The sequence below is a fragment of the Canis lupus genome, chromosome 18 (genome assembly GCF_011100685.1).
Source record: "Canis lupus familiaris isolate Mischka breed German Shepherd chromosome 18, alternate assembly UU_Cfam_GSD_1.0, whole genome shotgun sequence".
Taxonomy (NCBI): Eukaryota; Metazoa; Chordata; class Mammalia; order Carnivora; family Canidae; genus Canis; species Canis lupus.
Window position 1 is genome coordinate 40,633,277 of NC_049239.1, and position 72,089 is coordinate 40,705,365.

The following is a 72,089-nucleotide window of genomic DNA, read 5'->3' on the forward strand; positions in this document are numbered from 1 at the left end:
AAAATTAAAAATCTAAGCATGCAGATATCTTAAAAATATTGTGGAAATTTACCAAGAAACTATTAAAATAGATGCATTCATAGACATCTGCTGTTTAAGACAATTTCAATAATAGATGAAAAGGTCTAACAAGCTTTTAGGTACACAATAAGGAAAAAGTAAATTTTTTTTTTAAAGTTAAATCAAATAGTGGCAGTTTTAGATTAAATATGAAGGCAAGACTTTTTAGGTATAAAAAAGACAAAATGCTAATTCAAGAGACCGTCAAGTAGCAATACCTGTACAACATAAAAAAGTCAAAGGCTTACTATTTAATAAAGTTTCCATAAATTAAAAGAAAAAAGGACTAACAGTACCCCTGTTCTTTGCTTTTGAATATGCTGCTTGTAATATATTTGTTTGTTTTGTTTATTATCTTTCTCTTCCTTCAGTCTCCAGCCTCATTGAAGCAGAGATGTTTTGTCCACCTAAGGCATTCTCTACACTGTATTTTATCCAACTGACTCTTTTAATTTTGATTTTTTTTTTTAAGATTTTCTTATTTATTTTGGGAGTTGGGGAGGAAGAGGAAGAGAGAGTCCCAAACAGACTCTATACTGATCAGGGAACTCTACACGGGGCTCCATCTCACAACCCTTAAACCACAACCCAAGTAGAAACTGAGAGCCTGAGGCTCAATTGATTCCAACACCCAGGTGCCCCAACTGACACTTCTTAGAGGTAGGTAGGTGAAAGTAAATATTTTTTAAATGAAAGAATTGATACCATTTTATTTATTGTAATATTTTTCTGTTTGAACATTATGCACAATGTTTCCTTATAGTCCTGTGTCCCACATCTAATAATCTCAGTGCTTTGGATACTGATGCATTAGGGAAATATAATTATGGACTTTGGCATCACTGTTAGGGAGAATATTAAGCAATGATTCATATCTTTGGCAAAAGTATACTGATGGGAAATTTTTAAACCCTCAGAGATGTTAGCTATTCTATAAATATGTTTTCTCAGAATTTGCTTTAAATACCAATTTGATATCAAAAAGCATATATATAATATATATCAAAATACATCAAAATATAGAAATATAAATATCTAAAAGTGTGTGTATTTATATATATAGATATGTATATCTATATATAGAGAGAGGCAAAGGTGAATATCAGAGAGACACATTTCTTTTTTAGAAATGGAAAAACAATATGCTAAAAATCTCAAATTTGGCTCAGTTTGCCAAATGTATCTCTATTAATGATATATTACAAGAGTTATTTCATAAGACTTTATGCAATTTGAGACATTATTGCAGAGGAATGTTAATTTTTTTTTATTTTGACTTTATCTTAGATGTGAAGCCTCAGCTTACAACACATCTTTCTGCTGAGTTAAGTAGCTGGTAAGTTAAGTCTGGTTCATAAATAGATTAGTCATTTTACTTCAAAAGAGTACTTGAGTCATTCTGATTATAATTTATATCTAATGTTTCTAATAAACTGTTAGATGGGGAAAATCCATAATCATTAAAATATGACTTTTAAAATTTGGGGAAAGCTTCTGTCTGCCTTGTCTTCTGTCTATAGCAAACCATGGTTGTAGTGGGCTTGAGATTTGTGTGTAGATGTTATCAGTGTCATTTTCTCAAGAGCCATCAAAGTATTAGTAGCTTTATTTGTTTTGTCTTGTTTAGAAATTCATAAATGTAATCATATCATGAGCCTTTGATATTCCGTGGTCAAGAACAGTTGAATATGAAGAAGGATCTACTGGCTAAGCAGGTCACTGGACTGTGTTTCCGTGAGGGGGGTCTGAATATAAAACGATTAAGCAGTAAAATACTGATATGATTCTAAGACTGTGAAGAAGCAAATTGTATGGCAAAATTTTTGATCAACCTACTAAAATTTTTAATATCTGTGTGATATGTTTATTTTTTCTAGGTTTAATATAGATAATTTTTTTTCTAGGTGAAAGGGGAATGTGAACATTCTAGTAATGTAGAGAGAGTGAATGAATTCAAAGGAAAGAAACCAAAAGCATTAAAGGACTGTCCTAAGCAAGATATTGATCTTCAGGTCTGTGGGCTGAAGATCAGCTGACAAGGAGGGAAAGATTTTGTTTAAATGAGAGAATGGGATCCCCCATGTGAGAAACCCAGCCTTCAGGTAAGAAAGAGCAGATTGTTCATGGTAGGGAATCTATGCTATGTCTTATCTACCTACCTTCATTTACCCCTGTTGAAATATTATGTGTTTTTAATAAGCTATTCAAAATTTGTAATAAAAATAATATGGGATCCCTGGGTGGCGCAGCGGTTTGGCGCCTGCCTTTGGCCCAGGGCGCGATCCTGGAGACCCGGGATCGAATCCCACGTCGGGCTCCCGGTGCATGGAGCCTGCTTCTCCCTCTGCCTGTGCCTCTGCCTCTCTCTCTCTGTGACTATCATAAATAAATAAAAAAAAAATTAAAAAAAAATAATAATATGACATCCTTAATTTATATTTATGTCCACTGGTATGGCAAAAATGTATAATATTAATGCTAAAAATATTTGAGTATCTATGTTTTTTTTTTTTTTAATTTTTTTAAATTTATTTATGATAGTCACAGAGAGAGGGAGAGAAAGAGAGACAGGCAGAGGGAGAAGCAGGCTCCATGCACCGGGAGCCTGATGTGGGATTCGATCCCGGGTCTCCAGGATCGCGCCCTGGGCCAAAGGCAGGCGCCAAACCGCTGCGCCACCCAGGGATCCCAATATTTGAGTATCTAATTTTTATATACTACGTTCTGTACTAAGCTTTTACATAAATGAGCTCATTGAATCCTTATATTAGACCTCAGAGTTATAGTATTATTCATTTTATAAATGATGAAAATGAGGTTACATATCTTTTCCCAAGATTTTTCCATGAATTTTGGAGCCAAGATCCTATATAATTTTATGTAGCTCCAGAACTTAACTTCTTAATTTCTAAGTCTCCTACCATTTTTCTATCTTGAGTACCTCCTGCATTTATAACATTATAAGAAGTTCCAATGAGGAAACAAGAGCAAGTAGTAGATTTTTGAACATTGAGCTTCATATGCATTATTTTATTTGAGTTTCACAATAATTCCGTAAGTTAGGCACTGTGATGCTCATTTTATGAAAACCAAGAAAATGTTTAAGGAAGTGGAGAATCTTGCATTTAAGTATCAGAGGTATGTTCAGAACTAGGATCGATCGCCAAAGTTTCTGTTATTTTCAATATTGTGAAGAGAGGGATAGTACAAGGTACAATTTCTCATCTGATCTACTTACAATTTCTCTAGGTCTTTGATCTTACATTTAGTAATTGTAGAAAGGGGCTAACATTTATTGAATATATAATACTTTTCAGGCACTTTTATAAGAAATTTCTCATTTATGAACTTTATTATTTCAAACACCACCCGACATGGAAGTATTATTGCTACTTCAATTTAACAGAGAAGGAAACTGAAGCACAGACATGGTAATAAACTTGTCAATACTATATTTTCTACAGTTTCAATTTAACCAATGGAGCATGGAAGACATAATGGAGGCAGACAGGTGTTTTCCCCAAACTAATGGGGAATCAAGAGTCACATAGTCAAAATCTGGGGAGAGATCTTTCCAATTCCTTTATTGTATGGATGGGAGCCCCAAATCCTAGGGAATCAGCAATTAAGATCTACTGTTATAATGCATTTACCAGACAATTACCTGGAATGCAGTATAACTGCTTCTGTTTGACAGAACACAAAGAAATTAAATTATTTTCTAGGATCATATCATTTGTACGGGCAGATTCTCGAAGAAGGTATGGGAGAAAATGATGGAGCAAAGCAAGCTCCGTTATTATATTGTATTGTGTTTGGGGGCTCTGTTTTGAAATTAGAGGAGTCCAGTTTTTTTTTTTTTAATTTTTATTTGTTTATGATAGTCACAGAGAGAGAGAGAGAGAGGCAGAGACACAGGCAGAGGGAGAAGCAGGCTCCATGCACCGGGAGCCCGATGTGGGATTCGATCCCGGGTCTCCAGGATCGCGCCCTGGGCCAAAGGCAGGCGCCAAACCGCTGTGCCACCCAGGGATCCCTGAGTCCAGTTTTTTGTATGTCCCCAACCTAGGCAACCATAATTGATCACTTGATAAAATGTCCTTCAAATAACTTTTTGGAAAAGTTACTATTTGAAAGAGTAGGTAATTAGAAAAAGTAGGGAATTATTAAAAAGAAATGTATGTTGATCTTCATATCATTTCTTCATTCCATGCTGAGTCACAGTCTTGTGACAACAAAATTCAAAGTCCTGTAATGCTTTGGGCTCTGAGTCCTTTTTTTTTTTTTTTTTTTTTTAATTCTCTGAGTCCTTATTTGTTTTGTCTGACAATGCAAGATCTTTGGTATTATTGACACAAAGAATTGAAATATTCCTTTTAATTTAGCAAACTTGAACAGAATTTGCAGGTTTATCAACCATTCAACTAAAAGAAACCTGTTGAAAATCAATGTACTTTTGTTTCTCAATAAATTCTCACTTAAGACTAAATAATTTTCAGTGTGACCTCCTGGTCTTAGTTTCCTGTAAAAATTTAAGTGGGCTTCCAGACTCTAGTGGGCATAATTCTTCAATATTTTAAACTATGAAAACCAAGAAAATAAGGAAGTAGAGAATCTTGCATTTAAGTATCAGAGCTATGTTCAGAACTAGGGTTGATCTAAAGGATAAATGAATAGTTATATTTACAAAGATACCTTCAAATTAATTTTAATCATAAGCATTACTAATGTAAAATACACTTTTATTTACAAAATATACCTTTTTCTAAAAATAAATAGTTCACGGTAAAAGTTTTGGACAATAAAAAGAGTATAAATTAGAAAATTTAAATCTTCATAATGTAATTATCATGACATAGCCATTGTTAATTTACTTAAATATTTAATTAATTTCTCTTGGATATAGCATAACTAAATATAAATTGAAGAACTTTTGCACTTTGGATATATATATCTTATAAAGAAGCAGTCTTGCACTCCTAACTAAAAATTCTAAAGTTAAGAAAAGTAAAATATGAATATATATATTTTTTCAACTACATGCATCTTAATTAACATAAGTTTAATTTTACTTGTAGTAGAATAAATCCAATTCTATATAAAAGCAGAAGACACCAATGATGTATACACGTTTTAATTCATTTAAAAATTACTGAACCAAGAATAAAATTTTATTTTATTTATTATTTAAAAAGATTTTATTTTATTTATTCATGAGAGACAGAGAGAGAGAGAGAGACAGGCAGAGGGAGAAGCGGGCTCCATGCAGGGAGCTCGATATGGGACTCGATTCCGGGTCCCCAGGATCACACCCTGGCTGAATGCGGCGCTAAACCGCTGAGCCCCCCGGGCTGCCCAAGAATAAAAATTTAAAACTAAGGTTGGTTTTCCTATAATCCCTCAATGGACAGAAATAGGAAAAGCAGAACTATAGATACATTAAGCTAGAAATAACTCTTAAGTAATATAAAAGTTTAATGGAGTAATTTCTGTAGTTATTTCTTCTTTTATTTCTTAAAGATTTTACCTATTTATTCATGATAGACACAGAAAGAGAGAGGCAGAGACATAGGCAAAGGGAGAAGCAGGCTTCCCTCAAAGAGCCCAATGTAGGACTTGATCCCAGGATCCTGGGATCACCACCTGAGCTGAAGGCAGATGCTCAACCACTGAGCCACCCAAGCATCCCAACTATTTTCTTTTTTAAATCTAAAAATGTTACAAGTCCACTTAGAAAAACAATTTCCTCTTTAGTTCTATCATGAATTACCTGATTAATGGTCAAATGGTTATTTCTAATATTGTATTATTCCCTCAAGCCTATAGCACACTGTTTGCTCTCAAGCTTTTTCTTTAGTTAATCCTTATTTAACATTGACTATATGCCAAGCACTCACATGCCCCTCCACCATTTTTGTGGTCTCATTAGAAACCATCTGTTCAGGTAAATTCTATGGTTACCTCCAGTTTACATCCTAAGATGCTACATTATGTTTCCTTAATATTAATTGAATTAATACTTAACACTATTTGCATTAATAAGCATACTTTGAACTTAGTATTTGAACAAATACTTAACACTATTTGATAGCTCTCTTTTTTTTTACTTTTTATGAGTAGAATTTACTGCTTTCTCCCAAAAGAATTTAATTTCACAAAAGCTAGGACTTTGTTTAATTCATCACTATATCCAAAGTTCCTGGAAGAATATTGGCACTAGATATTTGAAAGGATTTTATTAAATGAATGAATGATTTCAATGGATTAAAATGGCTAATGTCTTAAAACATGCATTAGGTCATTTTAATTGAATATTAGATTTCCTTTTTCTCATCAATGATTTGCTTCATTGTTTTTGTCATTTCAGATACCTTTCTGGAGCATCAGATCATGGAAAATAGGAACAATGTTACTGAATTTATTCTCTTGGGACTTTCTAAGAATAAGAAAGTCCAAATCCTCTGCTTTTTATTTTTCTTACTCTGTTATCTAGCTATCTGGTTGGGGAATTTGATTATTATGGCTTCCATCACATGCAGTCAGCTAATTAATCAGCCCATGTATTTCTTCCTTAATTACCTTGCCCTCTCAGACCTCCTCTATACCTCCACTGTGACACCCAAACTAATGACAGACTTACTGACAGAGAATAAGGTCATTTCCTATAAAAACTGCATGACACAGCTATTTACTACACATTTCTTTGGAGGGGTTGAGGTCTTCATCATCACAGGAATGGCCTATGATCGCTATGTGGCCATCTGCAAACCACTCCACTATGCCATCCTCATGAATAGGCAAAGATGTAACTCAATTCTCAGAGCATCATGTGCAGGGGGGTTTCTGCATTCCCTTGGCCTGTTTCTTCTTACAATTTTTTTACCTTTTTGTGGACCCAATGAAATAGATCACTATTTCTGTGATGTGTATCCTTTGTTGAAACTGGCATGCATTGATACACACAAAATTGGTTTCTTAGTCATTGCCAATTCTGGCCTGATGGGACTGGTGATCTTTGTGGTTTTGATGGCCTCCTACTTTATGATATTATATAATGTGAGAGCATATTCTGCAGAGAACCGCCACAAGGCGCTTTCCACTTGCAGCTCCCACATCACAGTTGTGATCCTGTTTTTTGCACCTGTCATCTTTGTTTACATTAGGCCTGCCACAACTTTACCAGAGGATAAAGTATTTACACTCTTCTACACAATTATCGTCCCCATGCTCAATCCTCTTATCTATACACTTAGAAACACAGAGATGAAAAATGCCATAAGGAAAGTTTGGTGCACTGAAAGGTTTTGGAAAGGGAAACCAATGATTTGAAGGCTATTCATCTTTGGATGTGAATGGATATCTTCTCATCACACATCCCCTTTCTTTGATTCCTTACTGATGAAAAACCAGTCAGAATATGTAAAGGCTAAACCTTAAACATCAGCTTGCCATTGGTGGGTTTCTCTTTCATATTCCTTTGCTGATATTCTTCACTTTTTTCATCCTACACTAAGTTTTAAGGTCCATGAAAGTAGTTGACCATGCTGTAGGTTTTTCACTACTAATTTCCCAGCAGCCATCAAAGGGTATAATGCATTTAGGTGCTCAATAAATATTTATTAAATGAATATATAAACATCTTGTCAAATAGTTCTGTTTTTCATCCCTCTTAGGAATCACCTTCATGGTTTAATGACCCACTTGGACATTAGACACCACCATTATGCTGATAGGTATTTCTCCACTTCCATATACTTTGGATTCATACAGCCAAGAAGAAATTCCACCCTGGATTCAATCAAACAAGACTCCAAAAAGTTTATGGGTAGCAGAGATTAGTATGGCTGAACTCATGCTATTTTAACTAGTTTGAAATTCAACATATATGATCAAGGAGTAAACCATAACTAGCAGTCCTGTGGAAAGGAAGAAAATATAAATTCTTCAAAATTAAGGATTTTTTCAAAGTAAAAAATTTTCATTTACTATCTAAATTCATAGTTTTTTTAAAGATTTTATTTATTTATTCATGAGACACAGAGAGAGAGAGATTGAGAGAGAGAGAGAGGCAGAGACACAGGCAGAGGAGAAGCAGGCTCCATGCAGGGAGCCCGACGTAGGACTCGATCCTGGGTCTCCATGATCATGCCTTGGGCCAAAGGCATGCGCTAAACCACTGACCCACCCAGGGATCCCCTAAATTCAAGTTTAAGATAACCTGAAAATGCTATGTGACATTGACTATAGAGTAGATTTAGTGATGGGGTAGATAGATGATGATGATGATGATAGATAGATGATAGATAAAGATAGATGATAGATGATAGATAGATAGATAGATAGATAGATGATAGATAGATAGATAAGAGAGTAAATGAGAGGAGGGGGGATTGAATGACACATTTAAGTCATTGTTTAATGGAATTTAATGGAAAGAAGTGCATCTTTGAGAGGTTGGATTCACTCATCCAACTATGTGAATTCGGAGGTTTTTTTTGTTTTTTTGTTTTTTTTTAAAGAAGACATTCTCTGTTGCATCTAGTTTGAAAATCTCACCTGACTCCATCTTCTACTCTTTCTTTTATACATGTTACTATCAAGAGTGAAATATTTGATCTGTATTTTATGAAGCTTTCTTTCTTGCTGACAAGCTTAAAATAAAACTTTGACACTTGCCATCAGTTTATATAAAAAATATTTTTCTTTACCAAACTACTTGTTTGATGCTTAGAAAAATGCTAAACCTCTGAATGTCAGTTTAGTCATCTAAAAATAAATCAGATAATTAGATCATTAATTCAAAGTTAGAGTTTTAGAGCTTTTAAAGAAAAAATACAATTATCTTGCATCGATTGAAATCTTGTTTATTATAATATTATTTTAACATATACAGTCATAAGCTACAAGAATCTTATGTATATCTTTATAAAATAAAAATTTCAAAGTATAAAATAAAATATTCATGTTGACAATTTTAATTTGAATGTTTCACAGAAATTAATGTACAGATATGAGGGATAATAGAAACAATAAAAAAATATGGTAAGCAGTTTCCATTCTTAGAACAAATACTCATTTCCTTTCAGTTTTACAATTACCTTTTGAGATAGTTAATAATGTCTTCCATTTTACAGAGGAAGAAAGAGAGGAGGAAAGCATAGTTGCCTTTCCAGGATCTCTCAAGTAGAAAGATATTTTTCATCTCCGTGCTTAATTATCAGCTGTTACCAACTTCAAATTTTTTATTTTGAGCATTAGGAGAAATCATTCGAATCCTAATTGTCATCTCTGTTATTAGTTTACTTTGTAATATCAGTTATATAGAATAAAAAATCATTTTATTAGACAATAAACTTAAGAGTTTAACCCAAAATCAAATGTGAAAAATAAACATTGGTTCATAATTTTCTCACTGTTTCAAGAGTTACCTTTAATGAACCAGTACAAACTGACATGTATCATGATGTAGGCTACACACTAATTTTGCTAAATATTCAGTTAGGGTATCAACTGATCTAGTAATAGTTTTTGAAATTTTAATACCTTTACAAACATACCCCTTATAATGATAATTATCCAATCATATTTTTCTATTTGAACTTCTCTAAAATTTTTCATTGCACACTGTGCTATAAACTTTCATTTGTTGCTTCACTTATATATTCAGTTACATATTTGATTTATGTTCATTTCTACCCCTAACCTGTGCTATATAATTCCGCTCTCCATTCCATCATTTTAGTTTCACGATGTCCAGTGAGTTCAATTTTACTAAATAATTAAGACAAAACTGTTATTTATGTCAATTATTTGAAAAGCTTTTTCAGTAATACAGACATCTATAGATATCCAGATGTATAGAAGTTTCATAGAAATTGGAAATTTATAGTTTTCATTTTGATGGCAAAGGAAAAAATAAATTTAAGCATATTCTAGACCAAGTGGTTTCAATACTGGCATCTATATTTGTTTTTACAATCACATTGGTTCCCAGTAATAGTGGAGATCCTACAGTCTGCCACTAATCTTTCTACTGGGGCATCCACACTTCTCAGACATTTAAAATTAGTCAAACATCCTACTCTCCTGACACAATCTAATTTTACGTCTGTTATGTCAGCACAATTATCTGTAGACCCTCTTTTTACACTCAAGGCTCAGTTTGGAGAATGAATTATATGGCTACACTATTTATCATCAATACGACTTTTTCATTACTATTTTACAGCAAATATTTCTATAATAAAATGCTGTGATTTTGAAATGATCTAAGTAAGTCATTTTAGAAAAACTTTTCCAATTTTTATAGAACCATTATTTCATACATAGTATTTTTATTGCTTAGACCCTATTTGAATAATTTTTGCTTTTTAAATTGTTGTAGTGAATATGGAAACTCATGAGCTGAGTGAAAAACAGGATTCTAAGTTTCTGATGTTCCTTTTTTATGAGAACGCAGAGATGACCCTTTATGTCTGGGATGATTAATGTAAATGCAGCTTATGTACTCATAGATTCATTCATGAATCCAAAATAAAAGGAGATTAGAAAGGACACCTCCAGTTAGCAACTTGTGGATAAAGTTCAAAGGAAAAATATTTCAAAGAACAGTGTAATAGAACTTCAACGAGAAAATGATGGCTCAGATTACTAGGGGAAATTTTAAATAAGAAACCAATAAAGAAAGAAGAAAGTACTTCAAAATAAATTATCCTATTAATGCCGTGACACCAATGTCTATGCTTATTTTTCTTACAAAAAAAGTTCATGGTTTTTCAAGTACAGTAACTATCACGTAAGTAGGTTATATAATGATTTGCTTTCCAATCAAACATGGTTTCTGGCACCACACTTTCCTCAAGGTATTTTTCATCTCCATGTTTCTTAATGTGTAAATCAGAGGGTTGAACATGGGAGCAATGATGGTGTAGAAAAGAGCAAACACTTTGTCTTCTGGAAAAGTTGTGGCTGGGCGAATGTAAATGAAGAGAACAGGCACAAAGAACAGAACCACAACTGTGATATGGGAGCTGCAGGTGGAAAGAGCTTTGGTGCGGCTCTCTGCAGGGTAAGACTTGATGGTGTATAATATCAATAAGTAGGATAGAACCAAGACTACAAAGGTCACCAAGCCCATCATGCCGGAATTGGCAACCACTAAGATCCCAACTCTGTAGGTATCTGTGCAGGCCAGTTTCAGCAAAGGATACACATCACAAAAGTAGTGATCTATCTCATTGGGGCCACAGAAAGGTAAAGTGATGGTAAGGAGACATTGGACAAAAGAATGCAGAAATGCCCCAGTACAGCTAGCAATGACTATGCCATAACATCTCTTTCTGTTCATGATGACGGTGTAGTGCAAGGGCTTGCAGATGGCCACGTAGCGGTCATAGGCCATCCCCGTGAGGATAAAGACTTCAATCCCCCCAAAGAAATGCATGACAAAAAGCTGTGCCATACAGTTAGTATAAGAAATCATGTTACTTTCTACCAGCAAGTCAGTGACTAGCTTGGGTGTCACTGTTGAGGTATAACACAGATCTGAGAGGGCAAGATTATTAAGGAAGAAATACATGGGTTGGTCAATTAGCTGACTGCATGTGATAGAAATCATTATGAGCAAGTTTCCCATCCAAATAGCTATGTAACAAAATAAGAATAATAGAAAGCATAAGTTTTTAACTTTCTTATTCTGGGAAAGTCCCAACAGAACAAATTCAGTGACATTATTAATATTTTCCATGGCTTAATGCAGTTAAGTCTCAAAGGTTTGCCTGAAGAAAAAAAAAAAAGATAAGTCAGCATAAGAAATATTGAACTAAACATGGTATGAATTAGAGGAAGTGTTGTAAAAATAAATTTGTTTAATCAGTTTCCTACAGCACATTTTCAAGTAATTATAAGCTCTGTATAAATAGGCTTACCATATAATATAATAGATTAGGGTTTTTTTTGTAGAGTGAAAAGAAATATTACTAATAGTCACACTTGTTCAAGTCATAAACAAAGATGTGCAATCATCTTATGTAGGGGTTGCAAAAGTAGGCTTAGGGAGGGAGCATTTATTTTCCTGGACTAGCTCACCTGCTTGATAGGTTGAAATAGCCAGACTTATATCCAAGTAAGTGAGATGAATTGTGCAATTACAAAGTACAATCCTGTCTTTATTTAAAATTCCATTTTTCTGTTGAATCACTAAATTCTCCACATAAGCCTAATAATACACTGAATATTAACTAACTGATATTAAAAAAAACTTAGAAAAATAAATAAAATTCCATTATTATGATGGAATTTGCAATTTAAATTTTAAATATTGCATAAAAATCTTATTATTTTCATTATTGAGTTGTTTGCTCATGAGGTAACTCACTTGCCTCACCCTAATCCTGACCTAGTTGAAATCTCTTAATATTTACCAACATTATAGAAAGCAATAATGAAAATATAATACCAGCTGAAGTCTAAGAGGCTGTGATATTTCTTTTGACCTAAAATAGATGTATGAAACAATAATAATAATTAGATACTTAATATTGAGAGAGAAAGATTTTCTACAAAACTAAACTAGAACAATGCATAGACATGAGTGGCACTCACCTGACATACATTGGACTTCAATTATTGTTTTTTCTAATAAAGGATTACATTAAGAAATTATAATTTCACCATTTTCTCTCTCTTTTTTAAAGATTTTATTTATTAATGATAGAGAGAGAGAGAGAGAGGCAGAGACATAGGCAGAGGGGGAAGCAGGCTCCCCAAAAGGAGCCCAATGTGGGACTCGATCTCTGACCCTGGGATTACGCCCTGAGCAGAAGGCAGATGCTCAAATGCTGAGCCACCCAGGCATCCCTCCTTTGTTATTTTTTAAGGGTGACTGAATTATTTCCTGTAGAAATAATGACAATTTCAAAAAAATCCCAAGGACTATTTTTCAAGCTATCACAATATTCTCAGTATTTCTATAATCAGAAAAAATATACAGTTCTTTTTCAAAAAGAGCTTTACTTTAAACTGTATGTTCATTTTCAATTAATGTGCCAATATGTTTCTATAGGAATAGCATATCTTTAATCTTTTCCAAGAACCTAAGCTAATTTGTAATACTTTTTTCATATAGCTCTTAAAGAAAAAATGATTCTCACAGTAAAAAAAAAATACAAGTAGAAACATTTCATTAATTAATGAACAGGATAGCTTGAAACTCCTTCTGTCTCTATTGCTCCTTCTGTCTTAACTAGATCTCACACTGGAATGATGGGCAAATAATCTGGTGACTTCCCAGTTCCCTTGTTTCCCTCAGTTGAATGTTTCTTCTGACAATTCTCCAAAGTGTCATCAGATACCCAAAGAATTCATAATCATGCTATTTATTAGAACTTACATTTCTAACATCGTCATACTATTTACAATGTCTTCTTTGTTAATATTAAAGTTACTGAATTTTATTTCATTTTATTTTTTTAAGATTTTATTTATTCATTCATGAGAGAGAGAGAGAGGCAGAGACACAGGCAAAGGGAGAAGCAGGTTTCTCCCAGGACTCCAACCCCAGACTCGGGATCATACCCTGAGCCAAAGGCAGACAGAGGCTCAACCACTGAGCCACCCAGGCATCCCAAAGTCCCTGAATTTTAGATTTACAAGATCCTATTTCATGTTTATGCGATTTAAAGAGACAGCTTGGTATCAGAAGCTACAAGGACTAATTCTGGCACAAAGGCAAATTCATGAGCTATATAACCATAGTCAGTTTTCTTTCTCTCGGGCCTTCCTTTCTCTAATCTGTGAACTAAAATAATGCTTTCCTTCTCTACACTTCGTGGAGCTTTTCAAAATTTCAAATCAATTGCATGAAATAAGGCTTTAAAGATTTTGAGGGCAGAAAGAGAAATGAATAATTTATTTCTTTATTTAACAAACATTTTTTGAGTTCCTACCATGTAACATGCACCATTCCAGGTAGTGTAACGGACTCTCTAAAACTAGATACAGGGACGCCTGGGTGGCTCAGTGGTTGAGCATCTGCCTATGGCTCAGGGATTGATCCTGGAGTCCCGGGATCAAGTCCCACATCAGGCTCCCTGTATGGAGCCTGTTTCTCCCTCTGACTATGTCTCTGCCTCTCTGTGTGTCTCTCACGAATGAATAAATAAAATCTTAAGAAAAAAGTTAAAAATAAATAAAACTAAATATGGAAGGCACTGACCCCCTTGGTGATGACATGAGAAAAGCAAAATAAATTTCAGAAACAAAATGGAATCCTGTTATCTAAATATAGTTTTAAATATGGAAGTATTCTATAAATGCTCTCTATTTTTACAAATACCCACACAATAAATATATGAAATACAAATAGAAAAATCAAAACTGGCACTTCCTAATTTATTCAGTTAATTTTTGCAACAAAGTCTATCAAAATTCTAGCAAGTACAGCCCATATGCTTTTGTAGGAAGCATTAACTGTAATAGGCTTTCTTAAATAGGAGCAATGATAATTTTTTTAAGATTTATTTATTTATTTATTTATTTATTTATTTATTTATTTGAAAGACAGAGAGAGGAAACAAGAGCGAGCATAGGCGAAGCACAATGGGAGAGGAATAATCTCTAGCAGACTCACCAGTGAGCAAGGAGCTCAATGCGGAGTTCAAGCCCACAGCCCTGAGATCATGACGTGAGTGAAACCAAGGGTTGGACACTTAACCAGTTGAGCCACCCAGGTGCCCCTGGAGCAGTGATATTTCAATCGCAATTTTATATATAGTCAAAGAGCTAGTTTAGGGGCTAAGCTTTTTTATTATTATCATTATTTTTAATTTGAATTTACTTTACTATCTTAATTCATATACCATGGGATCCAGCCCTTGCCTGGACTCTTTACCTTTCCTTTTCTTTAGAATGTGAGAACTTAACCAATTTTTTAAAAGAACTTGAAGTTCTTATACTAATTGATTCTTTGATTTTGAAAAAAAGAAAAAAAAGAATGTATCAGGCAGCCCAGGTGGCTCAGCGGTAGCACCACCTTCAGCCCAGGACATGATCCTGGAGACCCGGGATTGAGTCCCGTGTCAGGCTCCCTGCATGGAGCCTGCTTCTCCCTCTCCCTGTGTCTCTGCGTCTCTCTCTCTCTCTGTGCATCTCTCATAAATAATAAATAAATAAATAAATAAATAAATAAATAAATAAATAAATAAAATCTTAAAAAAAAAAAAGAGTGTATCCCTTTTTTGAAGGATAATAGGATAATAGACTCTTATCCCCATCCTTATTTGCAACTAATAGATACTTCAAGGCACTGTTGGAGTTAAATTTCAGGCTCCTTCCTGCTCTGAGTCCTCTCTACTTTCCGTTTGAAAAGGGGCATACAACAGCACCCAGGCTTCCCTTGTGTTGGACAGCGATATTCCACCTCTGTTTTAGTAACTCTTGTCTTTTTGTAGTTCATGCAATATACTATGCTAAATTAACCTCTAAAATTTTGGTTTCCTATGTCACCCCATGCTTAAAAGCTACTCTTTTGCAAATATCTGCACCCCTATGTTTATTGACCCATTATTCTCAATAACCAAGATACATAAGAGACTCAATCAATAGATGAATGGATAAAGAAGATGTGTATATATACATACAAACATACATACATGTATACACAATGGAATAGTCTTAGACATAAAAGAGAATAATCTTGCTATTTACAACACCATGGAAGGACCTAGAGGGTATAATGTTAAGTGAAATAAGTCACTTAGAGAAAGGCAAATACTATATGATATTACTCCTATATGGAATTTAAGAAACCATACAAACAAAGAAAGGATAAAGAACTAACAAACAAAAGCAGACTTGAATACAGTGAACAAAGGAGTATTGCCAGAGGGGTAGTGAGTTGGGGGATGAGTGATATAGGGGAAGGGGATTAGAGCGTACACTTATCTTGATGAGCACTGAAAAATGTATACCATTATTGTATCATTATATTGTACACCAGAAACTAATAAAACATTGTAGATTAACTTTACTTCAATAAAAAATTTAAAAAGCCACTCCTTCTTGTCTACCTTTTAGCTCTTCCAATCTATGGAAATCTTTATCTCGTTAACCCTCCCTGAAATATTCTATGTATCTCATTACTACAATTAAATTTGAACATCCGGGTAATTAATTTTCATTTAATTGGTTCAAGGTAACTCATCAGGCAGTGGCTGTGCCTTGTATTCTGCATGCTGTTGATGCTTTGATATTATGGTCAGTGGATTAACTTTGGATTCATACATAAGACCAGGATAGTGATCTGGCCATATGGTCTGGAGTAAGGTAATTAACTTGTCTGATAATTTTTCTCCCTTTTCAACATGGGCAGTTCTAATATCAATATTCCATAGTTGTGCAGTTTGAATAATCAGATACAAAGTATGCAATAGGCACTAATTATTTTCTCTTTCACACTGCTTTTCCTCATATCATTATGTATTAGCTACCCCATATAGAAATAATAACACTGAAATGTTAATGAATAAAAATGCAGGCTATTACAATTTATATCAAATAGATTGCTATTATCAGCAGTCATGCACAGACACAAGAGAAATAATGATAATATTTAATATTATTTAGTGCTTTACCATACTCTACAGGCGGTTCTAAACCTTCTACATGTATTCAGCTGTGAATCCTAAAGGTCCTAATGATTCTTCTATTATTTCTATTTTGCAAAAAAGAAACCAAGTCTCTTTACAATTTGGAAAAAATACTGATAGGTTCTAAAGACTAATTTTAGGCATATTTTAATTCTTTTTTATTATCTGCCTACTGAAAAATTTGGTTGTCAAGTTCAAATTATTCTTAGAATTATTCCAGGGGCATATTACCATTTTTGTTATTTCTTTCTGTACCCAAGTTGTCTCACCCAAAATAGTCAAGGTTGAGCTACATTTTTGCCAACAGCTTCAAAGTTTTCTCGTAGTGCCAAGTACCCCCAGTCTTGACTGAACTAATTCTATTTCCTTTCTGTCTTATTGTTTACTCTTTTCCAATTCCTTCTCATTAGATTTGCTCCACATTGATGTGTAGGATCTTCTGATATTTAGGTTTTCCAAATCACAACAAATCATACTTTTAATCACTCACTGTACATACAGAGTAGCAAAGGGCATGGAATAGTAACATATTTCCACTCTAGTGTATTCCTTTTGTTATATTTAAGTTGTACCTCTTTTCTCTTTACTTTTTTTCCTTCTGCTTAAAATTCAAGTTGCTCTCTTGATTTATCTACCAATTCTTTTTCAGATATATCCTACAGACAACATGAATGCTATTATTATTTCCTTCATGAATTTCCCAAAATCATTCCAAAAAAAAAAAAAAGGTCTGTTTCAGGGATCTCTGGGTGGCTCAGGGGTTTGGCGCCTGCCTTTAGCCCAGGGCCCGATCCTAGAGTCCCGGGATCAAGTCCCACGTCGGGCTCCCGGCATGGAGCCTGCTTCTCCCTCCGCCTGTGTCTCTGCCTCTCTCTCTCTATGTCTATCACAAATAAATAAATAAATGAATCTTAAAAAAAAAAAAAACAAAAACAAAAAACAAAAAAAAGGTCTGCTTTATTTTGACATCTGCTGAGGGACATAAGATCAATCATTCATTGAATTGTACTAATGTAATGGAAAGTTATGTTATAAAATATTTGCAAAACTTGAAGAGGGAAATAAGTATATTTATAGATAAAAAATAAATTTATTATATATATGTTTTAATAATTTGAAAGTCATGTTTATTTACTATAGTTTGGTTGGATGTTTACTTACCAGGTGATTATCTCATTAGATAAACTTCATTATCTCTGAGTAAAAGGTGGTGTTTGGTGTTTTCAATACAGTCAAAATAAATGCTTAATTTTGCTGTTGAAGATAATGAATTTCACCACACCAAGCAGCCCATGTTAGTGAGTCTTGATTCTAAGACTTTCCTATTTCCCTCATAAGCAAAGCATTCTCTCATGATCTTTGAAACTAAAAGGAAATAAAATCATCATTGGCATTTATGTTGAAAAATGCTTTTGTTTCTTTTCTACCCAAAGTTGTAAATTCATTGGTTTCAGCATTGGAAATGTGTGTGTGTGTATATATATATATATATATATTTTTTTTTTTCTGTTTAATTTCCAAGTGTCATTTAAAGTAGATTACCTGGGAGATTATAACCCCAAACCCTCCCTCACTTTGTCTATGGGATGAGATATTTCCCAAAAGAAAAGTTGGCCAATATCAGCTGAAAATGGCTTAGTTCCTTTCTAATCCTTAAAAATAAAGTTATGCCGTGGTTCATAACTTTTTATACTCTGAGGAGTTTGAGCACAAACCAAGAGTTCACTTCTATTCAGTATTGAGAGGCCATAAATCATGTGCTTTTTATTTTGAAACAAATTCTGAGGAACAGCAGGAAATAATGTCTAAACAGAGGTTAAACTTGAAAATTTCATTGAAGCCTACTGTCAGGTTTAAAGTCTGCTTTAGTGCAGAATAAATTAGTTGAACAGTGGGTGGCAAACTTCTTCTGTGCCACTTTACATCCAATGGCCCTACTTCCTCCTCTGGCCCCCGCTTGGCAAACAGTTTCCATAGACTTAACTCTGGGAGTAGGTGTAAGTTTATAACACTTCCTCTCACAAATACTGCAATGAGATTTGTGTTAAATAAAACTTTGAAAATAAGAAATAAAGTTATTTCTTATTTTTTATTATTTTAAGAAATAATTTTATTTTCATATATCATCTAAATATCTAAAATAAATAAGATGTTTTTGCAACCCACACAATCAAGTACAAAGAGATATACAAAGGAAAACATGGTTAAAATAGATACAAAGGGATGCATAATGAGTGAAGCTTGAGTTGCACATAATAGCACCATTGACCCTAGAAGAATATGAGCTTGAACCGTGTGAGTTAATTTATATGTAGAGTTTTTTCAATAAATATAGTACAATATTATAAAGGTATTTTCTCTTCCTTATGATTTTCCAAACAACTAGCATATTTTATTGTAAGAATATAGCATCTGATACATAAAACATGTATAACATGCAAAATATGTGTTAATCGACTGTTAATGTTATTGGTAAGGCTTTTGGTCAATAATAGGCTATTAATAGTTAAGTTTGGACAGGGAGGTAGAGGTCAAAAGCTATATGTGCCTCTGATCCCCACATTGTTCAAGGGTGAACTGTAGATTATGAAAAGTATAACTGAAGGACTTCCTGGTCTGGATGAATTATTTGAGCAAAGACTTGAGGCAAACTCTGAAATGCATGTCTGAAAATGATGCATAGGTTATGATGAGGATGCTGACCCACTTAGGAGAGAAGTGAGGAATTTGGTTGTATCAGGGCAATCATAGTCTAAACATTGAAAACCATAGAACTGGTTATTCTTTCCTGTAGAAAAAAAATATTATTTGTAAGTGGAAGAATATGTAAGTTAGTAATTTGAGAGAAAACTCTTACAATGCTTTTATGATAGCAAATTTGACCTTTTGTTGGAAAGAAATTTTTCTTATTTTCTACACACACAAAAAAAAGGTACTGATTTTCCACAAACAACATTGATGTGTTGGGATTTACAACGATTGTGGAGCTTGAATGGTGTGCAGGCAATACAAAATTACAAGGATTATGAAGTGGTCTGCCTTCTGTTGGTGGCATCAGAAGCCTAATATAAACTATAGGGTAGTTATCACTTGATCTACACAATTTAAGGTACACCATCAGGATGAGAGGTCTTCTCTTGCAGCTCATTCTCCAGAAGCCAAAACACAGATTCTGATGAAATTGAAGCCATGGGATTGAACATAGATATGGCAAGGCTATAAAGGTAACAGAAAGCACAGCCCCTGTGGTCTCTTATGTCAAACAACAGAAACCTAAAAAGAAAAACGAAACTGAAATCTAAGATAGTGGTGTTTGGGGTTGAATCAGAATTTTGAGCACCCAAATGCCCTGAAACCTCTGCACAGACAGAATTAACTTCCTTCACCTTTCTAGAAAGGAACAGATTTTCATAGCCTGGAGATGAATTAATAACTTCACCTGAGTTGTTTCCTTGCAAAATGATGCTTATTTTCTTAAGGTCTGATAGGCTCAAGAAATTTTGATAAAATTTCATCTCCTTTCTCTTAGTCAATAACCGTAGCTTTATGGGGAGTTGGCCAAAGCAGAAATACATGATTGTATCTGTTTATATTTAGTTCCTTTTGGCACTAACTGAAATGGAATATTGTGGCATTAAAGCCCCAAATACAAAAGTCTCAAAAAAAGATAGGGATTAAGGAAAATCTTCTCAGCAAATCTTCAACCAATGGATTTGGCTGTCTACTTTGTACATACCAAGAGATAACTAGAGGCATAGATCTATTCCAATTCATGGCAGTTGCTAATTGTTTCACTTGTGTTTAGGAATTTCGAATGTATGGGTACTAGGTGTGAATATATGAACAAACCTCACGGACAAAATATATGGATAGACCTCATGGAATTATACAAATGCTCACTACATGGTGTATACTGCTGAGGAAATTCTCAATGGTGGTAAACAAGATTATATGTTTCATGGATATCAGCCATCCTCCTTTCCCAGCTACCCAAGGTCTAACTTTGGTCAAGGTCTAAAGCAGCCATAGTGTGGGGCACCTGGGTGGCTCAGTCAGTTAAGCATCTGACTCTTGGTTTTAGCTCAGGTTGTATGATCTCAGAGTCATGAGATCAACCCTAACATGGGGCTCCACTCTCAGCATGGAGTCTGCTTGAAACTCTCTCTCTGTCTCTCTCTGCCCCTCCCCCACTCTCCCTTTCTAAAATAAATAAATAAATAAATAATCTTTTTAAAAAATCTTAAAAATCAAGTAGTCAAGATGGCTTAGGAAGCACCCTATGAAGGCTGTTATTAGGGGTGGACAATGTGAAATTTACCTCATGAAGGTTCATTTGGCTTCTGTTAACACTGAGTACCAAATGTTTGTAGTTATTATGACCAAATTTAGTGTGTAAAACAACTAATTTAACATGTATTTGGGTTCTATGGATCAGAAATTTAGACATAGGATGGCTGGTCTATGTTCCATGATGTCTGGAGTCTCCTAGAAAATTCAAAGGCTGGGAGTGTTCACTAGCTAGCAGCTGAAATTATCTGGGACTATCTTGACTTATAACTCTGGCAGTTGATATTGGCTGTGGACCCAGACATCAGATGAGCTGTTGGCCATAAATTCTACATCTAGTCTCTATATATGGTCTCTCCATATGGACTAGTTAGGAAATATTTCTGTGACCATCTTTGGAGGCTACTGTCTCTTACACCAACATTGAGTGCCCAATATGTACATTCTTCAGGGAGATACAGTACTCAGTCCTGTGGTGGCAAGTTGATTATAGTGAAAACCTTCCATCATGGAGAAAACAGAATTTTTCTTCACAGAAATAGACACTTATTCCAGATATGGATTTGTCTTTCCTGCTTATAATATTTGTATGAGCAGCACAATGCATAGACTTATGGAACGTCTTATTAACTATCATGACATTTCACTTAGGACTGATTCTGATCAAGTAATCAGAGTAAAAGAAGCATGGTAGTGGACATACACACAGGAATTCATTGATCCTACCATATACTCTGCTATAGACTAAATGGAGTTCCTGAAAATTCATATATTGAATACCTAAATCCAAGAAAGTCAGCAGGTGAATATTTAGAGATAGGGCCTTTAAAGAGGCAATTAAGTTAAAATAAGGCCTTTAGGGTGGGCCCTAATCCAGTGTGACAGGTATCTTCAAAAGAAAAATTCTGGACATACAGAGTAAGTACCAAGAATCTGTGTGTACAGAAAGAAGGCCATGTGAGGACACATGGACAAGGCAGCCATCTATTAAGCCAAGGAGACAGATCTTTGGGGAAACTAAACCCACCAGTACTTTGACCTTGGACTTCTAGACTCCAGAACTGACAGAAAATATATTTCTGGTGTTTAAGCCACCCTGTCCATGATATTTTGTCATGGTAGCCCTAGCAAACTCTTCCATACACCATTTCTCTACAGTAACTGATTAGATACAATGAAGAAAGGCTTACTGAACAGAGTTGCCAACTGAGAAATAGCACCTTGAAAAACTGGAGTTTTAACTTCAAAGATGGTTGAGCAAGATTTTATTCCTCCCATAGCCATGATAAACAGTTATATAATCCTATGGAATAGAAAGATGTATATGCAAATACCTCTTTTATTATTATACTAAAGTCCTTTATAGAATTTTTCTTCCTGTGCCAGCATTTTTCAGCTCAGCTGGCATCTAGGTTTCAGTTATAGAGGTTCTGCTTTCATTAAGGGGCACAAAAATTGTTTTGTTGAACTGGAAATTGAAGTTATCACCTGGATACAGAGGGCTCATCATGCCTCTACTAAACCAAAAGACAAAAGAGGGCTAGATCAATTGGTATTGATAATATCAGATCTATTTGTCTGACACAGTAGAGCATGAATGATCAATATCTGGAATGCAGAACATCTCTTAAAATTTCCATAACATAGCAAAAGTTAATTTAAAAAAATGGCAGGACCATTAAAGATTCAGGATTTCAGGAATGAAGATTTGGTTCGCATGAGTAGATAGTGAACCCCAATAATAAAGGTCAGCCCGAAATGAAAGGCAAGAATGATGAGGCAGTGGAAGAAATAAAGGTATAAATATTAACTAATTCTCAATATCAATTACAGAAAAAAGGACACTTGTAGCAATGTATTGAGTAATTTTACACCCTGTTCTTAGGGTTACAGATTTTTGGGGAAGGATTATACTTGAACTAGAAGAGAAACTAACATTGAAATTAACTTTGTCTAGAATGTTGAGGATGATACTTTTCCTTCTGGAAGGAAGAGAATGAGACCACGTTAGTAGAAGCATCTTGTTCAGTGAAAGGATGAAGATAATCTTCTTTCTTAATCAGGTTTAAATATCATACAGAAAAGTGTTTATGAGTGCCAAATACTCATGTAACTGGTACCCTCAGCTCAAAAACCTACCTTCATATGCTCTGCCTTGAGATGCTGGGAGTAAAATCTACCCATATTTCTTGTCTACCAATTGGTTTCCTATTAGTTTCTGTCAATAGGAGCATACTCTTGTGATAATGGAAGTCAAGAGGAGGTGGGAAAAGACTTCATTACATGTTCAAAATAAACTATCAATTTAAGGAGAACTTGGGACAGGTATGTGAGGAGAATAGAGTAACAATGACACGAAAAAAATAAAAATTGTCCAATTATCAATAATAATGTAACAACTTTGTATAGTAGCAGATGATAATTAGACTTATTGTGGGGATCATTTCAAAATGTATAAAAATATTGAATTGGGATGCCTGGATTGCCCAGCGGTTGAGTGTCTGCCTTTGGCTCAGGGCATGATCCCAGATTGCCTGGATTGAGTCCCACATGGGAGTCCCACATGCATGGAGTCTGCATTTCCCTCTGCCTCTTTCTCTGCCTCTCTCTCTCTGCCTCTCTCATGGATAAATAAATAAAATCTTAAAAATAAATAAATAAATAAATAAATAAATAAATAAATAAATTGAATCACTGTATGTACACCTGAAATGAATAGGACATTGTATGTCAATAATATTTCAATTAAAAATGAAATAAAAACATTTTTTTAAAATAATACAATTGTCCAATCCGAAGGGAGTCTAAGAAAATGCTAAAGATTCTGAGCTCCGATCTGGGGCTAGCTAGCTTTTTGCAATCACTGTACATTCCTTGTATATATCATTTCTTTTTAACTTAGGGCTCAGGGTGGAATCCTAAAGTGAAATTCTGGAATGCTTTTAATATGAGTTCCCTCCCTTCCAAAAATAAACGATGACACCACACTTTCCTCAAGGCATTCTTCATCTCCATGTTTCTCAGGGTGTAGATCAGAGGATTGAACATAGGAGCAATGATGGTGTAGAAAAGAGCAAACACTTTGTCTTCTGGAAAAGTTGTTGCTGGGCGAATGTAAATGAAGAGAACTGGCACAAAGAACAGAACCACAACTGTGATATGGGAACTGCAAGTGGAAAGAGCTTTGGTGCGGCTCTCTGCAGGGTAGGCCATGATGGTGTATAATATCAGAAAATAGGACACCATCAAAATCACAAAAGTCAGCAGAGCGATCAGACCTGAATTAACAATTACCAAGAGACCAATTCTACGTGTGTCAGTGCAGGCCAGCTTCAGTAAAGGATACACATCACAGAAGTAGTGATCTAGCTCATTGGGGCCACAGAACGGGAGGAAGATGGTGAGAAGGAACTGACTGGCGGAGTGTATAAACGCCCCCGTACAACAGGCTGTGATGATTGCATTGCATCTCTGTCTGCTCATGATGATGGTGTAGTGTAGGGGCTTGCAGATGGCCACGTAGCGGTCATAGGCCATCCCTGTGAGGACGAAGATCTCAACACCTCCAAGAAAGTGCAGAATAAAAAGCTGTGTCATGCAGTTACTGTAGGAAATGATCTTCCTTTCTGCCAGTAAATCAGTTAGTAGTTTAGGTGTCACTGTTGATGTGTAGCAAAGGTCAGAGAGTGAGAGGTAATTAAGGAAGAAATACATGGGTTGCTCAATTAGCTGACTGCACATGATAGAAATCATTATGAGCAAATTTCCCACCCAAATAGCAAGGTAGCAAAATAAAAATAATACAAAGCAGAAGATTTCAATGTTCTTGTTTTGAGACAGTCCCAAGAGAATAAACACAGTGACGTTATTCCTGTTTTCCATGATCCACTGCAATAAAAATGCATAACAGTCCCCTGAAAAGACATAATCTACAAGTCAATATCAGACATGCACATGGAGAATATGGATGATGAAGCTGGTATCGTGAAGCCAAATTTAATGGATATGATCACAGCATTTAAGAAAATAAAATCTGATATTTAATGATTTTTGTTCTGATTAGTCTCATGAAAAGTTCTATAAGTCAGTCTTTCAGGACATTTTGTTTGATTTTAACATTAATAAAAATGAGTGAATTCAATCAGTAAATTTTTTAAAAGTCTAAAAATTACTATTCACTGCCAAACGTTTTCTAATTCTAAAGGAATATATAACAAAGTCCTTGAAAAGGACATTTCTCTGGGTTTTACAAACTCAAATTTGTTAAAGATGCAAGTCTAAGTTATTAAAGTTGTTAAATGATATAGAAGCAAATGGAAAGCTTGACAGTGCTCACTAGTGGAATCTATTCTTCTCCAAAATAGTTACATACTGAGATAGAAAATAAAACTAAAGATTTATATGAAACATATATATTTACAAAGTAGAAGATAAAAAAAAATCTCTATAGGAAGCCCCAGAGTTAGTTTGAATAATTTTTCGATTGCTTGTTTATCTTTTTCTTAGTGATTTGTGACAGTAAAATGATGATGTTTTATATGAAAAGTTTATTTTTATAGGCACATCAATACAAATCATATATTTAAACAAACCACAGAATAAAGCAATAGTTATATCTAAAAGGAAGAAGAGCAGAAGGCAATTTTACCTTTGTGGTTTTGCTCTTAACTCAGTGTATAATAATTTGTAAGTCAATTTCTTCACAGTGCTTTGAATAATAGTATGGCTTTCTTTTCAGTATTTGTTCAATGCATGCCTTTTGCCAAACTCTTAAAGACTCTTGAACGCTGCATAATTCAAAGAAAAAAACATATGGGAAAAGGTTTATATGAAGACAAACAGTTGGGACCCAGGTTCCAATACTAATTATACCAGTGTGTGAACTTGGATACAAATCAACTTTTAAAAATGTAAATTAGCTCATTTGTAAAATAAGAAAATCTGACGGAACTTTGCCACAGAGTGGTTGAGAAACTCAAGCAAATCAAGAAATGACCCTTGCTTTATTAACATTGGCGTATTAATTGCTGATTTTTAATCTTAGTGCTAGTGTTACCAAATCAGTAAAGTTGCCAATATTGAAGCCCAGTAAGAATGACTCCCATGTAGAAAATTAAATTTTAATATCATAAAATTATTTTGAGCAGGAAGGTAACTTTGAGATCTGCACTAACCAAATATCCTAGTTCCAAATAGAAGGGATTTTAATTAAATGTATACAGATAATCCAGGGGCACCTGGATGCCTTAGTTAGTGCATGTAAATCTTGGTTTGGGGATTGTGAATTTGAGCCTCATGTTGGGCATACAGGCTACTGAAAAAAATGTAAAATTGTTTAAAAAGCTAAAAAAAGTATATAGAAGATAGAATGAATAAGGATAATTTCAATCTCTTCATCATTTAGCAATTATATTAAATCTACAGGATTTGATATGTGATAGGACAGGTAGTTTAGTTGTGGTTGACCTATAGCTTCTGTTAACTTAGTTTGAGCCTCAGGGCTAATGAAAAAAATAATGGAACTGATAACCACATGACCAAATTATTTTTTCTATAAATTTTGACCTCAAAATGCATCACTAATACTTACCATCTTTCTTTAAAATTTGTGATATGTAGGAAATATCAGAAAGGGAGAAAAAACATGAAGACTCCTAACTCTGGGAAACGAACTAGGGGTGGTGGAAGGGGAGGACGATGGGTGTGGGGGTGACTGGGTGGCGGGCACTGAGGGGGGCACTTGAGGGGATGAGCACTGGGTGTTATTCTGTATGTTGGCAAATTGAACACCAATAAAAAATAAATTTATTATTAAAAAATTTATGATATGTCTTTTGACTTAATCTTGTAGTTACAATTTCTCATCAATTAATTATTAAATCCTCCCCTCATCACTCTCTTCTAGGGATCAAATTAGTCATCACCCACCAAATATAAAATTCCTTTGCAATGGGGCCTTAAAACAAATGAATGTATTTCTTCGATACAATTTTAAGATTTAGAAATCTTAGAAAGGATGATTAAAAAGTTAGGTTTCATGCTTCCAATGATGCTATGTAAATTTCTTCTTACCTATAAGTAAATACACACTCTTTTAGAAATAATACTTAAAATACTGGTTTGGTCAATTCTTAAAGTAATTGTTCATTTGGATGGACATAAATGAAACCATTTCTAATCATGTGCATAGAAATAAACAACCACCTGAATTGTTTTTCTTCTTTCTCTCCCCCAAAATTAAACAGGAAAATTTTGCTTCATACATGAAATTAATCCTCTCTAGAAACTAGTTTGTTAGAGTATGCAGTTAGAGCCAGTCATTCTGTCTTCGTTTGATACCAAATTAATTTTCCAACTAAATAAATGTATGGTCTAACCTCCTAACAAAACAATACTGCTAAATATGGGGGTTAATTTCTAATTTTCTCCATTCTGAAGTCCACAGATATGTTTCATTTCCCTATTTTTTTTTTCATTTCAGTGTCTCCAAACTTGTGTGGTTCACCACGTATAGACTACTGTCTATATTTCTAGCTTCTAAACTTCACCTTGTTTTATTTTTAAAAGATTTATTTACTTATTTTAGAGAGAGAGAGAGAGCACAATAAGGTGGAGGGGCAAAGAGAGAAGGAGAGAATCCTCAAGTGGGCTCCTGGGTCTCAATCCCAGGACCCTGAGATCATGATCTGAGTCAAAATCAAGAGTTGGATGCTTACCTACTGAGCCACCAGGCACTCCTCTAGCTTCACAATTTCAGAGTGCAAGAGGATTTCTAATTTCTACCTTTGACTCAGTCATCAATTTTAAGTGTGAACTCTGAACTTCATTTCCCTCAACACTTTTGTCTAAAATATAGACAAGTTATTTGTTGCCTAAATAAATCAGAGTTATGAGTTTCAAATTTAAAAATAGTTGTGAGAACTTCTGAAAAAATACTCTCTAAATTAATATGGTATTAAGCCCAGTTTGATGCACATGCAAGAGTAATAATACCTTATGGAAATGAAAATTAGTTGAAGCTTTCCTGATAAAATATACATAGAATACCTAACTAGTATTTAGCAAAATATAATTTGAAACCAGAGTTTTCTGAATCTAGAGCCTGAGTTCGTACATAAAAGACGTGGTATCAAAGTGACAAAATAAATTTAATGTTAAAAACTCCTTTTCTCTCATTACCTAATTATTTCATGCAAAACCAGATAACCTCCAAAATCATGGTCCTTAAACCATTTCAGCAGTTCTAATTTTGATATGCAGATGACAAAATGAGATAACGAATTAAGCCAAACTCTCTTAGTCTAAAAAATACAAAAATACTCAAACAAAACTACAAACTCAATCGGTTCCTCTTTCCTGCATATGTAGCACACTTATAAAGAGTGAGAAAGTTATGCTCACATAAATGAATAAAAAGCACTGAAGCTTGTCATGTTCTCAGACATGAACAGTGCTATTACAGCCGCAAATTGTCCCTTTGTAAGAACAGTGGTTAGAAAAAAGAGATTATAATTTCTTCTCTGCTATAGCTCTTCATTCAGCTTAGGAACTTGCATTCACTTGTTCTAGGGTCCCTATATTAAAAAAAAAAAAAAGGATAAATCTAGTCTTGATAATTTATATGTTTCAGTTAAGATCTTTTTTTTTTTTTTTTTTTTTTTTGTTTCAGTTAAGATCTTGCACAACCTTTGGGCTCTCTGCTATTGTTAAAGTTCTGAAAAACCTTGAACATAATGGGGTGAACCTGGTTGGGTTTATATTATGGCTTTGCTGTAAGTGAATATATGGCCTCATTCCATTACTTTACTACACTATTAGTAGGTCTAATAATTTTTATGTTAGCTTACAATTTGAATGTTCCCACATGCCTAGCAAAAACTTAAATCTTCACAATAATTCTAAGAAGTAAATATTACTAATAAGCTCATTTTATAAAAAAGGAAACCAAGCCATGGAGAAATTAAGTAATTAGTTCAAGACCATTGACCTAATTAGTAGAGTCAAGATCTGAAACAACATGTCTCACTTAGCAACACACTTAGCAAAATTTATGTACTGACCATAGTTACTGACACTTAGTGTGTACTCAATAGATATTTGATACTATCATTACTTAAGAGTGCCCAACTGACCATTTTTAATTTATGCCAAAATAAACCCTATACATTCTTAATTTTTGTGATCCTAAATTCCTGAAGGACAGAGAGACTGTCTTATGTTCTGCCTTGAAATACTAAGAAATGGTTGCACAAATTTAAATTCTAGCCATGTCTCTCTGATCTGTATGATCTTTGGCATGTACTGTTTTTTTCTCAGATCACCATATTGGCAGTGGATAAATATATCGCTGGTGAGTACATCTACCTGCTGACAATGCTGTGAGAATTAATTGGATAAAATGTGTAAATCACCCAGTACATGGTAAGGACTTGATAACTATTTCTAATTACTTTATCTTTGTTCTATCTCTTGTTAAATATAGGCCACCGTTTATTTAACTAATAGTAAATGTAAATGATTAAAAAAAATAACTTCAATGATTTCAAATGGTCTATAAATAAAATACTCCATAATGGAAATTATTGTCTTGAAATTGATTCCCAGAAACCAGGGAAGGCAACAAAATAAACAGAGATAAGGTAAACAGAGATTCAAGTTTTGAGATACTTTCATTTGAATTTTTTGGTAATGTGAGTAGGGTATTCAGTTAAATTAATTCTTGGGGCATTTTTTTCTTTTTTTCTGAAGGAGGAGGGAGGGATCAGTAATCATGATAGTGGTTACTGCAGGGAGTTTATTTGTCCTTTGAATTTTGGCTTTATCATTTTCTTGGTAACCTGAATCACTTTTTGCTTAATCAATACTTTGTTACCTTTACCCCAAAAGTCCTAAAAGTGTTTTTTTTGTTTGTTTGTTTGTTTGTTTGTTTGTTTGAGATTTGCTATCCACCTAAGCATCATTTCCTGTTGACTGTGTGCCCATCTCTTTAGAATGTCATATGACACTCTCAATGGGCATCTGCTTTGTTTTATTTTTAAGATTTATTAATTTATTTGATAGAGTACACAAGCAAGGAGAGTGGCAGGCAGAGGGAGAGGGAGAAGCTGAGCAGGGAGCCAGACATAGGATTCAATCCCAGGACCCTGGGATCATGACCCGAGTCAAAGGGAGATGCTTAACCAACTGAGCCACCAGGCAAATGGTCAGCTCTCTGAATTTATCACTGCCCCGACCTCAAAACAAACTAATCTATAAAAATCAGAGAAGATGCCTGTATGTAACTTGAACTGGAGTCAGTCTGTTAGCTATACAATGGAGGCAAAAATACATTTAGTGGATATCACAGAGTCAAGCAGGATAATGGGAAGGGAGGAGAAATAATTTACCATATATTATTCTTCTACTTCGTTGTGGATTCATTCCTACTTCTTCCTTCCAGTGTCCTCTCTCTTCACTGAAATTCTGGTCACTCACCTACTGTTCAGAGCATTTCATTTCAGCTTCTTGAATTCACATTTCACTGAGCATAACTCGTTAGCCAATCACAGAAAGAAAGCTTGTATTTTTTAGAGACAACTAACTCCACTTAACCAATGTTCGCACAAACAATGAGAAGCCATACCTTTAGGGTGACAGCAGTGGAATAATTTTATATCCAAAGAGATCAAATCACAATCTGTATTTTTATCATTAAAATTATTTCTAGAGATGTCCAAGCTCATGGGGTTAATTAATACTTAATAGAGAATACATTCTAAAACTACATTTCTTTTATTCTACAGCATGGACTGTTCTTTCCAAGTAGTTTGGATTTACCTTTCCAAATATAAGTTCACCAGGCAGATTTCCTTTAGATCTAAGTTATCAGACCAAATGCCCCTAAAATAGGATCTGGATTATAAACAGTGTGCAAGCCACAATTAACATTGCATGTGATTTAGGAATTTGTCATTAGAAATTCCTTCTGGGCCCCAATGACTGAATTCCCCTGCACTTAAGGAATCTTGTAGTGAAAACAAATTTGAGGAACTTTTTTCTTTAAGGGCCTTGTCCTTTCTGTAATCTCTATAAACTGACAGGAGTGTAGGACAACCGTGGCCCTCTTGGTGGCCAAAGGTCTTCATCTCTCCTCAGAAAGTGTCTTTATTGTATTTTCTAAGAGAATTATTTTCTCTTTTTTTAATTTTCCAGTTATAATTTCTAGAAAAATTATAAATGAATAAAGCTTAGTATTATTTCATATTACTTTTAGTTTAGAAAAAAAATTAATTTATTTATTTTTAGAGAGAGAAGAGAGAGCATGAGCAGGAGGAAGAGCAGAGGGAGAAGGAGAGAATCCTCAAGCAGACTCCCCACTGAGTGTAGAGCCTGATGAAGGGTTCCATCCCATGAACCTGAGATCATGAGCTGTTTGAAATCTAGAGTTGGATGGTTAGCTGGCTAGACCACCCAGGCATCCCTGGTTTAGAAGATTTTTAAAAAGTAATTTAAAAAAGAAAACTTGTGTTTGAACAAAATTTGCATTTGAAAAATTTTAATTTTTCCCAAAATTTTTATACCTGCATGTAAAGTTTGAGCTGACTTCCAATGTGCTTGTTGTGTGAGCAGAATAAATCATGCAAATGGATACTGAGAGTTTGTTGTGTGTCATACACTAAGTACTCCGGCTTAATCTCCACAAGAACCCATTGAGTTCTTATTTTACTTAGGAGAAAACTCTGTAACAGCTAAGATAAATGCTTGGTCTAAGATCACTAGGCAAGGAGGAGATTCCAGATAAATTTTAAAAGAATAGCTAGTTCTGGGGAAGGGGAGGAGTGAGGACAGGGTGGTTGACTCAAGATGATAGCAGTATTCTAATTTTTTATTCATATGGAGATTACAGTGATATTTCCTTCTCAGTTCACTCCCCCACCCTAGCCCCCATCTCTCTCTCTCTTTCTCTCTCTCTCTCTCTCTGTCTCACACACACACACACAAGTTTCTTTGTGTGTTCTTTTTTTTCTTAGATTTTATTTATTTATTCATAGAGGCGCGTGCGCGCAAGAGAGAGAGAGAGAGAGAGAGAGAGGCAGAGACACAGGCAGAGGGAGAAGCAGGCTCCACACAGGGAGCCTAAAGTGGGACTCGATCCCGGGTCTCCAGCATCTTGCCCTGGACTGAAATTGACGCTAAACCACTGAGCCACCCAGGCTGCCCTCCTTTGTGTGTTCTATTTCATTAATTAAATATGAGGAAAATACATGGCAAGACATATCCAAGGCACTGTAGCTGCCCAGGGTAGAATGTGATATTGGATTTGCCTTCAAAGAATTAACTTGGAAGCAAGTCTAGGTATTGAATTTGGTTTGGTCTTTTCCCCACCCTCCTAAGAAAATCTGTTGTTTTTTTTTTTTTTAACTTTATTGAGGAATCATTCACAAATATATCATATATATTTAAAGTGTACAATGTGATGATTTTATGTACATATACATTGTGGAATTATTAATAATACATTATTACCATCACTTCACATAATTAACCACTATTTGTGTGTGGGGTGAGAAGGCTTATGATCTACCCTCAGCAGCTTTGAAGGATACAAAATCGTATTATTAGCTGTAGTCTCCATATTGTGTTTGCATCCTCAGAACAGAATTCTTTTCATATCTGAAAGTTTCTACCCTTTGACCTAGGTCACCCCACTAAAACCCTATTCAAGACATTCTGACATTTTGCTTAAAGATGCCTTCTCTAGTCTAGGTCCTGTTTTCACAGTTATTCCTATTTTCAGCTCAGGACATCCATGGGATCCCCTCTGAGCTTCTGATTTCCCAAACATGTGGTCATCTCCAGGCTCTGCTCTACAGCCCCTACCTTTGAATCTTTCTAGTAAAGTTCCTCACCACTGAAGATCATTTGCTCCTAAGAACTCATCACCCTCCAAAGTGCAAACATCCAAATTCATCTTCCTTTACTGGCTTTTTAGAAAATGTCAATTTTAAAAAGTTTATCAAACATAGTATCCCTGTAGCTAGATAGTATATATATATTAGTATATATCATGTATATATACATATACATTCTTTCAAACCACTTTTTCAGTCATCATAGTATCACTAACTGTTGAAATAGGCATAAAGACAAGATAAAACCAATTTCTCTCCTTCTGCTTCCAGCAATAATTACATTCAATGTACATGGAGTATTTTAATATGATTTTTGGTCCTTGCTTTTTTTTTTTTTTTACATTTTTGGACATCATATGTGTTTTATGACTTCTTATCATGAATTTCTTTTTCCTTAATTTTATTATTATAGTATTTTTTGTGTGTGCATTAAATTCTTTTTTTTTTTTTTTTTGCATTAAATTCTTAATGGAAAATACCTTAGTGGAAAATTTCAGGGTCTTTGGTGATACAATCAAACATTTCATAAAAATTCTGCATATTGACATTGATGAGAAATACAATTAATCAATAACATCTTTTTTCTTGCTCATGTTATTGGTCAAAATGGGAATTAAAGGCATCTTTGGAACTGATTTCAATACAAAAGTCTTAATAGTTAGAGTAGCATTTGAGAGGTCAACGTAACATAAATAGGTTATGATTTAAAAGTGAATATTAACTCATAAAGCACAGCAGGAGGAAAGTTGTTGAAAGAAGACTATGCTCCTCATAAATACTGCTGTGATATATTAGAAAAAAGTCTAGGTGGCTTTATTCACAAAATATATTTTGTATAGGTTAAGTTTGGATAGAATCTGGTCAACTCCAAAGGTTAATTAAATATGCATTTGCTAATTCCTATCTTGTATAGTTAAGCATCAATTTTAATATTTTGGGAGAATTTATTAAAAATTGTGTTTCTTGGGATGCCTGGGTGGCTCAGCAGTTAGGCGCCTGCCTTCTGCTCAGGTCATGATCCCTAAATAAGTGTTATTATTTATTAGAAAAAAATATGGAAATAGTTATATGACTTCTGTTAAAGATGACTGATATCTTAAGCAATAACTAGTCCATGTATCTTAGCCATAATCAATATCTCAAATGCATTTCAATTTATCATTTTATAATTAAGTGACATTAATAACTTTACTTATCAGTTTTACATTGTAAATGAAGAGTATAAGATGCATAGATGTTTGTTGATTTGACCAAACTCATGTCATTAAAAAATGGTAGACTGCCATGCAAATAAAAGTGTAAGGACTCCTGATTTGTTGCTCATTCTTCTCCTTAAATGATACTAAAGGTGGCTCTTGAAGATGAAGACAAAATAAACCAATTATCTGTATTCTGACTTTCCCTTAAGTTTTTTATACCAATTCATCACTTATGGTGGTATGAAATTTTTCAGTAAAGTAAAATATTTGAACACATGTGGGTAGTAAATATTAGGCTGATATGAAGGTGTCTTTTATTTTTTGCATAAATTAAAGACAATAAGACTAAGAGTAAAACTTATCATTCTTATTCTTTTTCTCTCAAAACCTTGGACATTGCTACACTCTCTTACTACTTGATATTAGTGATGTGGTGTAAGCCAGCACAACATTATTTTTTTATTAATAATTTGCCTAAATTGTAATTTATATAATTCTTCTTCACATAAACTTGCTACGATTTTCGTTTCTTATATTTTCTCTCCCTTTCCTTCCCCCTCATTGTTTTTTAAAATTTTATTTACTTAGGGAGAAAGAGAGCACAAGTTGGAGAGGCAGAGGGAGAGGGAAAGAGAGTCCTCAAGCAGACTATACCTCGCCTTAAGAGGAAAAAAATGAATACAAGAATTATGCTAAAGGAAAATTTATTTTTTAAGACTTCAGTTGGCCTTATTCCTTGTCCATCTTGATGGAAATGGAATTCATTTATCATGTCTACATATCAAGACAAGTTGATATGTGCAGTTTCTCCCAAATGTAGTCTTGAGTTCCCTCAACTAAGTGAGCTGTACTGGAAAGGGATATGATCTATTAATTTTCTCATTTTTTCTTTTCACATTCTGAGTATCTGTGATGTAATAAACACTATAACAGAAATGTTAAATAGCCACTTGTTCCATTGTCCCTGCCTATGATAATTCAAGGGAGATGGGGTAGGAGTGGGTGCTACAGTCCCAGAGGACAAGTATAACCATCCCTTTTTCTTTGGTTTAGAACTAAATTATCTGTGTGGATTTTTTTTCATCACATAATTTATTTCACATAAGATTTAGATAAACATTCTGCAGGAAATAAAGTTCAATAACAAAAAAAATTCTTTTTTAACTTCTGAAAGCCATTTTAATCTTCTTCATTTCTACAGAATGCCAAAATGTTGTCAAATCTTTATGTTTAAATTTTACATGCAAATGAATGTTAAAATTCACAATCAGCCTCACAGCTTCAAAACTGCCTACTGTATATGACATAACCACCATTCCTTTAGCCATATGTTAAATATACATATGCCCTTACCCAATCTCAGTTCCACTAGTAAAATAGTCACTTTACTCATAATTCCTCAGTTCATCATCTCTGACATTCATAAAGTGATTTGATTTCAATGATCTGAAAGCTAATAGAGACCTCTCTGATTCCAAGTCCAATTTTGCTCTTGCATAAAGTTTTTATTCAGCATATTGAGTAGGACAAATCAATTGTGTTTGTCTTCTGAAAATATCCTTTGACACCAAACCCTTCTCATGGCTTTTTTCATCTCTGTATTTCTCAGAGTATAGATTAAAGGATTGAACATAGGAACAATGACGGTATAAAATAGTGCAAATATTTTGTCCTCAGGGAAAGTGGTAGGAGGTCTGAGGTAGGCAAAGATTGAAGGCCCAAAAAATAAGATGACCACCGTGATATGAGACCCACAGGTAGAGAGAGCTTTGCGTCTTCCCTCAGCTGAGTAATTTCTTAAAGTGAATAGTATAACAACATAAGACCCAAACAAGAGAACAAAGGTTACTAAAGCAACCATTCCTGAATTGGCAACCACAATGACACCAATGACATAGGTATCAGTACAGGCAATTTTCAGCAAAGGGAAGATATCACAATAGTAGTGATTGATTTCATTGGGGCCACAGAAGGGCAAACAGATTATCATAGAAAACTGAGAAAAAGAATGGACAGCTCCACCAACCCAAGCAGCCATGACTAGGAGATTGCATCTTGTCCTGTTCATAATAATCATGTAGTGGAGAGGTTTGCAGATGGCAGCATAGCGATCAAAGGCCATGACTGTAAGGATGAAGATTTCAATCATTCCCAAGAAGTGCAAGGAAAAGACCTGTAACATACAGTTATCATAAGAGATGGTTTTTCTAACCAGTAGTAGGTCACCAATCAGTTTGGGTATCACACAGGAGGTGTAGCAAATGTCCATAAAGGATAAGTGGTTGAGAAAATAGTACATTGGTTGGTAAAAAAGGCCACTGCATAGAATGGAGACAAGAATTAGAAGATTTCCCACCAAGATGGAAACATAACAAAATAAGAAGAAAATGAAACAAAATATTTGTATGTTCTGGTTATAGGAAAGGCCCAAAAGAATGAATTCTGAGATGTTCCTCTGACTTTCCATAAGTTGTGTGCTATGCACAAATAATTGAGTATCTGAAAAGAAAACAATTTGGATGAAAACACTGATAATATTACCATCATATAAAAATTACTAACAAAGCATAAAGTTGATTCAACAATCACAGAAGCTAACTCATAAATCAATATTATTATATTTTCCCCCTGAGAATCATAATTGATTTTGCTATGATTTTTTTTCTAAAGATTTTATTTATTTATTTATTTTATTGAAAGTGAGAGCAAGAGAGAGCACAAATGGTGAGGAGAGTCAGAGTGGGAGGGAAATGCAGACTCCTCAGCAGAGCAGGGAGCCTGAAGTGGGGCTTCATCCCAGGATCCTGAGATCAACACCTGAAATGAAAGCAGAAGCTTAGCCAATTGAGCCACTGAGGCACCCCTGATTTTACTATGATTTTAATTTTTTTTTTCAAATATTCTGTTATATTGGTAATACTAAAAATGCACTGATTAAATTTTGAAAGTATAATTATTTAAAATTACATTTTTTAAAAAGAAAGCCTTCTGTTATTTATAACATTTAGATATTAGTGGAATTAATTTAATGCAGGAAATTTATTTTACTCATAATTTCCATTGTGTTCTTTATTCATAATAAGTTTTTCATTCTAGGTAATGCTCCATTTCCCCAGTATGATATAGAACATCTGCATAAGTTGACTGTAGATATAAGTCAAGGAATGTAGTTGCATTAAAAAAAAAAAAAAAAAAGCAAAGACACATTTGTCTACATTGTGAGTTGGGTGATTAGGATTGCAAGTAATATTCTTTGAAATACAAAGGTAGGTGTGACATGGGTACTATATATAAAGCTTGAAAAGCCAATCTTGTTATAAGACAAAAAGAGCTGAAATTACAGCAAAAAGTAGATTTTTTTGTCAGTAACATTTTGAAAAATAATTTGAAAAGATGTTTATCTTTTATTTAAGTTTTAGTGTAAAAAAATGTTTTAAGATAAACTCTATAACCATTAAACAATAATGTAAATTTAAAAAGAAAAAACATTAATAGAAATGGAAGACATTCTAGTCTCCTTTTTTACCATGAAGATATCAGGTCTTACCCTCAAAATTGTGTACGAATTGTAACTCCTTCATAAAGTTTAATGTTTTTTTTTTTTAAGATTTTATTTATTTATTCATGAGAGACACAGAAAGAGAGAGAGAAAGAGAGACAGAGACACAGGTAGAGGGAGAAGCAGCCTCCATGCAGGGAGCCTGACATGGGACTAGATCCTGAGTCTCCAGGATCGCCCTGGGCTGAAGGTGGCGCTAAACCGCTGAGCCACCCAGGCTGCCCAAATTTAACGTTTTTCACATATATCTACAATTGTAGCTACAAATAATAGCTAATTTATGAAAATATATTACATTCCTTAAAGCCTAAAGGCTTTCAGTATTCAGATGTTTAATATCAAGTGAAATAATCTGAACTAAAATGTGGCTACTTTTTGGTTTCAATCTTGATATTTATGGTTAATTTAGAAGCTGACATCCAAATCTAAGCAGATTAGAGGAGCTCATCATCAAGCATGAAGTTAAATAATTGCCACACCTTATTTTTTTTAATTGCCACACCTTAATCCCAAAGATTTTTACATTTTACATTCTGTTACCATTTATAATGAAATTTTAACAAAAATAAACAAGACTATTTTGGATTTCTCCATTCACACAAGTAGTTCTTACTGGTACAAAACATTGAACCTTCCTAATCTTGAGCTTCAACCTCTATAACTGTGATCTAGAAACATCACCTAAGGATGAGTTTATGAAACAAACTTGCCAGGGAAAATTTAGTATATGTAACAATCATATATATTTTCCTTATGTTCCTCTGTCTTTGAATGAAAGGATTTGGAAAGTAAATTGTCCTCCAGAGATATACCTTCTGAATCAAATTTCTTGAAATGAAAGCAAAACTGCAGCTGAGATCTTAGGAGGACAACTGGAACAAACTTCAAATAGATCATGTTTTGTTGGCAAAATAAAATTGATCTGGTGAAATCGTTGGTTACCTGGAGGAGTTTCTAAACACTTAATTTTAAATAAGTTATCTTTTTTCATGTTACCAAAATTAAATAAAAAGTCAATTTTTAAATTACTGTATGTCAATCACCGTATTAAGTATTTCAAGTGAAAAAAAGAAAAGTATTGCTTAACAGTCATGGTCCCCTCTAATGAGTTACCACCAGCGATGCAAAACTGCATTCTCTCATAGGTCAACTAGGGTCTGTAAACACTAAATATATACATTTCAATTGATATAATCAGCATCTGCCTTACTACAAACTTACTTTACCTGATTCTGATGAATCTAGAAAAGATGATTTGAAAGATGAGAATTTCTTCAAAGAATGGAGGCTGGAAGGTCACTGGCAACCTAAAAATTTTATGATTTATGTGTGTTTTCAGAAACAAAAATTCTCTTTGTAATACACAACAAAACTAAGTATTGCACATTTTTTGCTCTTACTAAATTTTGATATACCACATCAAAATATATAATCCTTAAAATAATGGAATGTCAAATAGATCTAGTGAGCCTAAAACAAGGATTTTAAGGACAATTACCTGAACATCAAGTGTGGATGGTCTTCAAGTTAGTTTTCAGGTACCCAGGAAAATGTTTTGGTCATACATATGTCCCCTTTACTTATGCAGCTAGCTAACCTTTTACTGGTATTTACATCTGAAAATGTGAGACTAGAAAGCAGTGATTCAAACAAATCTCAGTAATTCTTTAAAAATATCTTATTAGTATTCCTTGAGTTTCCAGGAATGGAAGTCCTACTTTTTCCCAAAGTTGGTGAAGATATAAATACCACCGAAAACTATTCTGATTCACAGAGAAATATGTGCTCACCTCACAAGAAAGTGATCTAGGATTTTAATCGCCGATATAATTCCCTGACACCTCCTCATATTCAGAAGTAAACAAGAGCATTTTGAATTATCTGCTAAAGTATCCTGCATGTATATGCCCTAGAAGTCAGGTCTTTCAGGTCTATGCCTGCAGGAAACTCTCTCTCCACGAACCAAACATAAAGTGAGAGGAGATCGTAAGAATTTTTTAATTCAAAAGTTAAATTGTTTTTCCCAGAAGTATTTCTCAAAATATCCTTAGCAAGTAACACTAATCAGTTGTCCAAGTTGATATTCCCTAGCCTCCTAGGAATTAACAGGCTTTACATTTATTTTCCACTTTTGCATTAGCCAAGCTCTGGGCACTCTGCCTCTAGAGGCCACTATTGTTATTCAGATCCAGAGTAGCTAAAGAAATTTTGCCAGAGAATTTCTTCCTCTGAAAAGCAAGAGGGAAACTTGGTAACCCTGAGGGAATGAGGGAACAATGGTTTGTTTGGGAGGAAATCTCTATCTCTAGAGAGGATAAGGTGCAAGGAAATCAGAGAGAGGGATATTCAGAGTCCCAACAAAAATCATTAACCAAAGAAATGTAAGATGCATAACAGCTAGTTAACAAGTCATTGACCTGTCACCCTACTATTCTCCTGGACCAGAAACCACACCCAATAATAATTAATTGTCCTTGATGCAATGAAGGGTTAGATTGTGAAAAAGAAAAAAAAATTAGCAAAATAAATTAAAAATTAAAACAAATTTTCCACTCCTACTGGTAGGTTGGAAAAGGATTCTTAGATTTGTTGAAAAATATTGGAGCAGATAATGAAGTTAGGAACCAAGAAAATATATACAGCTCTATTCTAATTACTACCAGACACTTACCTTTGTGTGGTTGCAGTGCTGCAAGGTATATAGACTCAGAATCACGTGCACTGAAATTCAGGTGTCCAGGAGATGTTCTTGAACAGAAAATCTATATACGTACATATTCATGTGACTTCAGAAAATCAATGTTTTATGGCATCCCATCTAGATCAGAGCAATTCACTTAGTAGACTAATCAAAATATTTATACGAATTTTTAAATTATCGCATGTCAATCACTGTATTAAGTATTTCAAGTGAAAAAAACAGTATTTCAAGTGCATTATCTGATTTAATTCTTTAAAAACATCATTTTTGTGCCAATTATTGCCCCTATTTCCTAAAGCAAAAAAGAAAGAAAAAGGAATCTTCCAGAGATTAAATAGCTTGCTCAAGATAACAGTGCTGATTTCCAAAATAATAACAATAGTTATTGTTATTATTAACAAAATAATAATAATAGCAACAATAATTTTGTTGTAATAACAAGTTTTCAAGACTTTTGTAGAAGTGAAATGTATAACAACATTCCATAAAGATTAGAAGGAGATAAATGAAAGGATATTATTGTAAAGCTATTATACTATACATAAAGTGATATCATAAGAATGCTCATTTGAGGGGCACCTGGGTGGCTCAGTCAATTAAGCATCTGCCTTTATCTTGGGTTATTATCCTGGAGTCCTGGGATTAAGCCTCACATCATATCAGGCTCCCTGCTCAGTGGAGAGCCTGCTTCCTCCTCTCCCTCTGCTGGTCTCTTGCTCTCTCTCTCTCTCAAATAAATAAAATATTTTTTTAAAAAAGAATGCTCAATTGATTCACAGGAAGACAAAAAGATTACAAATAGAACTAATAGATGGTATTACAAGATGATAGACTTATACTAAACCTTATCAATAATAACATTACATGGAAATGATCCAAGCAATAAAATTAAAAGGCCAAGCAAAACAAAAACAAAAACAAACAAATAAACAAATCTCACAAACTATACTCTGGAAACAGAAAATAATATACTTTATATATGAAGATACAAATAATAGATTAGAGGTAAAAGGATGGAAAGATAAATAATGCTAACACCAAAGAAAGATGGAAAGGCTTTTCAATTATCAAAGACCATTTAAGAGTAAAAAATATCACCATAGGTAAAAAAAAAAAAAAAATCATGTTATATGATAAAGGGGTCAACTAATCAAGAAGACATAACTCCCTAAATGTTTATGACCCTAATAACAGGGCTCTAAAATTCATAAAACAGAATTTACAGAATCTTAAGGAAAAGTAGGCAAATGCACAATATAGTTGAATATTTCACAACACATTTGTCAATAATTAATGGAACAAGTAGACAAAAAAATCAACAAAGAAATAGTAAACTTGAGTAAAACTATTGACTGGCTTGACGTCATTATCTCTGAAATACTTCATCTGATTCTAGCAGGATACATATTCTTGTCAGGTATGCTCAGAATATTTATAATGATACATAATTTTCTGCGCCATCAAGTAAGTCTCAATAAAAGGACTCCAGTCTTTCAAAGTATATTCTTTGTAGAAGAGTCAAATTAGAAATATTAGAAAGAAATCTAGGAAATCTCCAGACATCTGAAAATTATATAATGTACTTCTAAGTAACCTCATGGGTCAAGAAGAAATAAAAAGGGAAATTAAAATAGCTTTATTTGAGTGAAAACAAAAACAAAACATATCAGAGTTTATGGGATCCTGCCAAATGCAGGACTTGGAGGGAAATTAATTGCACTAAACATCTATACTGGAAAAGAAGAAAGGTTTCAACTTAAAGTCCTCAGTGTCCAGCTTAAAATTAGAAAAAGAAGAGCAAGTTAAGCCAGTCAGAAGAAGGAAATAATAAAAATCAAAGTTAAAATCCATGAAAAACAAAACAGAAAAGCAATAGGGAAAGTTGAAAGCAAAAAATCTATTTGAGAAATTCAATAAAGTCAGAAGAAGGAAATAATAAAAATCAAAGTTAAAATCCATGAAAAACAAAACAGAAAAGCAATAGGGAAAGTTGAAAGCAAAAAATCTATTTGAGAAATTCAATAAAGTTGATAAACCTCTGGCCAGATTGATCAGGAGCAAAGGAAAGTAGACACAAATTATCAGTTTCAAGAATGAGAGGATTGACATCACTACAAATTTTGAAAATATTGAAAAGGCTAATATAAACAAATCTATGTCTAAAAATTCAACAACTTAGATGAAAATCTTTAAGATGGGCAAAAGACTTTAAAAAGACATTTCACCAAAAGACATCACACCATTGTCACCATGTCAAGTAAGTGCATGAAAATCTGCTCGATGTCTTTAGTTATTTATGAAATGCAAATTAAAGCTGCAATGAAACACCAGTTCACATCTTGTAGAAGGGCTGAAATTAAGAAAAATGGTATGTAAAGAGTGGAAGAAAAATTGGAAAACTCATAAACTTCCCATGGGTATGTAACTTTGAAAAGATGGTTTGGTGGTTTCTTAAAATGTGAAACTTACATCTAGATATGACTAACCATTCCACACCTAAGGATTTACCTAGCAGAACTGAAAGCATATGGTTCACACATAAACTTGTGCATGAATGCCTACAGCAGCTGTATTTGTAATAGCCAAAAAGTGGAAACAACCTAAATGCTGAAGAGCAGAAGTGTAGAATTTGAAGAGTGGAATACCACTTGACAATAAAAAGGGAATGCACAGGATACCTAGGTGCCTCAGCGGTTGGGTGTCAGCCTTCAGCTCAAGGCGTGATCCCAGGATCCAGGATCAAGTCCCACATTGGGCTCCCTGGGAGGAGCGGGCTTCTCCCTCTGACTGTGTCTCTGCCTCTCTCTCTCTGTGTCTCTCATGAATAAATAAATAAATCTTAAAAATAAATAAAAAAATAAATAAAATCTTTAAAAAAGGGAATGTACAATTGATGTGTGCAACAATATGGATTAGTCTCAAAATAATTAGAACATAGAATATACAATGTGTGATTTTACTGTATATAAAATCTGGAGACTACAAACTAATCTAATCTATAAAGACACAAAACAAATCACTATTTTCCAGGGAAAACTTTTCAGAGAGATGAATACTCTCATTATCTTGATTGTGGTGATGGATTCACAGTCACAACTTAATTAGATTGTACATTTTAAATATGTGCAGTTTATTGTATGTCAATTATACTTCAATAAGGGATTAAAAGTAAACTAGGACTGAGGAAGAATACCCAAAGAATGAACTTGGAAGAAGAGAACCCTCCTCAAAGTTGGGATTCAGATGTCAGTGGAAAAGGTGAGGTTATAGGCATGGTAAAGAATGGCCATTGTGGGAAGTACCCAATACCACCCAGCAGGTGGGAAGTACCCCGGAAAGCAGGGCAGTGCAGGCTCGCGGGAAGCTATGCATAGGTTGAGTGCAAAGAATCAGCTAAATGCTGGACTGCGCGAGGCTTGGGGTGTGTGTTAGCCTCTTACAGAAGAGCCTAGCAAACATACTTTCTTGGATGTAGCCTGGCAGATGCTAAGTGAGGAGTGCTCAGATATAGTCCGGTCTTGTGAACTGGGAGGTTCAAGGCCCAGGGTGCACATGTCTGTCTCTGGAGGGTCAGGAGGGTCAAGTGCTAAGCATTTGCCTGCTGTATCCTTTTCATCTTTTCAGTTTAGTTTCAATATTCATGCCCAATAATCTCTTGTAAATCACCATACTATATTTAAATTCATTATGATAATCTTTGTTTTCCTACTGGAGAGTTTAGTTCATTGCATTGATTTTGTTTTACTAAAATTTTTGAACTTCTTTCTATGACTTTCCATTTTCTTCTTTTTTTTCTTTCTTTTTTTCTACTTTTCCCAATTTTTCTATTTTCTCCCTCTTTTCTTGCTTTTTAATTGGATTGGGCTCCTTTTCTTCCCTCTCTGCATTTTTGTTATCTGGGTGTTTATGAAGCTCCCTACCCGCCTTTCTACCTGTTTATCTATTTCCTATTACTTTAGCCATAAGATACCATTGTCTGTACATTGATGTTCACAAGTGTCTGAATCTGACAGCATTTACCCTCTTGCTGAACCATACATGGTACTTACAACCCTTTCTTTCTGATAGTTTTCTCCCAACTCACATGATTTGTGGGGCAGGATCTTTGGTCTCTTCTATGCTTTCTTACATATTAGACAAGATTGCCATTTTTAATACAATTTCCAGTTTTCCAAATAAGTCTATAACTTCCCTCATTTTCCATTCCTCCTCGAATCTATCTTCCTTCTCAGACTTCCTCCCTTTTTAATGAAAACATTCTTCACAACTTCTTTTAGTAAGCCTAGGTTTGTAGTCAACTCTTGATTATTTTTCACTGTTGTTTTATGGTACTGAAAAATCTTCATTTTACTTTTCTTGAAAAAAATGCATAAGTCAAGGGTAACATTCTTCTTTTAGTGCTGTCATTATGCAATTCCATTTTTTTTTCTGTTTTCTACTCTTACTATGATTTAAATTATTATTGACTGGGAATAGTGTTTTCTATGATTCTTCTTAAGAGTGAGTATTTTTCTTTCCTGTGAATATTTTGTAAAGATTATTTGCATTAGTTCTTAAAAATTAGCAATAATTATGTTTTTAAATGTTTTTTCCCCTATTATCCAAACCCTGGAGTCTGATAGATACATGTTGCTTTCTCTTATTTCACTCATAAAGTCTCTTAATATATCTATTTTTCCTATCACCTCTTCTCTCTAATTCTGCATTCTGGTAATTTGTTAATATCTAAAATTCCATTCTCTGAGTCTTTCTTAAGATATAGCTACTCTGTTTTATCCATCAAGTTTCTAATTAAAATATTTATTTTTTATTTCTTATAACACCCTGGACAGTTTTGAGATTCTTGTTCCTATATCATGCTTTTATTTATTCCTTTAAAGATTTTATTTATATGTTTTAGAGAGAGAGATAGTGAGAGAAAGTACAAGACAGGCAGGGGATGTGGGGGGAATGATATGGGCCTTGATCCCAGGACTCCAGGATCATGACTTGAGCTGAAGACAGATACTTAACTGACTGAGCCACCTAGACACCCCTATATCATGATTTTAATATTATTTTTTATTTTTATATAATAACGTATTTTAGTTGTATATGAGAACTGCAATAAAAGCTATCATTGTATGACATGTTCTACTACAGCTATTTTCAACATAACTTCCTCCTTTATCAGTATTTTTTTGCTTTGTGATCTTATGCTTTGCACAAAAAATAAATATTTCTGTCTCATATTTTGTTTTCTTCTCAAGCCTGTTTATTCCAATTATGACAGAGATAGACACCCCTGGAAGATGTATTTTCTATCCTATGTATTTCTGCACATGTATGTTGATGTATGGCAATCCAATGTTAGCATGTATGTAGAGCATACCTTCTTCCCCTAGAACCACTGCCCTATTTGAAACCTATCAAAATATATTTATACAAAGAATTTTCCTAGTTTTGCTTATGACATTATGACAATTTCATATACTTCATATGCTCTAGTAAATATCCTATGTATTACAATTTCTCAATTGTGATCACTTGTGCTAATCTTACAAACATAACTTAATGCTCTATTCTCAGAATTTTTTCTGAGTTATGTTATATGGACTATCTTTCCAAGAGCTCTCTTCTTTCTAAGAACTGTATATCTATAACAGACAGGTTTATTTGCATTAATTAACATATTAAATACCACATTGCATGGATCCTAGATGTGCTAGAAGTTTCACATTTCTAAACCATTTATTGCACTCACCCTAGTGTTTTTCTATTGATAATAATTTTTATTTAATATAATTTTTTATTTTATGTCAGTAATGGATTAGGAAAGAATATTAACAGGCATACAACCACTATCTTAAAATTTATCTTAATTACAATATAGAGTATGTTAAAGAAACAATAGAAGATTTAAATTCACCAAAATAAATGTTCAAGAATGTTGAAAGCAGTGCTACTCATAATGGCCTAAATGGGAAACTACTCAAATGTCTAGCAACAGAAGAGATAAATCAGTTGTTACATACTCTAACAATAAAATACTATAGATCAATGAAAATAGAAAATTCACAAAACATGAATGAATCTCACAATCATAATGGGCAGACACTAAGAGTATGATCTGTATCATACAAACCACAAATTATATTGCAATCACCTTTAAAAGGTTAATGATTAAAGAAAAATGGGGAGGACTTTAGGTGCACTGATAATCTCTAACTCTTAATCTGGTTGCTAATTACAGGATATTGCTCCATGTGTGGTAATGAATGAACTGTACGTAAACAATATGTGCAATTTTCTGTATTTATAGCTGAGTATCAAGTTGAAAATTAAAGGAATTATTTTATTCACTCTTTTTGCATTTTAAGGTGTGAAAAAAATGCCCAGCCTGTTTTAACTTTTTTTTCAACACAAGAGCCAATAGGTAATATAATATTTTATTTTTAAGATATCATCTGGTCATCTCATAGCATGTAAGCACAATTCTTAATGGCTACATCCTGAGGAGGAACATGTGAATAATAATTATACTCAATTTATTAATGAGGTTTAAGGTTGAAGCCTAAAACAGAGGGGATGTGCTTTCTGCTTGCCCACTTATCTCTTCCAGCAGTGAGGTCAGATGATAAGAGCGGATCTTATTCACAGTCATGGGCTTCAGAACCACAGCATGAGAATCAGACAAGCTTCTGCAAAATTACTTTCCTTCTAGGAGTGCATGATGACACCACACTTTCCTCAAGGCATTCTTCATCTCCGTGTTTCTCAGCGTGTAGATCAGAGGATTGAACATGGGGGCAATGATGGTGTAGAAAAGAGCCAACACTTTGTCTTCTGGGAAAGTTGTGGCTGGGCGAAGGTAAATGAACAGTGCAGGTGCAAAAAATAGAACCACGACTGTGAGGTGAGAAGTGCAGGTGGCAAGAGCTTTGCTGCGACTCTGTGCAGAATATGCCCTGATGCTGCACAGTATAAAACAATAAGACAGCGTCAGCACAGCAAAGGTCACCAAAGCAATTAGGCCTGAATTAGCAATGACTAAGAGACCTATGGCGTGTGTATTAGAACAGGCCAGCTTCAGTAAAGGATACACATCACAGAAGTAGTGATCTATCTCATTGGGGCCACAGAACGGCAGGAAGATGGTGAGAAGGAACTGACTGGTGGAATGTATAAACGCCCCCGTACAGCAGGCTGCGATGATTGCATTACATCTCTGTCTGCTCATGATGATGGTGTAGTGCAGGGGTTTGCAGATGGCCACATAGCGGTCATAGGCCATCCCTGTGAGAATGAAGATCTCGATGCCTCCAAATAAATGTGTGGTAAAGAGTTGTGTCATGCAGTTACTGTAGGAAATGGTCTTCCTTTCTGCCAATAAGTCAGTCATTAGCTTGGGTGTCACAGTGGATGTGTAACAAAGGTCGGAGACGGAGAGGTAATTAAGGAAGAAATACATGGGTTGCTCAATTAGCTGACTGCACATGATAGAAATCATTATAAGCAGGTTTCCTATCCAAATAGCAAGGTAGCAGAATAAAAATAATACAAAACAAAGGATTTCAATGTTCTTGTTTTTGGAAAGTCCCAAGAGAATGAATACAGTGACGTTATTGCTTTGATCCATGGTCCAGCATAGATAGAATACATGAATCACCTGAAATACAGAATCCATGAGGTCTATTTAAAAGTTTCTGGAATAGAGTGATGATCAGATCCTATTCGATGAATTTACTGGGTTGAATATGCTTCATTCAAATGTCTCAGAGGATAAAAATCAAATATTCAGTTAAAGTGACCCTCTAAGAAAACTCCGGGGGACCATAAGATTTTCATTAAATCTGCCAGCAAATTGTGATCAATGTCTGCTTTAGTCAACCTAAAGGCCTTTGATCATCCACAAATGAGTCTTGGATGCCGCTAAAAACATGGCACTGATTGCATAATAATATATGTAATCCAATAGTTTTATAATTTTAGGCTCAATCCTGTCTTGTATTTTCATGATGTTTGCACTTCCATATTTTTTTCAGCACTAACCTTATACATGACTTCTCAATTTCTATTTAAATTTCCTCTTCAACTCTCTCTATTACTAAGCTAACATGGTCACCCATACAATGAATAATCCCACTGTAATAGAAATGGAATTTTAAAGCAAAAATACTCATTTCCACAGTGGAGTTTTAAGAACTTGAATTAGTTTAAGGACAAGTTATTGAAAAATAACTTTTGATGATTCCCCAAATTAGATTATAGTGATATTAGCCAAGAAGTTAAAGAGGCTATTTTAATTTGAATAAAATTATAAAAGTGGATATACTACTGGCTTGAATTATTGATTAAACATACCTGAAATATGTTCCTTATCCCTGCACAAGTATAAAGGCTTTCTGTATAATTTTAAGTCTCTAAGTAAAGTAAGTCTTGGAATGTTCCCAGTCAAAACCATTTCATCCATCTGTCTGCACTTATTAGCAGTATGCTAAAAATATTACTTGAATTTCTAGTTATCTTGGCTTAGAAGGCTCCAGGTATATTTAATGTCCTGTCTGGCAGTCCTGAGTTCAAATCCTTGCAGATATAGGGCTACTATGATTAATTGCCACATATTTTAATGTCTTTAAAAAAATCATGTGTATAATCTGATCATTCATAATAATTTGGGGGGAATCCCTGGTTATATGTCTTAAGTCAGCTGCTAACTTCATATATAACTTTTTGCATGTCAGTTAATTTCTTTAAGTTTTTTCTTCATTTGAAACCTAGAAAAATATATCCTGTTCTATATAATTCAGACTATCTCTGAGACTCAACCTTGATCATAGATCAACTTTGATCATGATTATAGATCATAGATCTCTATATACCCTCTAAAAAGGGAAATATTGAAGCAAAAATATAAATTTAACATAAACCCTGGCTGTCCCAAATCTGAAATTTATATACCTTTCTGAATCTTCCAGACAAAACCAGGATCCTCCCTGAATGGATCATTGTCCCATGTTAGCTTCTCAAATTGAAATGGAAAATGTGTAAAAGGAAACACAGGATTATAAGACAGACTCAAGTCTCCATGAAAAGCTACAAATAAGCAAGCCAGTTCTAGAAAGAAACAAACGTGCAGCTCATGTGCTTCTAGAAAGCAATATATTTCTCACTTCTCAAGTATGAGTAGTGATATTACAACCTCAGCTATTGGCCAAGTGAAAAAAATGGGTAGGAGAAGACAATTTGGGTGGAAGCCCTAATACTACCACACCTTACATTAGGAACCTGGTATACTCTTGGCATATAAATTTCCTATCTGTAGAATAAAGGCACTAGCTTCAACTATCCGGATAAAATCATGATGTCTTTCACATAATTAAAAATACTTTATTCTTGGTCAATGTTTTGCTGACCATCTCTCTAAAGTTGTAATTATTGATCCTTTTTTATGTACAGACATCTAATAAAGTAGGTAGAATTAAAACACAACCTTGATCTTATTTTTCTAGAATATGTCATCCTACCCTCAGTAGATAACTAACACGTATTTGAATTTAGTCTTCTCTTAAACCAAAAAGTCTTAGACTGCAGAATTCACAGTAAAATCTACTTTAAAATTAGCTGCTAATTAATATATTTTCCTAACATAGCAGGTACTATTTTTTTTCAAAAGGTATTATTAGAGATTTATGCAAAATAATGGTAAAAAATTACTCACATATTTTCCTCTGCGCTTATTTTGAATGATTTCTTCTTTTATAATCTTTTATCCCATTCTTCATTGAAATCACAGGCATTCTTTAACTATTTGAATGATTTTCTTTAACTTTCTGACTTGAAAATTGTTCTCAGCTTAGCGAATGCTACTGATGAGTTTCACTTTCTAACTTCCCCCAAGGTATACTTTAAAAATTACAAAATTCATACATTTTTTGTAACTACTGTCACTTGTCACAATTTCAGTTCAAATAAACGATAGGAGTTTACCCCATAGCGGAAAAAAAAAAAAGTCTTAAGGCAAGAAGAGGCCTTTTTTTCGAAAATTAATCAAATCATTATTTTATACTCTATTTGTGCCACCACATTATTCCTGAGGTTTTCAAAGCTCAAATGCTAAGTAAAATTTTAGGTAAAGTTTATATCCTAAAAGTATATTTGTTTTCTCCCAAGGTGTTGCTTATTTAGTTCGAGTTAATTATTTTCTGTCCCCAAATAATCAATTGACCAGTTAGTATCCTCTCAGATCCAAGTACCCACAACAGCTCTACAGCTGGATTACAAATGCCCTACACAAAAGGTAATTCTTCAGTGTGTTGTTAGAATCTCACTCATTAAAAAGTCCTTGGTGACTGAGATCTCTGTTTATGCAATTTGAATTGCTTTTTCCCTTTGCTATTAATCTGCGGATCAAACTATAGTCCTGGTCCTTATGTTAAGAAATGATATCCCAGGGCACCTGGGTGTCTCAGCAGTTGACCTTCTGCCTTAGGCTCAGGGCTTGATCCTGGGGTCTTGGGATCAAGTCCCACATCAGGCTCCTTGCAGGGAGCCTGCTTCTCTATGTCTCTGCTTCTCTCTCTCTCTCTGTCTCTCGTGAATAAATAAATAAAATCTTAAAAAAAAGAAACAATATCTATCCATTCCCACATAGTGTTTTTATCATTCTCTGGGGGAAAGGATGTACATGTTCTTTAATGTATTTCACTTAAGGTAAATCTTCTAATTTCCATTTACAATAAAATTTGTAATGGTGTATCTCCATTAAGGTAAATCTCCACTTGAGGTAAATTAATTGTTATTAAGGTAAATTCTAAGGAAATTTACAGACATATAGATCTTTCTTTTGTATATTTTTAGGTTTACAAAATGCTCATTAAAATACTTTATCAAGAGGAGATTTGAAGGTTTTGTAATTTTGCTCTAGTCTTAGGTCATTTTCAATAACTGTTCCTCTTTTTACATTTCTATTCAAAACTAATACCTGATTCTGCTTTGCCCTCTGAGTTCCACTAATAGCAAATATTTAGTAAACTGTGCTCTATGTCAGACCTGAACCACTGATGGAGTTTAGCTCATTTCTCTTTACAACAACTCTATACAATAGATAATATCACCAATCTTATTTCACAAATGAAAGAACTGTGGCATTGTAAAGTGACAGTGATTCTTATGAAATGGAGGTGACACTTCTGGGGTGAAAGAGCATGAGTCTGTGGAAGGATAGAGATGCGATTTTTTTTTTTTGTCCTGAGTGAGAGTTAATGGGTTTATAATCATTCATTATTCTGTATATTAATGATTATTTGGGTGTCTTATTTAATGGTTAAAAATTATAAAAATAGCCAAGCATCATAGCCTTTGAAAATGTGCGCAACTTGTTAGTTTTCTTTGCTTCTAAAATACAAATTACCCAGGGATTCTGGGAGATCTTATGATCAGTCTATTCCCTACAATCCAAATAAACTTTTTCCCCCCAACTTTTTTCTCTTGCTGTTACGTGTCTCCCTCAATCTTGATTTAGTAGGTGTTTTTGCATCTCCTTCAGATCTTAGACTTTTCTCCATGGGATCCCCTATGTTCCTCTTCTCTTATCTGTTTCTTCACTGTCCCATTCCTTCTAGCTATACTTGTTTATCCAAAAAGCTCATCTACTCAATGGATTCTCCTCCTCCTTAGTAAAAGGATTGAAGTGTATCTTCTGAGATCCTTTAAGTACTTTATATCTATGATTCATTTTAAGCTATTTTGTGTAAACTGTGTCATAGTCTAAGTTCATTTTCTGTATATGGACATCCAGTTGCTCTAGCACTGTTTGTTAAAAACACCATCTTTTCTCCATCAAATTACCTTTTTCTTTTCGTTCCATTGATCTTTATGTGTATGCTTTTTACCAATACCACACTGACCAGTAATAGCACACAATCTTGATTACTCTACAGTAAGTCTAATTTTATAATATGAGTCCTACAACATTGTAGCATTTTTAAAAATTATTTTGGCTATTCTAGTTGCTTTGCCTATTCAAATGAGTTTGAGAATCATCTTGCTTATATCTAAAAAAAAAAAAAACAACAAAAAACAAAAAAATTTGCTGAATTGGAGAAATTGACACCTTAACATCATTGAGTCTTTTAATTAATAGTATATACTATTTGCTTAGTCTTTGATTTATTTCATTGTTGTTTTGTAATTTTCTGCATATAGCTCTTGCTTATACTTCACTAAATTTATATACAAATAGATTTTATTATAATTTTTTAAAATTTTAGATTTCAGTTTTTGATTGCTGGCTCTATTATACATGTGGACAGTGTATCCTATGAACTTGCTAAACTCACTTATTAGTTTCAAGAGGTATTTGTAGATTATTTGGGATTTTAACATAGGTAGTTGTGTTGCATAGAAATAAGGGCAGTTTCACTTGTTCTACTTTCTATGACTTTTTTGGGAGTCTATTACATTAGCTAGGGCTTTTAAAACAATTTTGGATAATTAGTAGTAGAAAAAGACATCTTTGCCTTGTTCTAGATTATACAGGAAAATAAGTTAGTCTCCTACCATTAAGTTTTATATTAGCTATTGGTTATTCATAGATATTTTTATTAGGCTAATGAAGTTATTCATAGATATTTTTATTAGGCTAATGAAGTTCATAGGTTGCTGAAGTTTTTGATCATAAAAAGATGTTGAATTCTGTTGAAAACTTTTTCTGCATCTATTGATATGATCTTATGGTTCTCTTTCTTCAGTCTATTAATATAGTGAATTATGTTGATTGTTTTTCCATTGTTGAACAAGACTTACGTGGTTTGGATGAACTCCACTTGGTTGTGATTTATTGCTGTTATTGATCTAATAATGTTTTGTTAAAAATTGTTATGTCTGTGTTCATGAGAAATAATGGTTTTTCATTTTCACTTCTTATGGTATTTTTTATAAATAGAGCTCTATTATTATCAAAAATATTATTTATATTTGTATTTAATGTATATGTAATGTAATGTAAATGTATATAAATACATTTGTATTTTTTAATGAAAAAATGTAACACCACGTGCTTTCATATTAATCTACTACCTCATGGCAGCATGGCACAGTGAAAAGAGCAGAGATGAGCCAGATAGGCAAATACGTCTGGGTTCACACTTGATCTTAGCCAAAAGGACGAGAATTTATGATATTAGGTAGGTCGGGATTCAAAGCCCTGCTCTGCAGCAAACTGTAAGTGATATTGAGGAAGTCACTTCTTCAGACCTCAGCTTTCAATTCTGTAAAATGGAGATTACATCTACTTTTTAAAGTTACCATTAGGATGCAAAAGAAAATAAGAATCTCATGCATTACACAGCATATACCACTAGAGCAAGCTTCCAATCACTATTAAGCTACCTATAGTAAACACTAACCAATATTATTGTCTTCATTTACAAGAGAAATGACACTTCACTAAGCATTCTATTACAGCAAACTTAATTATCTCTTTTATTATTCAACAGTTAGAGGTAGTATAGCATCACACATAAGAGTTCTGCCTTCAGTCAGGGCGTGATCCTAGAGTCCTGGGATCAAGCCCCGCATTGGACTCCCTGTGAGGAGCCTGATTCTCCCTTTGTCTATGTCTCTGCCTTTCTGTGTCTCTTGTGAATAAATAACTAAGATCTTAAAAAAAAAAAAAAAAGATAGAGAGTTCTGGCAAACCAGTGATGTTCAAACTTGAGTTTGAATCTTAGCTCTACTGCATGCAGGTGAGTAGATCTGTACGGAATTTCCAACCTCCCAAATTCAGTCTCCTACCTTTAGAGATAAGAAATTCATGTATATTCCTTAACAAGGTATTTCAAATATATAAGCAATTATTGTTGTCACTTATCTTTTTTTATTGAATTCTTTTAGGTATAAATCTGCTGAATCTCCATCAGGTAATACAAAAGCAACAATTATGATAGAAACACCTGAAGACACTTGCTTTCTGCCTCTTGCCCCTAAACTTTCCAGCCAAGCAAATGAGGCCTGCCTGTGATTTGGATGATAATTATAACTGTGGCAAGAATAAGCATTCATTTAGGTTATATGTGCTCTCTAAGTCATGCTGAGAATCTAAAGACATCAAGCTTCAACACAGTGCACAGCCATGTCTGAGAAAGTGGTTTTCCACACTGGGTAGGTCTGCAGTTTGCCCTGTAAGTGAAGCTGGAAGAACCTGGTCCTCCCCACTGAGAATCCCAATGTAACATAAATGCTGAAATAAGAACAATTTAGAAACATCTCTTTGCATCAAATCAGCATTTGGCCTGGATTAGCATCCAACTCAAACACATTTTGATAAGTGATATAAATTAATTCACAGGAAAGCTGGGCCAGATGGAAAGAATATGGAGGAATTAATATTCTTGCAAGGAAGGGCCCCTACTTTGTTACTTTGTTACTCCTCTTTAAAGAGTTTACCTTGTGGGTGACTCGATATCATCCACACTTTCAGGCATGAAAATGGGAACAAGAATGATGGGAACATAGAAAAGTCTCAATCAGTTTGCACAAACAGGAAGCCACAATGTGGAGGCAGCTATTTCTGGAGAGAAAAGTTGGCATCAGGAACCTGGAGTTCTCCTCATGACTTCACTAGATAAATAAGATGCATATTTAATTGCATTAGCCCTGAGACATCCCTCCTGCCCTGACACTGTGCAGGATATTTCCAGATTCTGAAATGAAATGTGCAAACGTGGATGGAGAGTTAATAAAAAAATTAGAATGAGTTTCTCGTCAAAAGTCAGGAAGGGTAAGGTCTGAGACAGAGATATCTCCTCTGTCTTTGGCCAGTTTTACTTCCTCTTCTCTGTCACCAACTTTCTCATTATCATCTGTACCTGAGTTCCAACTCTAGAGAGAGGCCAAGTCCAGAAATGGGTTCTAGAAGTCAGACACAGAGCACACCTGTTACCTACTCATCTCCCAGCTGCTTCATTCTCTTTCAAACCCATACCATTGGGCACATGCTCTAGCTGTCCAAACATCTGGATTGTGACACTTTTCTGCTCGCACAGGGAACAGCCTCCTACTGCCTTCCTAAAACCAGTCATAGTAACAGTATTGCATGCATACTAGTACCAGGAACTGCACAAAGACTTTTCCTTCATTATTACAAATGCTCCCAAAGACCCTGGGAGGAAATTATTATTCTGTTGTTTTTACTATTATTATTATCCTCAATGTTATGCAAACTTCATATTTGATCACTTCTAGATTCTAGAAAAAGCTGAAAAGCTTTTTCTCCAACATTGTTTCTTAAACCCCAACCAAACTGATTTCTCACTGTTTTCTCATATAAGCCTTGTATTTCTTCCCCTTTGATGCTTCTGAAAAAAAGGTATTTATTTATTTATTCATGAGAGACCCAGAGAGAGAGGCAGAGACATAGGCAGAGGGAGAAGCAGGTTCCCCATGAGGAGCCCGATGCAGGACTTGATCACAGTACCCCGGGATCATAACAACCTGAGCCAAAGGCAGACGCTCAACCACTGAGCCACCTGAGGTGAGTCCCAACATCTATTCCTTCTTAAAGCTCACCTCAAACACACCTCCTGCAATGAGGATTTCTCATATCTCTTTGCCAAAAATAACAGTTTCTCATAATTATCAGTGATATTCCTGTACCACCTTGGGGGACTTCCATTTGATTTTGTGCATCTGTTTCTCCACTGCTAGACTGTCCATTTTTCAAGAAACTGGATGTCATGATACCCATGTCTGTGTTTGGCATTAGGCACATAATTCACATTTGCTCAAGGAATGTCACATAAATAAATACTAACCTTCAGGAAAACATCTAATCTGTTTGGAGTATCTGAGACATCTGTTTCCTCTCATTGATTAATTTTGTCTTTCCTTAATTTATCTTTTTACTCAAATGTAAAAATCAATATCAGAGTAAGCCCCCTACAGTAGCATATTATTTTTCTAAATACATCTAATGACGACCATTTAATCAAGGCTCTGGCTGGCTCCATGGTAAGGTAAGAAATTAAGAGAGAAATCTATACAGAAAAACTTCCTGTGCCCTCCTCAATTAATTTTCCCAAGATTATCCACATGTTCATTTAGACAAGCTTGCACATAAGGAGAAATAAATTCTTTAACTTCATCCTTTTTCCCCTATCACATGGAGCACCACTGAAGGTGGTATTTCATATAATTCATTGAAGGTATTTTAACTTGTTCATAGGGCTCCATTGGAGTTTAATGGAAATCAATGACCCCCAAAACTTCCATTTGTTTTTATTTGTTTCTGACTTTAGTAAGATGTTTTTCACAGCCTGAGATTAACTCATTTATACTCAGGCTTATAGGGATATGCAAACATCTACTAAGCTATTTCTTCAGCAGAAATGATAAAAACAATTGTTCAAATGTTCATTATTATTATTCAACAAATAATTAAATCATAGCATCTTCCCTAAGCCAGCATGGCTTGCCAGGCATGGCAAAAGAAGAAGGTATCAACAGTTGGGTAAAGAAAGAGGAATACATAACCATGGGGTTAAAGGAGGTTAGATTAAAACTGGCTCTGAAGGACATGTATCCTTGAAAGTGAAATAAATCCCAGACAGGAGAAAAAGGTGGGTGACAAATAATGAATGACTGAAATGGAACAGGTAAATTCGAAAAAAATATGGAGGAGTTACAAAATAAACCAAGTTGGGAATAGGCAGGAAATCAGAGAAAATAAAAATCCACGGAGGTTTAAACTTTTTAATCAGAAAAAATAGTTGTAGCCAAGACATTTTGAAGTGGTAAGATCAGTACCCAGAAATGTAAAGCTGGGTGAGCTCAGAGTGGGGCCAGTTTAGTTCTACTGCCACTTACTGAGACCCTACTAGGGCCAATGTGCCATGCTAAGAGCTACTGAGACCACCAAGACAATAAAGAAAGGTCTTGCCCTCCAGACGCCTAACAAAATGACAAAAAAAAAAAAAAAAAAAAAAAAGCTATTGATGTAGGAATGAGTTAGACAGGGATAGATAGGGAAAGATAATGGAAAGGCCCCAGAGTCAGGTTCTTACCCATTCAAAAAAAACAGAGATAGGACAGTAAAAACAAACAAACAAACAAACAAACAAACAAACAAAAAATAAACCGGGCTCCCTAGCTCCAAAATGTTAGGGAGTGGGATGCCTGGGTGGCTCATTGATTGAGCATCTGCCTTCAGCTCAGATCCTGATCCCAGGGTCCTGGGATCAAGTCCCTCATTGGGCTCCCCACAGGGGACAGAAACAGAAATAGGGTTTCTATTGCTGGATTTGATTTCCTTGTAGTTCGTTATATTTTTATGGCCATGTTCCTGAGAATAATGGTCTTTAGTGTTCATTTCTTGCAGTATTTTCGCCTAGACTTGGTATTGGGATAATAGGACCTCATAAAGTGAGTTTGGAAATGTTCTTTTTTCACTTGAAGATCATGTGTAGACTTAATATTATTGCTTTCTTGTATGTTTGGTAGAGTTCAGTACTGAAGCCATCTGGGCCAGACGTTTTCTTTCATGGATGGTTTAATTCAATTTCTTTAATAGATATAAACCTATTCAGATGATATATTTCTTCCTCCTTTGGTGAGTTTTTGTAGTGTGTGTCTCTCGAGAAATTTGACGAACATATAACATATGTTTGTCAATTATGTGTCTCTCGAGAAATTTGACAAACATATTGACATGTTTGTCAATTATGACAAACATAACAAAATTATGTCATAAAATTATTCATAATATTCCCTATTATCCTTTTAATGTCTCTGTAGGATGAGGGATGTCTCCTCCCTCATTCTTAATCCTGTCAATGTGTCTTCTTTCTTTTTTCTTGGTTATCTTGGATAGAGGTTTATAAATTGTGTTATTCTTTTTAAAGAAAAGACTCTTGATTTCATCAATTTTACAGACTTCTTTTGTGTTGACAGTGTAATTAATTTCCTGCTTAATATTTATTATATTCTTCCTCCAGCTAGGTTTGGACTTTATTTGTTCTCCTAATTTTCGAGGATAAAAACTTAGGTTATTGATTTTAAATTTCTTTAAAATGCATTCAGTTGGTATTTAAATTTCCTCAAAGCAGTGCTTTAACTGCCCACCCCATTTTAATATGATGTATTTTTTAAATATTTATTCATGAGAGACACAGAAAGAAAGGCAGAGACACAGGCAGAGGGAGAAGCAGGCTCCCTGCGGGGAGCCTGTCGTGGGACTCGATCCCAGGACCCTGGGATCACAACCTGAGCTGAAGGCAGATGCTCCACCACTGAGCCACCCAGGTGCCCAAAGACTGTCTTTCCTGTTCTTCCTTTAAAGCTGCTATATCTGAGAGGGTAGGCAGAGAAGCAGAATAATTAAAATACATGTGATGAATATGTGATATATAAATATATGCATTAAAAGGGCATTCTTTAAGAGTCGGGAGTGATGTGTGAGGTTACATTAGTATTCCCAAACCTTTAAAAGCAGTTAAGTATATCCTAAAGGCTAAATGACATACAATACAAAACAGGAACCTCAATATTTATTAAATACAAAAAGCTGATGGAAATAACAGCATGAGCAATATAAAATTTTATAATCATTGAATTGGCAAAATTAAACATAATCATGTCAGATCTAGAGAGAAGTTATATTTGAAGAGAGTTGAAGGAAGGTATCACATTAGTAAGATACCTTGGGACTCATAGCATTCAATGAAATGATCATTAAAAATTGAGAACAAAATATTACAGTGACAAAAAAAAACACAGAATGTACTTGATGGAGAATATTTATTTTTGCTTAAAATATCCCATAATCTCACATAGTACCATGAATTAATTTGCTTAAAATATTCCATAACATCTCATAGCACGTTGTAAATTAATTCCTTTATATTTTTTGCAGATAAGTCTTTTCACACTTCTCCTTTTCCTCATTCATGATCATGCAGCTGAATAATATGAATAAATTTTTCTGCTTAGGTTGATCCAGGAAGAAAGTAGTGTTTGTCACTTTTTTGCTTTTCTTCTTGGGGATGTAGCTGGGTAACTTTCTGATTATTACTACTTTCAAGTCCAGCCGGGCACTCGGGAGTCTGGTATACTTCTTCCTTTTCCATTTATCCTCATCTGACACCTGCTTCTGTACTCCCATAGCCCCTAGAATGATTATGGATGTCCTTTTGAAGAAGACCACTGTCTCTTTCAGTAAGAACATGATACAAATTTTTTCATTCCGTTTCTTTGGCTCCCTGGAGATCTTCATCCTCATCCTCATGACTGCTGACCACTATGTGGCCATCTGTAAGACCTTGCACTACACAACCATCATACGTTGACGGATCTGTGCTGTGCTGGTGGCTATGGCCTGAGTGGGGTCCTGTGCACATTCTTTAGTTCAGACATTTCTGGCCTTGAGTTTACCGCTCCATGGTCTCAGTGTGATTGATTGCTATCTTTGTGACTTGCAGCTTTTGTTGAAACTTGCCTGTGCAGACACCTATGTGATCAATCTACTTCTGGTGTCCCAAAGTGGGGCCATTTGTACATTGAGTTTTGTCATGCTGATGTGCTCCTATGTTATATATAACCTTGCAGTCTCTGAAAACCACAGTGCTGAGGGGAGGAGAAAAGCCCTCTCCTACATCATTGTGGTCATCTTGTTCTTTGGTCCTTGTACATTTATATACATACATCCTGCAACCACCTTCTCTGTGATTAAGATAATAGCTTTGTTTTATATAATTGGAATACCTTTGCTCAACCCTCTGATTTATACTCTAAGGAATGCAGAAGTGAAAGGCATCATAGGAAATTATGGAGCAAGAAGGTGATTTCAGATGACTGGAGATGAAAGGGAGTTTCAAAATTTTCTTTATAGTTTGAATTTGTTTAGAAGTCCAAAAAGAATATAACCTTATTAATGAGGAGCTAATACAATCCTGTCTTTGGACATGAACAGTACGTCTTTCAGGAAAATAAGTAATATGAATACACACACTCATTGGTGTTAGGTCCGTTTTATGTAGAGGAATAGACAGCGTAAGGTACAAACAGGTATGTAAGGTCTATAGCTTTAGGTGTTCTTCACCATTCTGTCTCTGCCTGTCTTGCCTGCCCAGTCACTTGTGGTTTTGACCTACTGCTTTCTCTGCCCCTCTTCGTGTTGACTCCTGGTGTTCCGCCTGTACCACCCTATATGTTTGCATCCACACACTGGAGGTTTTCTCTCTTCCAGGTTCCTGTATTAGGCACTTTTGTGTCATCATAGCTGATCATGAACCTTCAGTTTAGTTGTTCTTCCTGGCTTGGTAGGAAGTATTAGATTCAAATAATTATAGGAGCTTCACATTGTAAAGGAAAATATGTAATCTAATAATCTCCCAATTTGAGGGGTTATATTCCAAAATCCTTTAAAAAAGGATTTATTTATCTATTTTAGACAGAGAGAGAGGGAAAGAGAGGGACAGAGAGAGAGAGAGAGAGGGAGCATGAGCAGAGAGGTAGAGGAAGAGGGAGAATTTCAAGCAGACTCCCTCTTGAGCATCGAGGTGGAGATGGGGCTCGATCCCATGATCCTAAGCTAAAATCAAGAATCAGATGCCACCCAGGCTCCTCTATATTCTGAAATCATATGATGTGCTTACCTACATCTTTCTAGAACAGTACCAGAACTTAGAAAATTCAAGTTTCTTAATAGTTCTTTGCTATTAGGAAAGGCTTTAATGGTTGAATTTAAATACATCAGAGTATTCTTTTGGTAAAATCAAGTTTATGCTTTTATATTGATTCCTTCTAATTTCAGGGGTGATAGGTTTCTCTTGAGTTATACCAATTATAGTGATTTGTTTATGTTATTTGTTATTATGTTTATAGCATAGATGACCCAAACTAAGAATGATAAATTTATGTGGTAGAAGTAGAGAGTGTAAGCAGTAGATAATAGTGAATTTTAAAATATTAATTACTGAAACAATAGATGAGAGGATATTTAGGCTTTGAAACAAAAATATTTATATCACAGATATGAATTCTGAATTTCCATTCTAGATAAGAAAAAACTGGTAGTAGTAACAAAAAGTCACTGGTTGGCAAAGATTCAAGGATAGAGGAGAAGAGGTGACTAGGCCGAGCAGAGGACATTTTTAGGGAAGGGAAGCTATTCTGTATGATGCTGTAATGGTGGATACATGACATAATAAATATGTCAAACTCCATAAAACTTGACAACACCAAGAATAAATCCTAATGTAAGCCATGGACTTTAGGAATATTGTACCAGTATTGATTTACCAGCGGTAACAAATGTGCCACACCTCTGCAAGAAATAAGAAAACAGAAATTACGAGGGGCAGAGAGTGTATATGGGAAATAACTGTACTTTTTGTGTCATGTTTCTACAAACCTAAATCTGCTTTAAAAAATAAAATCCATTTAAAAATATATTTGTGACAATATGCCATTATGTCATTGCAGTCTTTAAAAATATTTTATTTGAATTTTATGCAAATTTATTATATAAGTACATCTTTTAAGCCACATTTTGATTCCCCCAAATCCATTACAATTTATGCTATATAAATCTCATTAATGAATATAAAATTTTTATATTAAATTTATTAAATTTTCTGTGCATACCTTTTTAAAAATTGAGATATTCTAAAGTTGCAAGCACGAATTTGAATGCTGTGACACCTCATTCATAAAGAATTTCAGCAAAAGGTGTTAGCTACATTTGACAGGACAGTCTTTAATATTTTTTAAGTTTACATGTTTTTCTCTTTTGCTTTCCATTTGCTTTCTTCTTATAACATGCAACCTTTGTCAACATTTTCACGTCAATAAACATAGAAGTGGATATAATTTTTATAAATAATTTAAGGCTCAAATAATAGCAAAATATGTTTGGGTTTTACTATTAAAATATCTAGATCTATCTTAGATTCTGATATGGAATAATTCTATGGTCTACCTCTTGAAAATCTCAGGCAGGATTTTGTGTAATAAAGATGACTGAGAAAGTTTGGCATCTAAAAAATTGTCATCATAAGAAAATAATTTTGGGATGCCTGGGTGGCTCAGTGGTTGAGCTTCTGCTTTTGGCTCAGGGCATGATCCTGGAGTCCCAGGATCAAGTCTCACATCAAGCTCTTTGCAGGGAGCCTGCTTCTCCCTCTGCCTGTGTCTCTGCCTCTCTCCGTGTGTCTCTCATGTCTCATGTCTCTCATGAATAAATAAATAAAATCTTAAAAAAAGAAAATAATTTGTAAGTATGTGTGGTGACTCATTAGCTAGACACATTGAGGTGACTTTTATGCAACATATACTTATATCAAATAATTATTTGTATACCAGAAACTAATATAATGTTATACATGATTTATATCTCAATTTAAAATAAAAGACAATGCTCTCAACTTATTGAACATAGCAAACATTGTAAGAAGGCCAAAGTGAATGGGATCCCTGGGTGGCGCAGCGGTTTGGCGCCTGCCTTTGGCCCAGGGCGCGATCCTGGAGACCCGGGATCGAATCCCACGTCGGGCTCCCGGTGCATGGAGCCTGCTTCTCTCTCTGACTCTCTCTCTCTCTCTCTCTGTGACTATCATAAAAAAAAAAAAAAAAAGTCCAAAGTGACTTCTGTGAAAATTGTTGGTTTTATAGAATGCTAAACTCTCATGAACATAGAATGTGTGTCGCCTGGGTGGTCAGTTAAGCATCTGCCTTTAGCTCAGGTCATGAGCCCAGGGTTCTGAGATGGAACCATGCATCAGACTCTCTGCTCAGTGGGGCGCCTGCTTCTTTAACTCCCTCCGCCCCTTCCTGCTCATGTTCTTTCTCACTATCTCGCTCTCTCTCTCTCTCAAATAAATAAATAAAATCTTTTTTTAAAGGCCTTTAAAATGAATCTGTGTTTTGATTATCTGAACTTCTGTTTCATTTTTAGAGAAAGCTTTATTTGGCCCAACTAAGTAAATAAACATTATAGTACATGCCTAGGTGAAAAGTTTTAATCTGGACTATTTCTGTTTATTTGTGAATAACCATTGAGAATGTGTGTCCACTTCCTCTCTGCTGTAATAGCTCTAGTTAATTTTACCTTCCTCATTATTTTTTTCACCTCTTTATACGTCTGGTATAGTGCTTCCAGACTGATTATAACTCTTGCGTTTTACTTAGACAATCTAAAATGCTTTCCATATTTTTACCATCTTCTTTTTTTTTAAGATTTTATTTATTTATTCATGAGAGACACACACAGAGAGAGAGAGAGAGAGAGAGGCAGAGACACAGGCAGAGGGAGAAGCAGGTTCCATGCAGGAAGCCCAACGTGGGACTCGATCCAGGGTCTCCAGGATCACTCCCTGGGCTAAAGGTGGCACTAAACTGCTGAGCCACCCGGACTACCCCTATCATCTTCCTTTTAATAAAATCCTGTTATCTAGCATCTTCTCTATAATGATCTTTGCCGTTTCTTAAGCAAAGAATTTTTTTTAAATCCTATTAAACATACAAAAAAGGCCTTTCATAAATTCCTTATTTTGGTAGAAAATCTTTTTCAGATGTATCTTCTTCATTCCAGTTACAAAATTTGATACATCTATCATGCCATAGTGTATATTTTTAATTAATAAACTTTATTTCTTAAAGCAGCTTTAGCTTCACAGGAAAACTGAGCAAAAAGTACAAATATTTCCCATATAACCTGTCCCCACACACAGACAACCTCCCCTACCAGAGTGATATATTTGTTAAAATCAAAGGAATCTATGCTGGCACATCTTTTACCTCCTCAGATCGAGTTTTCATCAGGCTTCACACTTGATGTAGTACATTTTATGATTTGCAATGTATAATGACATGTATCCACAGCTTTAGTAACATACAGAAGTGCTTCATGCTCTAAAAATCCTCTGTGATCTGCCTCTCCATTCAACCCTCCACACTAACCCTTGGCAAACACTGATGTTCTCAAAGTCTCCATTGTTTTGCCTTGTCCAGGATTCATATATTTTCAATCACATAATATGTAGCCTTTACAGATTGGCTTTTTTCACTTATTAATATACATCGAAGTTCTCTACATATCATCTCATTCCTTAATAGCTCATTTCTTTTTAGTGCTGAATAATATTCTATTGCCAGATGAACCATGATTTATTTGTCTATTCACCTATGGAGGGACTTCTTGGTTTCTTCCAAGATGTTTGGCAATGATGAACAAAACAGCTTCAAACATTCGTATGAGCCCAAATATGTTCACAACATATAATTTGGTTTGCTTTTGGTTTTAGATCATGGTCTAATCTGTCTTTTGCTAGGCTGTTGTTCTTTTCTCTTTATAGTATAAAATGTCTTTGGTTCTGGATCCAATAGCTTCCCATTTACTTATCAATTTTAGGCAGGTAGGGGTTTATCAACACTTACACTTTATTATTGATTTTCTTAAGTTTTACAGAAAATGTTTTGTATTCTGGTCAATAGGTGGAATAACAAGAAATTATGTTTTTGGCCTCCTGAGTTATTGATTTTTGCTCTGTCTTAACTAGGTATTACTATTATTTTTAATATGAATTCAGGAAAGATGATCATCCGGAGCACTTTAAAACAAGTTCTACTCTACAGATTTCTTTGTTGCACAGCTGATTTTGGAATGCCACTAGAGGATGTATAAATGAATATTCTATCATAAAGATATTCATGATGATTTAAAGTCATTATATTAATTTTAGATTTCAATTTCATCACTAGTGCAGAATGTGTATCACTATAAGCACTGGCATATAAGTCCAGGATTTTTCATAGAATTATCATTAAAATTGTTTTGCCTTTATAATTCACTGATCAATTAGTGTTGCCTTATTTGCTTTAGCCCAGACAGATTTTTCTGCAGGTAACCCTGTCCACATCTCCATAATACTCCATAAAATTAAGTATTCAATTAATTCTGGTATGTGGCAATTAATATTCATTTAACTATTTATTTAAATTTCTTTCTTATTCCTCTTTTTTATGCATTCATTTCATGATAGTGATGGATAAAGTCTATGAAATATTTCTAGCTTGCTTAGTCACATCAAGCCCTTTTCTTTTATAAAGTTGCTTAGCTATACTGTTTCTTCAAATTAATTGTGTGCTTTCCTTGAAAATAATGTTTGACACCAAACTTTTGTCATGGCATTTTTCATTTCTGCATTTCTCAGAGTATAGATTAAGGGATTGAACATAGGAGCGATGATGGTATAAAATAGAGCAAATACTTTGTCCTCAGGGAAAGTAGTTGGAGGTCGTAGGTAGGCAAAGATTGAAGGCCCAAAGAATAAGATGACAACAGTGATATGAGACCCACAGGTGGAAAGGGCTTTGTGTCTTCCCTCAGCTGAGTGATGTCTTAGACTAAACAATATAATGACATAAGAAACAAATAAGACAACAAAGGTAACTAAGGCAACCATACCTGAATTGGCAACCACAAGGACACCAATGATGTAAGTATCAGTGCAGGCAACTTTCAGCAAAGGGAAGATATCACAAAAGTAGTGATCGATTTCATTAGGACCACAAAATGGCAATTGGATTGTCATTGATAATTGAGGAAAAGAATGAAGAGCCCCACCAGCCCAAGCAGCTAAGACTAGGAGATGGCACCTTGCCCTGTTCATGATAAGCAATAGTGGAGAGGCCTGCAAATAGCAACATAGCGATCAAAGGCCATGACAGTAAGGACAAAGACCTCAATACTCCCAAAGAAGTGCATGGCAAAAACTTGTAACATGCAATTACCATAAGAGATGGTTTTAGTCCCCCCTAGTAGGTCAGCAATTAATTTGGGTGTAACGCTAGAGGTATAGCAGATGTCCATAGAGGATAAATGGCTGAGGAAGTAGTACATTGGTTGGTGAAAAAGAGGGCTGCATCGAATGGAGACAAGGATTAGAAGGTTTCCTACCAACAGGGCAATATAACAGAATAAGAAGAGTACAAAGCAAAATATTTGCATGTTCTGGTCATATGAAAGTCCTAGAAGAATGAATTCTGAGATGTTTCTCTGCCGCTCCATTTACTCGAGTTTGCTGTATGTTACACACAATGAGTTATGTATCTGAAGGAAATAAACATAAATTTGGTGAAAACTTAACAGTATGAACTGAATGATAAAAAATTTACTAAGAGTAGATTGACATAAATATAATATTAATATTAATTATTCTTGATTTCTTAAAGTGTTTTATCTTTTTATTAACTCTTATTTTACAAAAGTATTATGGAATAATTTTATATTGAAAATAATGGAAATAATTATGTATGCTATTCAATTTTGCTGGTAATGATTTCTAAATATTTAAATGATATTTTGAAAATTAAAAAAATTAAATTAAAAATTATTTATTATTATTAATTATATTATTTATATAACAAAGGAGATTTTTAAAAAATTGTCCCAAGTCAAAATAGTTTTGTCGCATATATTTTAAATACGTGTGCCTAATGCATGAGGTCAACTTTCCTCTTTTTACCATTTTCTGGTCAAATTCCATGAATCATTAAATTGCCCAAGTATGTTTGAATCATGGCTCTTGCCAAAAATTTCATGTGTTTTATATACAATCTAAGGAACTAATGTCAATAAAAAGGGATGATACAGAAGGTAATGTTAGTCAAACTTTGTGGCCAGATAGCATGCAGTGGTATTTATTCAAACAAAATAATGAAAAATTCATTTATTTGCATCTTTTGTATCTGATGTGTAATTTTAAGACATTATTTAATCAGTACAAAAGGAGTTAAGAATACAAAGAATGCTCTTTCAGGAGTTATTTTCCTCAAGATAAAGAATTATCTATCCCTAGTGGTTTGAACAACTAGTGCACCTTCTATATTTCTCTGGATCTGATGTGACAGTCATATCTAGGTCCCTAGATGTCTATTTTTTAAAAACCCCAGAAAGCTTTTGTAGCAAAGTTACAGATGGTTATAGAAACCATCAACTCTAGTGATTCTCAAAATTAATATCTATGCATTTTATAGTGTTGAAGACTATTATATATATACATACATATATATGTAGTAGGTCTCTATATATTTTATATATATAGTATATCTCTCTATATATTATTTGTATGTATATGTTTATTTATAAACATATATAAGTTATAAATTTATAAAATACATAATTTATAACTATGTGTGCACATATATAAATATATATCTTTAAATATATTTAATAGAGAGGCATTTAGAAATGGTCCATACTGTTGGACAGCAATTTTGCTTTAAATTATCATTCAAAACTCTAACTTCACAAAGGAGTAATTTTTAGTGTGTTCTTACCTTTTTGAAAATAATAATCAGTTACAGAGTATTCAGCAGTTAACCTTCACTAAAGAGTGTTGAAAAGTTTTAGGGAGGTAGAGTTCATTGTTCGTAGTTTTTACTCATTGCAGGTGATACTGATTCTTTGTTTTTTTGTGTTGTTGTTGCTGTTGTTTTGTTTTGTTTTGTTTTAAGATTTTATTTATGTATTTATTTGTTTATTTATTTGTTACAGAGAGAGAGAGGCAGAGACATAGGCAGAGAGAGAGAAGCAGGCTCCTCACAGGGAGCCTGATGTGGGACTTGATCCCGGACCTGGGATCATGCCCTGAGCCAGAGGCAGATGCTCAACCACTGAGCTACCCAGACGTCCCTGATTCTTTGTTAATGAGGTAGAAATAAGGTTAATTTTTCACATACATTGATTTACCTAAAACAATCTATCTTAAAAAGAATTACTATGCAAGATGACTGCAAACACTTTAAAGACGGAATTCACATGATTAACTCAAATCTCTGATTTTAAAAAAGAGTCTTAGATCAAGAGAATCTAAGCATTTCTTGGGATGGGGAAGCAATACAGTGTGAATGCCAGGAGACAGAAATCCTGATTCTCCCTCAATTTGGGACTATTTTAGTGGAAGAGAGCTGAGAGGGATGATGAAGGGTGTCATGAATGAAAGCTTGAAAAGACTATCTTGAATCTTCATCTGAGTAGAAAAGAATATGCAAGACTAATCCATCTGTCTTTTTGAGTATTTATGTAAGTAAAGATATATGGACTATCCAACATAAATGTATCTGGAATTCTCTCATCTAAATCATTTTGAAATAAATTTCCTTCAGCTTTACCAACATGTACGTTGCTTAAATCAGGATTTCTCCTTTTTTCTAGACCATCGTTGGCATTGAATCCACAATAGTGCTTCATCTGTCTCATCTTATAACCTGAGAGGCCATTATGCATGCTCGCTGCACTGAGCAAACGTAAAAGGGAAAAGTCAAGAGGGGAGAATTATTGTCATAAAAACAACATTTTGATCACAGAGATATTAAGGATCCATCCTGGATAAAAACTGAAGTTACAGTTGTTGGAGAAAGAACATCAGGCAATCCGCTAAACAAATGGTTAGAATAGTAGCAACACAGAAAGAGGTAGAAATATTGAGGCATCTCAAATAAACTGACTAGCTTGAATGAATTGCTTAATCTCTTTAAACTTCATTTTACTGATTTTACAATTAAGATATCATTACAAAACTTAGAATTTTGATGAAGGATACATGAAGTAATATGAAACAGCCCATGACACATGTGGTTCAAAACTGTCATTTTTCCTTTAGTCTTTCCTCCCTGGAGTGATTAGCTTAGAACCATAGAAAGTGTCATGCGCGCACAAACAAGCAAGGCCAGTGGAAAAATAAAGAAAAAAACTATTAATAACATGGATTTAGTAATTTATCAGGTAAACTCCAATTTCAACAATTTGTTGGGAAAAAACATTTAGGTTAGTTGATGGAAGATTGGTAGTCTCAGGGTATCCTTAACTCTAATCTTTAGTCTAATTCGTTTGGACTATAAAAATATAGTTAAATTATTACTTCTTTGGTAGTACTAAATGAAAATTCTAAATGCCCTTTTTGTTAAACTATTAGAATAAGAATAGAAGCTTTTAGTTTAAATTAATATTCCATCACACATTCATATTTCCCCTTAGTATAACAGAATCACATGCTATAATCTTACCTTCGTTGATTCTGATGAAATTAGTCTATTCTAGGATGGCAAGTGTTTTGAAATATAGAAAATTCTTCATTATTGTATATATTCAAGCATAAATAGGGCTGTTTCTTAACAGCAATATGGAGGATTGTACATAAGTACAAGAATGGGACACAATGAAATTCACTGCCAACTAGAAAATGCTTTAATTTCATTGTTATTAACTGAAATTTTGCTTATAAATGATGCATAATTGGGACATCTAGGTGGCTCAATGGTTTAGCATCTGCCTTTGGCCCAAGGCATGGTCCTGGGATCGGGATTGGGGGATTGAGCTCTGCATCCGTCTTCCTGCAGGGAGCCTGCTTCTCCCTCTGCCTGTGTCTCTGCCTTTCTCTGTGTCTCTCATGATTAAGTAAATAAATCTTTTAAAAATAATAAATGATGCACAACTAAAACTAATATATGCTAAAGCATTTTTATAGTGTTCAAATGATCATATATTGCAAAAGAAGTCTTTATAGACTTAGAATTAAATTACATGGAATAAGAGCATATGTAATTAGTCAGGTTTGTGGTTAGTGGGACATTTCCAAAACCAAGGTGGCATGGGTAATTCACTAACCATAAGATCTGAGTGGCTGTCAGGCTAGTTTTAGACTACATCAGGTCGAATTCTATCCCCCCAGATGCTCACTCTGCCAAAACGTCCCCAGCATCAAAATCTGGAATAAAATGAAGAGAATTATAAATCAGTAATTCAAATACATCCAGATTAATTATCTACAATTACTTTGAAAATCACAATATGATTGATACCTTCTATGCATTTACAAGGGAAGTGGGATTCAAATATTTGCCAAACCCATCAGTGATGAAGGAATGCATTGTTATGCCTCAGAAATTTAGAACGCTGATTTAAGATCTCAAGGCCATCTCACACACACACAAATAAAAGTATTTCTTAATTCCTGCAAAAGCTAATAAGAATATTGAGGTCTTGGGAATCATTGATCTTCTCCCTATTGCTGAAGAAAATTTGGTTGGGAGAAACAGAATATAAACTTAAGTGACAACGTGGAAATTAACAATCCTTTGAAAACTGCAAGTAATTGCATTCCCAAAGGCATTTCTAAACAGATTCTGGCCAAATGTTGCTAAAGCACTGTCCAGAGTAATGTCCCTGGTTGCCCTGGGTGTTACTTTTCAACTTTGCATTAGCTTGTCTCAGGCTCTATTTCTCTGGAGACCCAAAAAGGCCATAATCAAAGCAGTTCAGGAAATTTGGTTTAAAGATTTTATTTATTTATTCATGAGAGACACACAGAGAGGGGCAGACTTAGGCAGAGGAAGAAGCAGGCTCCCTGCAGAAAGCCTGATGCTGGACTTGATCCCAGGGCCCCAGGATCATGATCTAAGCCAAAGGTAGATGCTTAAACACTGAACCACCCAGATGCCCTGAGTTCAGGAAATTTTGACTGTTCTGTGTTCATCTAGCTTTCTGAACAATCAGAGGGAAATCAATGTAGCCTGTAATAGTATTTGGTTAGCTTTCAGGAAATTTGAGATGAGATAGATCAAAGAGAACCACACAGAAGCATTAATAGTCCAACTATGACCCATTGTTGAGATCATATGTATGTAGAATATATTGATCAGTAAAATTAATAACCTGCAATATCAGAACTGGTGCAAAACTATCCATGGTTTGGGACTAACACTGAGGGATTCCATAATTGAAGGATGGGAGACAAAAAGAGGAATGATAAAACAATAAGCATTTCTTTCCCCATGAACTTGGAAGGTAGCAGAAGTAAAAAATGATGAAAAAATTTCAGAAGAAGGGAGTGCCAAGGTGGCTCAGTTGTTTAAGCCTCTGCCTTCCACTTGAGTCATGATCTTAGGGTCCTGGGATCCAGCACTGCGCTGAACTCCATGCTCAGTGGGGAGTTTACTTGCAAACGGTCTCTCTTTGCCCCTCCCTGCATTCATGCACACACACTCTCTCTCCAAAAAAATAAATAAAATAAATAAAATATTAAAAAAAATTTTCAGAGGAAGGAAGCATTCAAATACAGCAAAGCATTTATTCCGTTCACCATTCAGTTCTTTCTCCTGTCACTGGATGTTCAAAGGTTGCTTAGACTCAGTTTCATCTGCAAATACTGAGTTTAACTAGTTTAACTCGTCTTTACCTCTCTACCACAAACAAATCCATACATATTTCTCTTGTATTTAAAATGTCAGGAAATAAAATTTTATAGCCTCTAATCTGATTTGGATCAAACTGGTCAGCAAAACAATAAGAATAACAATAATTTATCCAAAGAGCCTTGATTGGTTCAACTTATTTTAAATTGATTAAATTATTTAGTACTTACAATAATGCATATTTTGACATAAATATCATTACCTTTTATGCATATAAGAACACAGAAGTTTCAGGGATCCCTGGGTGGCTCAGCAGTTTGGCGCCTGCCTTTGACCCAGGGCATGATCCAGGGCATGTTGGGCTCCCTGCATGGCGCCTGCTTCTCTCTCTGCTTGTGTCTCTGCCTCTGTGTGTATCTCTCTCTCTCATGAATAAATAAATAAAATATTAAAAAAATAATAAAAGAACACAGAAGTTTCTAGAGGTTAAATAACTGGTTCAAATAACCAGTAAGCAAGAAAATTGATATTTCTGAATTTGCTGCTTGCTTCCAGGCTTTGAAATGAAGGAGTCTA

General features: G+C 34.4%; 5 protein-coding genes and 2 pseudogenes across 5 annotated transcripts; 2 read left to right on the forward strand and 5 right to left on the reverse strand.

Annotated features, from left to right (window-relative positions):
* Window positions 1–6,450: 6,450 nt before the first annotated feature.
* On the forward strand, window positions 6,451–7,389 carry OR4P6 (olfactory receptor family 4 subfamily P member 6). The gene has a single exon (XM_038564482.1). It carries the CDS (start codon window positions 6,451–6,453, stop codon window positions 7,387–7,389), a length of 939 nt encoding a protein of 312 aa, XP_038420410.1.
* Window positions 7,390–10,864: 3,475 nt separating this feature from the next.
* OR4P11 (olfactory receptor family 4 subfamily P member 11) lies at window positions 10,865–11,806 on the reverse strand. Its single transcript, NM_001389094.1, has one exon. It carries the CDS (start codon window positions 11,804–11,806, stop codon window positions 10,865–10,867), a length of 942 nt encoding a protein of 313 aa, NP_001376023.1.
* A 12,085-nt stretch (window positions 11,807–23,891) lies between these two features.
* On the reverse strand, window positions 23,892–24,875 carry LOC541568 (olfactory receptor 4P4). The gene has a single exon (XM_038564483.1). The coding sequence runs from the start codon at window positions 24,873–24,875 to the stop codon at window positions 23,892–23,894; it is 984 nt and encodes a 327-aa protein (XP_038420411.1).
* A 10,739-nt stretch (window positions 24,876–35,614) lies between these two features.
* Window positions 35,615–36,550, reverse strand: OR4P26P (annotated as a pseudogene).
* Window positions 36,551–47,031: 10,481 nt separating this feature from the next.
* Window positions 47,032–47,961, reverse strand: OR4P4 (olfactory receptor family 4 subfamily P member 4). Its single transcript, XM_038562469.1, has one exon. It carries the CDS (start codon window positions 47,959–47,961, stop codon window positions 47,032–47,034), a length of 930 nt encoding a protein of 309 aa, XP_038418397.1.
* Window positions 59,267–60,171, forward strand: OR4C147P (olfactory receptor family 4 subfamily C member 147, pseudogene; annotated as a pseudogene).
* OR4P32 (olfactory receptor family 4 subfamily P member 32) lies at window positions 65,453–66,387 on the reverse strand. Its single transcript, NM_001388623.1, is given in 2 exon segments — window positions 65,453–65,997; window positions 66,000–66,387. Coding segments are annotated over 2 exon segments (933 nt in total).
* Window positions 66,388–72,089: the final 5,702 nt, after the last annotated feature.

Coding starts and splice junctions, on each gene's coding strand:
- OR4P4 (XM_038562469.1), bottom strand. CDS start 47,961: ATGGATCAAAGCAATAACGTCACTGTATTCATTCTCTTGGGACTTTCC.
- OR4P11 (NM_001389094.1), bottom strand. CDS start 11,806: ATGGAAAATATTAATAATGTCACTGAATTTGTTCTGTTGGGACTTTCC.
- OR4P6 (XM_038564482.1), top strand. CDS start 6,451: ATGGAAAATAGGAACAATGTTACTGAATTTATTCTCTTGGGACTTTCT.
- LOC541568 (XM_038564483.1), bottom strand. CDS start 24,875: ATGGAAAACAGGAATAACGTCACTGTGTTTATTCTCTTGGGACTGTCT.